The sequence below is a fragment of the Petromyzon marinus genome, chromosome 18 (assembly GCF_048934315.1).
Source record: "Petromyzon marinus isolate PM22_M1 ecotype Great Lakes invasive population chromosome 18, UKy_Petmar_22M1.pri1.0, whole genome shotgun sequence".
NCBI classification, from domain to species: domain Eukaryota; kingdom Metazoa; phylum Chordata; class Hyperoartia; order Petromyzontiformes; family Petromyzontidae; genus Petromyzon; species Petromyzon marinus.
In genome coordinates, this window is record NC_133684.1 from 4,434,072 (window position 1) to 4,495,019 (window position 60,948).

General features: G+C 47.7%; 1 protein-coding gene across 5 annotated transcripts; it reads left to right on the plus strand.

Annotated features, from left to right (window-relative positions):
* The first annotated feature begins 30,691 nt into the window (after positions 1–30,691).
* LOC116943590 (short transient receptor potential channel 4-like) lies at positions 30,692–60,036 on the plus strand. 5 transcript variants are annotated; one of them, XM_032956554.2, is made up of 12 exons: positions 30,692–31,348; positions 31,577–31,833; positions 38,103–38,494; positions 44,999–45,520; positions 46,518–46,854; positions 48,809–48,948; positions 49,761–50,080; positions 51,401–51,626; positions 55,406–55,633; positions 57,332–57,373; positions 58,556–58,645; positions 59,011–60,036. In XM_032956554.2, exons 3-12 carry the CDS (start codon positions 38,117–38,119, stop codon positions 59,821–59,823), a joined length of 3,096 nt encoding a protein of 1,031 aa, XP_032812445.2. In that variant the 5' UTR covers positions 30,692–31,348; positions 31,577–31,833; positions 38,103–38,116; the 3' UTR covers positions 59,824–60,036. The 5 variants fall into 5 exon arrangements, with proteins under 5 accessions (XP_032812445.2, XP_032812449.2, XP_032812446.2 ...); XM_032956558.2 differs by having other exon boundaries at positions 51,401–51,596; XM_032956555.2 differs by having other exon boundaries at positions 31,582–31,833.
* The last annotated feature ends 912 nt before the right edge of the window (positions 60,037–60,948 follow it).

The window sequence follows — 60,948 nt, forward strand, 5'->3', positions numbered from 1 at the left end:
CCGTGCAAATAATTAAATTCAGTATTGAGCTACCCCGCCCCCCCCCAAACAAAAGTGTATTTTTTATAATTTTTGCATGGTGTACAGTCTGGAAAGTACCCACATGGCAAATTTCCAGTTTGTTGCATGTCGAGAAGTACACTAAACATTTTGAACAGACACACACATTCACAACTTTGCCTTTTATATACATGGAGATGTATGCTACAGTCCCCGCACTTAGCTTAATCCGGCACTGCCCGCCAGGGCAATCGTTTCACCACCACAGAACCTCGCAACTCCATCACCGGAGAGCACACGAACGCGCAACCGCGAGCAACATCAGCAGCCGCCGAGGCGAGAGAAGCGAGAAGCGGAGGAGACAACCTCCCACGGGGGTCACCAGGAAACCCACGGGGCAGTCCCGCAACGCATTGAGCCGCCTCCCGACGGCAAAAATCCTCGCGACGAGAGGAGGCCACCTCGACCGCACCCCGGTCACGAAGCTGCGCCTGCGGTACAGAGCAAGACGATGCCTCCTCGCTAATCATGGCCCAGCGTCGTCTGTTCAAAGGGAGCCCGTGGCTCAGGACGATGACTTAAGCACCGCGGCTGGCCATGGGGCAACACCATTGCACTCAATAAGCTAGGGTGGGCACAATGGACGCGAAGGGGAGCGAAAGGGACCCACGTGTGTAGCAGGATGCAGATGATGTGTGTGTGTATGTCGAACTTCTTTCGCACCGTGCGTAGCCAAGACCCGCTAGGTGCAGGGTCCACAGTCAGTCCTTTCTCACGCAATCTGTCCGAGGCTCTTCGTGAAGCTGTGATGCATCGTAGCTACAGTCACAACAGCAGCAGCAACAACAACAACCGCCGCCGCCATTCGTCACGAAGTGGCGGTGATGTCACCACGGCGCTTGTGCCAGGCTAGGTGCGCTTTAAGGCCACGCGAAGTGTCAAACGCCCGCTGGCAGGAGAATCACGGTGGTGAGACCGAGGTGGTGCCGCGTGGTTGACTTTGACCGAGATGGCTGGCAGACAACAAAGATCCCCCGTATAGCCTCAACAGACTATTGGGGCAAGTGCTGTTAGCGAGCACCTATGAAGGCCGGCATGGCACACGAGGGGGGTGGGTGGCCAGCACCACGCCCGGCCGCCTTTGTCTCCCTAGTGGCGATGTTTACACACCACACCAAGTGCTCATTTGAGGCCGAATCGACCTAGGGGAGGCCCAGGACCCGTTCAGATAATCGTCACCGGTGTTTCCCGTGAGCGGGAATCGAACTCGGGTCGCCAGGTTCGCTGACCGCTCCACTGCCGCTCCCCTGGCAGGCAACACTCACTCCACGGCCCCCACGTGCCTCCGTGTCGGCACGGGGAGTTTATTCTCACAGACGTCTGCAACAGCGTGCGCCTACTTGTGCGGAAGTGACATTGGAGATTTATTATAATTTATTATAACCGGAATTCAACCGTATGATTTGCCTTACCGGCAACCGGTGGCAGGTTTTTGCTCACTTTTTTATCGGCTTTAGCGTCACACTTCACCGGAGGAAAACGACTTGTTTCACAGAGAATGTGTGTGAGTCTTAGAAAAACAATTGGGATATTTAGGCTGGCCCTGGCAATAAACCTCTGCGTTATAATTTTTTGGGGGAGCACAAAATGTAGATGTTGCTTACACAGCAGTACAAGCCGAGAGAGTTGTCATGCCAACTCTCGAGGCCTTCAAGAACACGATAAGAATTTACACAAGTTACTCGCTCACTCGTGCACATTTACCGTATGCATACGAGATTATTATTATTATCATCATTGATGTCATGTACATACCCTTGATATGCACCCCATATATCTCATTTCAAAGCAGACTGAGTGTCTTCATTGGCTCTCATCTGGTCAAATAAAGGCAACCGATATCACAATATGCCAAACTGCAGTTGGACATTCACGATACGGCAACCCACAAAATCATCAGCAGCAGTCATGGTCAATCCACTGCTGGACGATGGCTTTCCCAAGCCGCCAGCGCCTCTCAAGATCCCTGGATGTTATAATCCATCGTGCATCCGAACAGGAGCTGATTTAATCACTCGGTGGATGTCTTCTCAGATGCGTTCAGTTCTTTGGATACCAATCTGCCAATGTTCTTGACCATCTGCCACTTTACATTTTCGTGATGTTTCCTGTCAAAGTCCACTTACTTTTTTTAACTTGTTTAATTATGCCATTAACCTGCATATGTTCTCGTCATCGTGTGGTCCTCTTTATTTAATCTATTCCAAGTAATGCATCCTTTCAAGTATTTTTTATTTCAATTCAGTTTTGGTTCCATTGTATTTTTGTCAATGACCAAGGCGTTCCTGAACCATACTGTACATTGTAGCAGGTAGTATGCACTCATTAAAAAGATACTCTCTTCTTCAGGCACATCGCTACGTTACTTTTTATTACCAAGTTCAGCTTTCGACATGCACCCCCAACCTACTCTTGGTGCTTCCTTATTTCATCTTTATTATATTTCATCAGACCATTATGTACTGGAGACCTGTGCGAAACAGGGCTTCATAGGCCACCGTCTTCTTCGAGTTTTAATTAAATGTTTATTTTATAATTTTACTGGCATCCATCAATTATGAAATGTCAGAAACAGTTAATAAATTGCAAAGTCCGCTAATAACTTCATTATTCACTTTGCATGCGCATGGCCAGGCTTACTGTGGATTGCCGCTAATTATTGTATGCTCTTACACTGCCTGAAGCGATGTCTCATTGTTTTTCTACCAATTTGTCTATGGCAAGGGGCCTACCAGCGTACGCATTCTTACGTTGTGTACGTGCGTTTATGCGTGCGCGTGTGTGCACGTGATGTGCGCCGTGGATTTATGCACGTTTGCAATACGGCAGCGGTCAGCAAACGGCGCCACAAAAACCCGGCGACCCGAGTTAGCTTCTTGGTCACCGCTAGCATCGGCGGCGAATGTCACGTGACCTAGACCCCCCCCCCCCCACCACCTCCTGCCCACAATCGTCAGCCTGGTGAAGTATGGTCAAACAACCCCCATTTCTGAAAGGTGCGAAGAGGCCTTCATTCAACAAAGAGCCGTTCACATTTTTGAATTATATGCAATCACATGTTTCTACAGCAGTCGTGTTGTATGGGCCCACTTGTGCGCTATGCATGCAGGTGTGTGTTCAAACTGTTCAATTAATATTGATCAGCACTCCAGATGACTAATATCAATGTATATGCTCAAAGCTCTTTTTTAATATTTTCAGCCATGCTTTGGTGATTTCATAAGGTTAATTATATATATGAGTGTGTTCTTTTTCCAGACAATGTAAATCAATTACAACAGCACTATATTTGGTGCCTCCTTTTTTAAAAAAAGCTGTAATTCCGTTAAATAAAACACACCTTAATATTACGTTCTCCAATACATTGTTGATTTTTAAAATAGCCACAACATAACACCACAAACAATGAATATATAACTGTGGTTTTCATTGTGTCGTAATAAGGTCAAGGGTCATTTTCTGCTCAAGTGAGAACTGAGGTGGTGCTCATCTCCCGTTTACGGCCCTGGATCGGTGGTGGAATGTCGACATTCCTATGGCGAATGCAAGTATGGCCATGGCACAACCACTGTTGGCTTCCCCACAAAAATACCACGCATTGTATCGACCCCAGAGGGACGGATGATGGGCTGAATTATCCTCCAACCAAAATTTGAAGTCGGAGCCTTGCGATGCGAGCCGCTTGCGCTACCCCTGAGCCACCTGTATGTTGTATGTATGTTGCATGTATGTATGTTGCATGTATGTATGTTGAGCGGTAGTGTAACAGTTAGCGCACTGTGATATGAACCTGGTGACCCGAGTTCGATTTCCGCTCACGGCCAACACCAGTGACGATTATCTGAACCGGTCCTGGGCCTCCCCTAGGCCGACTCAGCCTCAAATGAGTACCTGGTGCGGTGTGTAAACACCGCCACTGGGTACACAAAGGCGGTTGGGCGTGGTGCTGGCCACCCACCCCCTCGTGTACCGTTCCGGCCTTCATAGGTGCTCGCTAACAGCACTTCCCCCAACAGTCTATTACAGGCTATATGGAGGGTCTTTGTATTTGTATGTTGAACTCCTTTCGCACGGTACGCAGCCAACCGTGCTCATTGGAGGTGCGTGGGAAGAACAACAAACTATACACAACATGCAGTTCTAAAGAAATGAGTTTGTCAATCTAGATTATTTAAAAGCGCATAGCTCCAGTGGCTCCCTATATATTAATAGGGAGAGCGTTCCAGATGGCCGCAGAAACGAATTCTGAAAGCGTGCGATGCGTTGTTCTATGGCTAGCCGGATTGCTGCCATAGTGATACTAAAATAACACATCTGATGGAACTACGTTATTAGCATCCTCATAATCATCATTAAACTGTCATCGTAATTCATGTTACCCTAAACAAAGGCTGCAAGGGAGAAATTACCCAGCTGGATATCTGTGAAAAATAGATTCATAGTCTCATCAGATTCCTCCAAATTAAATAAAAAAATTATTCCGATTCTGAACTATCCCGTTCTAGCTGTCTGATCTCCACTTGAAGCCTCTTCAGCCGTCTCTTCCAATTAAAGGCGACGTTTTACACGGAGGGGCCCCGAAAAGGTCACATCTTTGCAAATCTATCTCCCGCAGCCTTGATGAAAGTGCACCACTTTGCACGGAATGTTTTTATGTGTACATATGGTTGCTCCTTAATGAAAAAAAAAACAACTTCGCATAATTCGTATCAACATGTACATGTATGTACAGCCCTTTGTTAACATACTGCGTATGGAGGCCTTCCCATGACGTGCGGGTTGTGGGCGTTATTTGACCATACTTCACCACGCCGGTCACTGAGACTTGGTAAAGGTGTGAAGCAAATACGTGGAAGCATAGAAGTACAGTGCAACAGTGGATGTTACTGCCGCACACCGCCCACCACGTAGCCCTGCAGCCTATAACTGTTTTGATGGTGGTCACCGCCCATCCAAGCACTATCCAGGCCTAAGCGATGCTTTGCTTCTAAGATACGATGAGATCGCGTGGATTCCAGGTGATCGTGGACTTGGTCATGGACTGCTCCTGCAAAGTCAAAAGTCAAAGTGATTTGCCGGTCAAAGGAGCATTTGATGCAGTGGTCATCTCCGGTTCACAGCCCCTAAACCAGTGGTGGAAATTCCACGTTCCTATCGCAGAGGCGAGTACTGTCCATAGCACAGCCGCTATGGAATTACCAACAAAGCGATGCGGTGCTCGTTTACTGAATAAAGAACGCGATCATTTAAAATGTACGAAATACAGCATTGAGTGCAGTGGTGGCTCAATGGTTAGCACGGCGCGCTACGAAACCGGCGAACTGCTGGGTATGAAAAATAAGAATTTTATTTGGCAATAAAACAGGAGGTGTTGAGATGTACAAACACCAAATATAAACCTTTTTGCAAGGAATCAGGTCTGCACTAACCACACACAGTACCTGCGGTGAAAACGCAAACACACATGCTCTGATAAATATACGCACTGTCTTGGAAACTGATTGTCCTACACCAGAGACAGTCTTCTTCATGGCTCAGTCTCAGCAGTGTCAGACCAGAGACCACCAAAAGGCGAAACAGTACAAACTGAACTGAGTTTATTTCAGTACAAACTCAACTGCAGGGTGAAATGTGAACCAGTCCTGCACCCTCCCTCACCCCACCCCGACCGCTTCACCAACCCTACGCTAACAAGCTTGGCGAAGTAGGACCAAATAGCCCCCCATAAACGATAAGGCATAGAGGAGGACTTCATAGAGCAAGTGCGGTTGGCACTGTGAATTATTTTGCATTCCTATTACGATGCCGCGACAGTTAAACTTTGCGACCACCTCCCGACCGGACACGTGTGAAAAAAAGAGCTTCATTGCTCATCGGATTCCTCCCGCGGCATGAATAAAGATCCTGATTCTGAAACCCCGACAAACGGAGCCCGCAGAGAAGGCAGGGGTGGACCCTCGTGACCTGCGCGTCTCCGGGCCACCCTCTTCATGTCTCAGCCAATGCGACAGCAATCACAGTGTGGGGAAAGCGTCAGCTCCGGTCCCGTTGTCTCCGCTGCTGCTACTGCTGCTGCTTCTCCATGGAAAAGGCAACACACCCACGCGTCCCCGTCGTGCCCCCCACTGCCTCCACATTCACAGCAAGGCATCGATTCATCGACGATTACAATTGATTCTTTAGCTCAGTGGTTCTTAACCTGGGGTGCACGCACCCCCTGGGGGTGCGAGGTGCCCTTTCTCGGGATGTGAGACATGGACAGTTCTTTTTAGAAGGTAAATAATCGAAAAGACAAATTAAGCACGGACACCTAAGTACAATTATTTCATTTTTTTCCCATCAAACCTATGTATTCATTAACGTGATACATTTTGTTTACGATTGAGAATCAAAAGAGAACAGGCAGCAGTCAAGGTTAAGAAGCACTCACTACTTTAGCTCGTTATGTAGATGCACAGCACTCTTGTTCAACCACCGCTGGATGGGATCCCATCCCAATTCCATAGGGTCGCGGGGGTTATTTGATCAGCGTATTCTTTTCCACACCGGTGAGTATGTGTTGCTATAGGCGGGGAACGTAGACGTTGCACCATAATACAGTACAACAATGGAGTTTGCTGGACTTGTTCTGTGCTGATAACGGGGCCCCACGGAAGCTCACAGCAACGGCGTAATGCATAATGGTGGTCGTCCATCGACAATTAACCATTCTTCAGAGACAACGGCAGTGTTTAAACCCTGCCTGGATACCAATTAATTCGCCCTTGTTTTTAGCTCTCCGAGTTAACTTCTATTCGTCTTATTCGTTTTTTTTCCCTCTCCTTGGCCTCCGATGTGGTTTCTCTGTGATGCACAGTGCCTTGAGGTGCATCGTAGGACGGCACTTCATAGATGTGCTTTAGTGTTACTCGTTATTCGTATTATTATACAGGCTCATCTCTGATTGTTTTCTGAGATCTGGTAAGATCGGGCACTCACACCTGTCTACCCCTTATCAGTGCCCTACCTTATTACAGACCAATTCAGAGCTTATTGGTCACCCTGTGCCCGTATAAATCTCAACGTGCATCCTACAAAGTCCCATCACAAGGGAGAAACACAAACAAATAAAAAAAACATGTTGCCCGTATTTAAACGGCTGTACTCCGTGTGGACCTGAAAACTTAATTTCCCTGCACAAGAATACGGGGTAAACCGTATGGGTTGACAGCTATGGGCACGTTCTGGCTGATTTGGTCATATGGCACATGATGCACGTGTACAGTCGTGTGCGTGAGAGAATCGTTCATTCAACATGTGTGAACGTGATACGGTAAAACTACATTCGGATGAACAAAACCAAATGAGACGACAAGAGGAACGATCCGAATGAGAGTGGAAAAACAACAAAGACCAAGAAGAAAAAAATCGTTCAATGCAATTGTGACCCGCATCGAGACAACGCATCGATTCACAGAAGCGTGGGGGGGGGGGACTTGTCACACCTCTATTCGACCAGGTCGCTATAACTCTACAGCCACCATATGCTGCTGTCGCAGTCCCTGTACAAAATGCAACACCAACCACTGCCCCTACCACAGACCTTCAGGCCACGCTTCCACCCCGTGTGTAAGACGCCGTAAGACGCCGTGCCACACGATTATGCACGGCCCCTGCCAAGCCACGCACTTACCCTCACCCCCCCCCCCCCAGTTGCCAGAACATCGCTCCCTGGACAGAAGCTCCCTTCTCTCTGCTGTCCACATATGGGACTGCCTCCCTGATGAACACTTTGTCGGCGGGATCACATATTCTGGTCTTCACGCCTTCAAGTGGCGAGCACACACACGGAACATCTCTTAACTTCACCTTTGTAGGGACTGAGTCTTTGAGCTGCAGTGAACCAACGATTATGCCGATTCGATCTACTCATGTGCGATATGGCTATAGTTCATAATTGCACCCATTATAAAACAGATATGATCGATGTCATGTATTGTTTTATTGTTGTAGCGCTTCTCTAGCTTATATAAACCCCATTCTGCCTTCGTGTTTGAATCCGCTGCTGGGTAAATGCCACCCCGATGCTGTATCATTCGTATGGGTTGTTTTACCATACTTCACCCCACTGGTTAGTGCGGATTGGAAAAGGGGGTTTTCCAGGACCAGTTGAGACAATCACTCGTGTCTCCTATGGCTGGGAAACTAACTCAGGGCTCCAGTTTCAGCGCGCCAACCACTTAACCATTGTGCCACCACGAATGCCCATTCACAGCCTTTTAGTCGGTACAATCGTGAATAATGTAACACGCTTGAAAGTGCCAAGCCCTTTGTTTTGAACATCTGCTCAATCAATGACGTATTGTTTTTCATACACGTATATAACCATAGTAATCACGGTATTCGCACAGAGGCAGCGATAAATATTAAATAGCCACGTGGAAGTTTGGATGGAGAGTACATCTGAGTGGGGGACAAACAAATACCGCGACGAGAGGTGCGTCCTGAACATCGCGGCATCGACAGCACCCGTGAAGTCCGATGCCACGCGCTGCGCGTCACACGGCGAGCGCTGTGCTGGAAGAGGGCCAACTGCCCGCCGCACGTTGTGTTAATCACTGGAAGCCACGAGTGACTCCCCACACCACCACCACCACCACCCATTCCCCTACTGCCTCGGCTGCGTCTCCAGCGTGCCGGAGAACGGGGTCCACATAGGGTCACGCTCATTGAAGTAATGGGAGAGAGAAAAGCATTCCCGAGGACGATGTGGGCAGAACGGTGCGCGCGTGTGTGCAAAATTTACAATTATTTTGGAGCAGCGGCGGCAAGCGGATAATTATCCTTATTATAAAACAGGAACATTTAGTGGAACTTGCTAAAAGCTCAGCGATGCCCTCCTGCGTTAAGTTGGATGGAGGCCTGGGTCTGTTATGACATTGCGGAGCCTCTCTTTGTGTGGTCACTTCCCTGCCCTCGCTGTTTCCCCACCACCCACGCCCGATGCCAAACGCTCCTCTGTTATTCGCCTTGGTTATTTCCGTTGCGTGTCTGTTTTTAACGTTAAATATGAATATTAAAGCTAAAGAGATGTTGGAACAAACAAAACTAGTTATATGTCTGCCCATGACCTGTAGTAATGCACATAGCGATGCTATGGGATCAATGACCAAATTACCTACAGCTACGTGACTGCATTTCATCCATTAGAGAGTAGTTAATGTTGTTGGCGGGGAGTGGTGTCCCTTAAATTCCGAGGCTCTGGGCTGCAACCCCTAAAGCCCCAACCGTGTTGATTGTCGTGATAGTGACAATGAAGCAGAACATTACGTTCGGCAATCTCCTCGCCGCGATTAGATATGCCGAGTGTGCAAATAAGAAGGGCTCGAAATGCGCCGTTTGTGCAATCGTAATGATCTTAATATTTGTACTGCTCGTGCTTAATTGCTTATTATTAAACCATTACGAGGTTTGACACTGGACGGCGGTTGTTCGCAGAACACTAGAATTACCGAGACGCGCAGAGCGAAATCTGGTCGCGTTAAACCGCGTGAAATGTGCCACCCATTCAAGCCCCACTGCCGTCCCGCTGCTCAGATGCTATCGTATGATGCTGCATGTAATTGGATTTTTTCCCACCTGCAGAAGACACTGCATGCAGACAGCTGGGACTTGAGCCTCCAACAGACTGCATTGGGAAGAAAAAAAAGCCTCACCGCTTGGGTCCATGGCACTGCAGTGATCACGTAGCGAAGCCACTTGCTTGACGTCAAAGCTCTTAAATATGTAATTGCATTGCTTTTACTACCGGGCCAGAAAAGATGTAAGTACGTAATATGCGAACTCCATACAGGTGTGAAGGTAACGTTTGGATACTGAGATCACTGCGCGTCAGGTGTGCAAGATGATGGAAGCTTGACCCGGGTATAAACTCCACCTGACTATATTTAGAAGTAGAAATCATCGGAAAATAAAGGAACCGCAACTGAAAATATCCAGAGGCAACGGCGAAAGTTTCAAATTAAGCAACCATTGGAAAGATGTTCTAAATCGAACCAAACATTAAAACTAATTTTCAATGGTACAGTATATTTATTCAAGTAGTGGCATCCCAAACTCTCACGGTGGTGTAATGTCATTTTATGCTAATTTCAAGCTTTCACAGTAGTACATTTTATGCTAATTCCTTTGTCAAGGCGTTTTCTGTTTACCCCCTCACAGCTTAAAGGAGGCGACCTGCGCTTGGCTTTCTTCACTCCAACGCTGTCCTCTGGACAGTTTGGTCCCTTCATCTGATGAAGGCCACTTGTGTTGTGGCCGAAACGTCGTGATTTTTTGTTGTTTTATTTTTTTACCTACGTGACTTTACCGAATAGAACCAAAGAGTAACGACGAAAGTGTTTCTGAAAAATGTCCTCAGGTACCGGCGCGCCTCTCATTGGGCCCGTACTGGATACGAACTACGGGGGGTCTTTGATGTCCTCCTCCCCCCGACAGTGTTATGCCGATTGTACGATTGGTATCAGGTCGAGATGGAGAATCCATTCGGATCTCTCGCACAAAACTACAACTCCTTCGTGGTCCGCATCTGCTCACGAAAGCAGGTATTACAGAGCAACCTCCGGACATCCCGCATATTGTGTGACATGTTGTACGTAGTCAGCACACGTCATCCCTAAAAGCCACTATTAATGCTACCATTCACTGTTCTGTTCAAAAGAGAATTGATTCTTGGATCAAATTGTGACCTGGAAAAGTGATAATTAATCCAATTGCTGAGGGGCGGATTGTTCCATCCCTCGTGATCATTGATTAAATCCTGGGACCTGGGGGTTATAGGAAATGGCACAGGTCATAATTCCTTGACATATACACACACACTTCACATAATCCATCTTTGCGTAACACACACACATGCTCGTATATGGGCAGCATTGCTTTTGCACAATTATTAAATGATTGACATTTATGGATATTACCAAAACATGGGAATGTTGATATGTATACAATGGTAAGCACACTGAACTTACAATCCAGATGTCACTGATTCGATCTCCAGGCCCGTCAGTTGAAACGATAGAGCAGGTTTCTTAATTCCTCACGCCTCTGCCCATCCCGCAGTGTTGCCAGACTAACCCGCTAGTCGATCGGACTAGCCACAGTTAGTTGATCAGCAGGCTCCGTGTGTGTGTGTGTGTGGGTAAAGTCTGGATAATCCCACATCTTCCAAGACATCCGTCCAGCCTGCAAGAGAAGGCCGACATATCCTCTATCGAGACTCTCTAGAGGTTCCTCTCGTGGACGGCTTTCTGCTAGCAGTGGCACGAGCAAGTAATTGCAGGGCTGCACCTTTAACGTTTACTTTTTACCTTAAATTAATACAATACATGGATAGCAACAACAAATGGTGTGAATAACGTATTGATCAACAGCAGATTGACTTCATAACGAGAGGGGAAAACGGGAGGATTTGGTTAAGTGTAATGCTTCTCTGGGGTTATAGGCTGGGTTTAGGATTGGGGTATGGGTGAGAGTGTCTATAGCTTTGTAATTGGGTCACGTATTTTGAGTTAAGGGCCGAGCAAATGCATCGCAAAATTTTGCACATGATGTTCACAATTCTGACAAATACCTCACATCTCTCCCAAACCATTGAGCCACAGCTGGTGTCTTGATGCATTTTTCATGAAACGATCAACGCGGCAAACAAGCCAAAAAAGCGAAATTATCTCTAAATAAATAACCAAATAATATGTGTACAGTGCTTTTTTTTCCTCTCCCTCTAAAGCACAGTACCGTGGCTCCCCAGGGACTTGCCTCCAGGGGGGCATTGAATGACCTCAGCCATCCAAAACGATGGCCTTCCTTAAATCACCATAGTTATATTTTGAAGATTTATTTATATAAATGGCCAATTTGAGAATAAATCCACGAGAGTGGAATTCAATAGATCGCAGGCCAACAGGAACAAGATGTGACAACACACAAACAGCCGGGGATTATTGCATTGCTCGTTCACAGAACATCCGTCAGCAATGCCTGCCCTCGGCCGGACGTGTTGTTTCCCCCGTCAACATGTGGCTAATGGAGTGACATTTTTCATTTACCCTACCAGAGACACCCCCCCCCCCCCCCTCAATAGGTGCGAAGGAGCCGATCTCCGCAGGGCACAATTGCATAGCTCGTGTCAATTTAAGTAGCGTGTGTCTGCAAAACATTGCCATGCGGCCGTGTATATATATAAATGATACAGGGGTGGAGCGGTGATGAAATGGTTCACGCACGCTTCGCTATGAGTCCGGAAACCAAGTTTGATTCCTTATCATCATTAGACCTCCTTTGCCAGTACCAAAATGTAATAATAGGGTTTTTCCCTTTTTTTTCTGGCAACAAAACTGAAACCTTTTTTTTACGAGGATTCATGTCTGCATTAACCAAAATACCTGCAGTCAAAATGCAAACAAAAAACATACTGTGATAATATATGCATTGTCCTTGAACCTGATTGGTTCACGCCAAGGGACGGCTTTCTTTTGAGCTTCGACCCAATTGGTGCTCGACCAGATGACGCCAAAAGGCGTACAGCTCAAAGACAATGCACTATCAAAGTAATGAGGGCTCGGGGTGAGCATCTACATCATTATTATTTATTTGACTCCTTAGTCACGGTGAAAGTGATGGGAATTTAGTTTGGTATTTGTAGTACATCGAATAAATTAATGCATTACCTACAAATTCATTCGTTATTTTTGATGAATGTTCGTGAATTTTGTGATGACTATTTATCACGGGTAAAAAGTGTTTGTTTATTTTCCGTGGCTGTCCCAATTGTGTCCCGTAGCATCTCCCTTCGATGTGTGTGAGTCTGCATGCATGTCTTGCCCGTGCACGTCAAACAGTGCAGTCTGAAGCATCCTGCCAATAGGACCAACGCCTGCATTATTGTCTCACACCGTCTTCCCGCCACCTTGCTGTCAGCTGAAGATTCAAAGTGGCGCAAGCTGTGAGCCACAACTATGCAGTGATCCGTATTTTTGAGAAGGTTGATACTTTCTTATTATTTTAGAGTGGGCATTTTATCATTATTTTTAATAATATTAATTATTTGTATATTGTTATTGTTCTTATTATTGTATTACTTCATTTAATATCTCATTATTTCATTTAGTGATTTATTCTAGATTTAAAGCTTTCGTGACTGCAAGGATCCATACTCTTTGGTTCTATTCGGTAAAGTCACGTAGGTAAAAAATGAAACAACAAAAATCACGACGTTTCGGCCACAACACAAGCGGCCTTCATCAGGTGAAGAGACCAGGCTGTCTCTTTAAGCTTAAAGGTCGCGGTCTGAGCGTTGCTGTGTTTCACTCCAGCGCTGTCCTCGAGACAGCCTGATCCCTTCACCTGATGAAGGCCGCTTGTGTTGTGGCCGAAACGTCGTGATTTTTTGTTGTTTTATTTTTTACCTACGTGACTTTACCGAATAGAACCAAAGAGTAGTGATTTATTATTATTAAAAATTTCAGTGGGTTGATACTTTATTATTATTCATACCGTGCCCTCTCCGTGGAACTGCTTTGAGTTTCTGCTGTGCTATTATTATTGTTGTTATTATTATTGTTATTATTATTGTTATTATTGTTATTATTGTTATTATTATTATTATTTTTGTTATTATTATTGTTATTATTGTTGTTGCTATTATTATTATTGTTATTCTTAATGTTATTACTATTGTTATTATTAGTATTGTTATTATTGTTATTATTATTGTTATTATTAGTATTGTTATTATTATTATTGTTGGTATTATTATTTGCACTATTTCCGAACGTTGGATCTGCCTACTTCCAACCTCTGATATTCACCGTTAACATATGCGAGCAACTATTAAATTATACGGCTTTCCCTGCAAGCATTCGATAATGATGCGAGCCATTTTATATGCTTTAACAATCGCAGTATGTGCGGTAAAAGTAAAGCGAATGGGAAAAGACTGTGAAAAAATAACTCTCTCTCACGTTTCTACTTTGCGTATCTTGCTAATAATGCAATACCCAGCATCCAAGTCACAACCCCAAGTTGTATTATTCATGAGCATTTTCCCCGAACATAGAATGCAATTCATTTTATACAAAATAAAACGAAAAATCTATTTTATCGGATAGGCCTCATCTCTTGTAAAAATAAATGGTGCACAGCGTTGCAAGTGCCGAATGAGCTCGGACTTTTCTGCACGTCGTTGAAAACGGCTTCCTTGCCCTGGAACTAGCGCAACATACTCCTCCTTAAACAACATTTCTTCAAATTGTCCCCAAAAAAACCTTTGCACAATTGTTATACTGTATGACGGAATATGTATATCTTATTTGTATTGTATTAAGACAGAGAGAGTCCAGCAAATCTCCCACTGTGGACGTCCAAGCCCTGAGGGTCCGTTTGACCACGAGTGCCTTGTCTGAAAAAAACGCCAGTGGGGAAGGGCAATCGATATGGACATGAGCCAAGGAATTGTTTTTTTAAAGACATCATCTTGACGACCGATTCCATTTGGTCGCACACACTGCAGTGGAAAATGACTTTGGCCATCCAAACATTATTGCTGATGTTAAAAGTCCATTAATTAAAGCAGGAATGAACTCATGACACCGGTCAAAAAGTCCCATTACAAGATTACAGCAGGTGGTGGTGGTGATGATACAAATAAAATAATAATGCCTGCCGCATATCGAAACGGGGTAGAGCGGAGGCGCAGTGGTCAACATAGCGTGCTATAAAAACGCAGTGCCTTGAGTTTTGATTTCGAGACGTGTTCTGATATCATCAACTGGGGAGTGATGTCTGATTTGTACTCGCACTAACCGTGTGGTGAAGTGTACGGTCAAGCAAATACCCATGACCGAAACGGTGCGGGGAGGTCTTTACCAGGCACAGGACTGTGAATTAAAATTGTTTCACAATGGCTTTATTATCACACGGCGATGAGTGATCAGGCCTCAGGAGTCGCCCGTCGCAGAGATGAAGCGAAGAGATTGGTTCGCGTGGAGGTTCAAGCTTAATGGCTCGTTGCATTGTGGGACGGTGAGACACGGCGGGCTGATCTGGGAGGCCTTCACCTACAGTAAATACATTATGATTGACTATGATGACGATGATGAAAGTCTTTAAAGTGTTGTCTAATCAGCTTTAACAATAATCTGTCTTATTACGGTCCAAGGAGTGAAACTGGCAAATATTTGTTTTCGTATGGCCCAACAGAAGTGTGAGCACAAAGCAAGGAGATTGATTTTGATTTAAAGCTTTCGTGACTGCAGTGATTCATATTCTCGGTTCTTTCGGTAAAGTCACCACGTAGAAGGGAAACAATAAAATAATAAAATATATATAAAACAATACAAGGAGATTGATGTTTGTTTTCAGAACATGCTAAGGGCAGACTAAATCATTTCTGCATCAATACTTTCAAATGATTCCGCGAGTGAATGCTGTAAGCATACACTTGGTGGATTGAAGTGGATGCTTTGCGGGTGATGTTGTGATGTGTGTTATGTACAGGCAAATGAGAACAAGAACGATCAAATGAATGAAAAATACGAAATAATTAACTCATTCATGACCGTGTGATATTCAGCGATATACATAGTGGGGAGAGGTGTGGTGGAAGCAATCACCTTTGAATGCTTCTTTTTTATGGATTCATAGCCGCAGATTAAAGATGTAATTTTAGATTTGTTATCCAATCAATTTGAAAGCCAGCACGGAACACAAGGGAGTGGGTGAACAGCACCACGCCCGGCCGCCTTTGTCGACCCAGTGACGATGCTTATACACTGCACCAGGTACTCATTTGAGGCTGAGTCAACTTACGGGAAGCCCAGGATCGGTTCAGATAATAGGATTCACATTCTAGGACATGATTGAGAATTAATTCATTGGAGGATATTTCATGTATTTCTTAACGTATGCACGGTCTACATACTGAGTTGTTAAAGCTGCAAACATGAATATTCATTATTTAAAAAAAACTCTCTAAATCAACTGGCAGCTTTTCCGTGGAACTACGAGATCTTTTCAGAAGGAATGTTTTTGTAAGTCTGCTAAAACACAACCCGACATGATGTACCGTAGGATTCAATCAAAAACGTCACGATGCGGGGAAATTGGAGACAATAAAAAAAATCCCCTTTTTCCAGGCACACTTATTCGATATAACTTAACGTTACGACTCTGCTGTCCGTGTGTGTCCATCTCGACGCTAACAATATGCTTCACATACTCTTTGGTTCTTTCGGTAAAGTCACGTAGGTAGAAAATAAAATAAATCACGACGTTTCGGGCGCAACACAAGCGCCCATCATCAGATGGGAAAGCACCTGGCTATCACAAGTCATGCTTTCCCACCTGATGATGGACGCTTGTGTTGCGCCCGAAACGTCGTGATTTATTTTATTTTCTACCTACGTGACTTTACCGAAAGAACCAAAGAGTATGGATTCCTGCAGTCACGAAAGCTTCAAATCAAGATGCTTCACTTCACAGTATTGATATGAGGGGGGTACTTTAGGCGATGGGACCCTTGCAAACGAGATGTTACATTCACAAAGGAACTTTACAGGCGAAATCTTTTCCTGGATTAACGCGACTTGAACACATATCGGCCGATCGGTGACAATCACTGCTGGCATCTGCGCAGTTTTCCATTCTGAGATACCGATAAGGGGGATGCGAATGCAGCAACCTCGTCGCCACTCTTCTCATCCGTGCAAAACATCAGATAGCAAGCAGTATATATGTGTGTTGAACTTCTTTCGCACCGTATACGTGACCAACCCTGCTAATCGGAGGTGCGGGGGAAGGACAACAACAACAAAATGTGTTGAGCATTTGTGGTGGACCACCTTCGAGTGACTCTTAACCACAAATCAATGCGGATAATGATTCGCATTGAATTGGTGGAAAATTTAACCTTTTAGAATCGTGTAATGACTTCGGACTCGAACTGCAGAGGGTTATTTTATTTAACTTTTAACGCGGCTTATGACCCCGGGGTCACGAATACCGCGGCGACGTCGACGAGACAACAAACATCCCCGAACCTCGTTCCTCGCCGCCCTTTTATCCTCGGCGTGAACCTCGCCACGCCCTCGGTCCCGCCTTTCCTTCTCGGACTCTCTGGCAATTTCCCGGAACCTTTCTGGAACTTGGCAACCCTTCGCTTTTCCCTCTCTCTATCCTGTTGTCACCGCTTGTCCCTTAGTTGACGCACTGTCTTTGCAATGGGTCGAATTTTCCACCACTTCCAGGTCCCGTGACACACACACACACCGAATGATAGGAATGTTTTGTGGATTGATTGGGGGCCGTGGATAATAGGAGCTGCGGTTGATGGGGTAACAAATCACGTGATGCTGCAGATTGTTAAGTAGGGGACACAAATCGGCGCGTCATGCGTGGGGGACGCTGTGGGTCACGTGGGGCAGGCGGCTTTCATTTGTCGTGCAAAAGACGTGGTTTAAAATCACAGATTTGGCGTATGCCGTGCATGGATGTATGTTGAACTTCTTTCGCACCGTACGTAGCCGACCGTGTCAAGTGGGGGTGCAAAATCACTCGTGTTAATCATTCGTAATATATAATTATGTCGTCACAAATTAAAGACATTGATTTAAAGGTAAAAAATAATGTGTTATTCATGGACACGTTTTACTACTACAATTTAGGCCGTTGGTGTCTACCTGCCTGTGTCCACAGGGACTGTTGGTTTGGGGGTGCTGATGTCCATTGTTTGTTTCTTAAGTGCTACATGAGGGTAACATAACACCCTGCTCCCCCATATGGCCTCGTCTAAGGCCATGCTAATATCTCCGTATTTGGTACAGTGGTCGAAAAGCACAAGCATACGGCAGCATGCCATGCTGCACTTATCGGTGCATCGGTGATGTATCCCTTCACTTTTACAAACGGTTCCCCTTCCTATGCCACGAATGTTTTCCACAGAGGGAGGAACGGCAGTGAAGGTGGCCTGCAGGAAGAAATAGGTTTCATCCCGGCTTAATCACTGGAAACGAACATGCTTCAACTGAGGGGCAGACTTCCCATAATGCCTGCATGCGCATTTCATATTCACATTGCACAAGGTGGGCCGGACCACCAGTTTTGGAAAACCAAATTATGATAGGAGGTCTTTGGGGAGTGATCTCACATTTGCTTCTGCAATCGGAGTTAAATTGTATTATGTGCGTACAGTAAGTGCGATTTGCTGAACTTCTTTCGCGCCGCACGTAGGCAACCGCCCCAAACCGGAGGTGCCCCTCGGCTTCTAAATGGGTGCAGCATCTACTTGGCTTGGACTTGCACAGCAGCAGCAGCAGGAATCGGCGGGACCGGTGGGGGGGAAAGCGTCGACAGGCGAAGTTTCCACCCTGCTGACGTGACCGCTGAAAAACCTTTCACCGCTTCGGCTGACCCAAGGGAAGAGATGCCTGTCATTTGTGCTAAAACGCAATGAATCCCACTGCGAATACAAAAGGGAGAGAGAACAAAACATCACACTGCTTTTATAAATGCTTCAGGGCTTTCTCTATATATATACACATACAGTATCCCCCGTATGGCCTTTAACAGACTGTCGGTACAACTGCTGTTAGCGAGACTGCATCGACGTAGAGAAGGCCCAGGTACCGGTTCAGAAAATCATCGCTGGTGTTGGCCGTGAGATAATCATCGCTGGTGTTGGCCGTGAGCGAGAATCGAACCCAGGTCGCCAGGTTTCGTGGCGCAGCGTAGCGCTAACCGCTCCACTACCACACACACACACGCGCGCGGTATACACGCGTGCAAATGCGACCAGGTGTCATTGTGCATCCACTTAATTGCGTGACGTGGAAGTACGATTGGCAGAGTCCCAATGTGTTTAAGAACAACAATCGCAACAACATTTGGATTTATAAAAGCGCGCGAATGCAACGGGATGTCAAGACGGAATAAGAAGTAGAAGAGACACCGTGGTGGCATGCGCAGCACGAGAAACGATGGGGCAAATGTATTTACTTATTCAAAGCCATGGGACAGTGATCGGGAGGAGACAAAAAAGCAGGCCCATCCTTCCCTCCATCCCCAGGTACCCACCGTAATTCCCGTAAACCTCCCTCCCCATAACCCATCCCTATTCACCGCATCGCTGTTAGTTACCCTCAATGCACCGCAAATAGCCCTTGTGAAGCGCCTTGGATAACGGCGCTAAATTTAAATAGAAGAGAAGGTCTTAAGCCTAGACCCGAACAGGGTGGTTGGGGGCGGCAGGGGGATTTTCAGCGCGCGGATGGTTGATGGGAGCGAGTTCCAGACTCGGGGGGGAGGGGGGGGCACGAGAGAAGGAGGAGAAACTTCTCACTGAGCGAGGCGGCTAGACTGGGGGGGGGGGGGGGAGGGGGGGGTGCGCAGTCGCTGGAGTGGCGTACACGTGAGTTAGGGCGGGGGGGTGGGCAGTGCGGTGAGGTGTGAAGGAGGGAGGGGGGGGGGTCTGGTGGGGGGGGGCGGTGAATCCGTAGAGGTGTACGTGCACATACATGTATGTATGTGCGTACGTATGTTGGACTTCTTTTGTACCGTACGTGGCAAACATCGCTAATCGGAGGTGTGCGTGTGCGCGCGAGACTCACCTGCAAGGCAGTAAAGGGTAATCATAGTAATAAGCGATTTAGCAAATAAGCGTCTTTCTTAGGCAGGCGGTGTTTATGTTTTATCCCACGGCGTATGTCGTTTTTGATTCCCCGTCCAGAATTTGATTTAAAAAACCCAATGAATAATTGGGAGGGAAGGGGACACTTCTGAAAACTCTATGTACAGGTAATTAATTAAAATGTGATATAGCAAAAGCTGCACATATCACATTACGTACTCCGTGGTTTATTTTCGTCTCCTCAAAGGAAATTCATCTCCATGACTGTATTTAAGAGCACCGTCTTGATTTGAACATTTCATTTTTGTACGAGGAGCAGCGTGAAAGCTTTTCTTGACACAAGAGAAGGGTTTAGGCCATGTGCTAAGTCAAAATGTTTCTCAACGATTAACCTACATGAGAGGCCCCCTCTAGTTTTCACGCAATTTTGCTGCCAGCAGCAATCGTTCCAAACGTTCTTCAGGTCGAAAAGTTGTCAAGAGGACCTCGCCGCTCATCAAATCCGCATTGCCGCGTCCAGAAAAATGGCACAACATTAACAAATTCCTTTGGTGTTAAATTCATCTCATCTCATTCCTATAAATCGTCAACCATCAGTCATTTATCAACGGACTTCTGGATAAGGGCTTTTCCGAGTCTTGACTTAAAGCTTTCGTGACTACAGGAATTCATACTCTCTCGGTCTTTTGGTCAAGTCACATAGATAGAAAAAATATTATCCGAAGCCTATCACTCCATCTCCATGATAGTCGCCCTCCCTGTTGTGCAATTCTCTGTTGGGCTGCCATTCCATTACCAGTCTCGAACCACCAGCCATCACCCCGCTGCGTGGTGTAATCTGCCCGAGCCCACTTGACTTAGCAGTCAATGCGATGCCTCTGCCTTGCATTCATTCTCTGATCCACTTATTCCTCTTTCTGTATCTCAGTGCCATTCCAAGGCCTGGGCATGGCCATCATTCGGTAAAGCTGATGATTTGGTGTTGCTGCTGCATTGGAGTGGTGCATAAGCAGAATTAACAAAAAAAACTAATACAGCTCTACAACATTCGTCAATAACACTGCCTTATGTATAAGCGTCAACGTTTCTGGAAATGGTCCTTTATAGCTATCTTGTGCCATTAAAAAGGGTATTTGCGTTAAACGTCACCTATTATGCATTTGTTTTCTTTTAATGCAGTGTTATTAATGGTTCTTTTTAGTTGTGTTTGTCTTTCATTCTTTTTTGTCCATGGCCAATGTTTTGTTAAATTGTGTTGGTTCATGTCCACGTTTCTGTACATCTCTTTATTTAATCATCTGCATCCCAAATATTTCTTTCAATAATTTACCTTGATATTCATCATCTTCTGTTTTCAAGTTGTGTCCTTTCCAGCGTGTTTCGCTTCAGCATCTATTTTCCTCCGAATTATATTGTCATACAATATAAATTATGGGGGGGGGGGGGTGGTGGGGAGTGATTGTGCAATGATTAGCGACCAGTCAGGTTATAGATACGAAAGGTAATTTCATCTGCTCAGTACCCAATATATAAAACACTTTGCCTCCTTCCAAAATGGCTTGAGGAACCAAATCTAAATGATAAGATCTAAATGATTGCCTCTATTTTGCTAAACACTACATTGTCCTGACCACGGAAACTACCTTTGTTGAAGAAATAATGGCATGCCACGACTGACTGATTATTTTCAAGGCTTCCTTGAGTTGAGTCAGATCTGTCACACTTAGGCTTACTCTGTTAAAATGCTTACATCGGCTATACCATGTGAAAACATACAGCGTTAACTATTGCCCTTCGCCCAAGATGTCCTCCGAATATTCAGCAAACATTACCATGACAATTTAAATAAATGAATAAACAGATCGCGGTCCCTTTGTCCGGTCTTCTAATGACCGACGTGGCATTAGTAGTACCGCTCTGCTGGGCAGTGTGACACGTAGGCTTTCGCGACCAATATTATTCATAATAAAAGTTTTTGGGTTAGATCGCGTTTATTTATAAATGTGTCGTAACCCTCCACCACCCGACACGGCCAATCAGCAAAAAAAAGTGTCACATTGACAAAAGACAAATAATTCACTACTTCAGCCCACCGGTGTGTTGAAGAGTTAATCCACATTTACAGTTTGAGTACGACGTTTCGCTGTTCTGGCGAATTGCTTGATGATGCTGGATGTATTTACCAGCGAAACGTCGTACTCAAACTGTAAATGTGGATTAACTCTTCAACACACCGGTGGGCTGAAGTAGTGAATTATTTGTCTTTTGTCAACGTGACACTTTTTTTTTGCTGATTGGCCGTGTCGGGTGGTGGAGGGTTACGACACATTTATAAATAAACGCGATCTAACCCAAAAACTTTTATTATGGGCAGTGTGAGTTGGACCAGTTCAGTTGTTAGCTGCGACCGCCACCGATGTTAGCCGTGGCCTGGGAGTCGCAATTGAACGCAGAGTGGCAGCCAGAGGAGCGAACACGCCCGAGAGGTCAACCACGGCGGAGATGGAGCCACGTGATTCACCGGAGTGCATGCGCCAGACTGATTGTTGAACAGCGAGACAATGAGGGATGGAAACTACTTGGAGAGGCCTTCCTTCAATAGTGGCTTGACAAAGGACTGTAAATCATTATGATTATCATTGTATGTACTATTTTTTTTTATTTCAAGCTTGCGAACGTTCAAATATGTCATCATCATCTCGTTTCAAACGTAGTGTAAGTGACGTCATGAAGCAATGCTTTCTTATGAGATGAAAGCTGGCAAAAATATCGGAACAAATATGCATTGCAACACACATGACCAATGGAATAAGATCAAGCCTTAACTAAACTTGGACGTGAATAGATGTAGAGTGATAACATTGAATGCGAATTTTGGGACTACCTTCTATATTTTAACGTGATTTCAATAATAGGAAATGTGTTCTCGCAAGAGTACAGAATATTGTATGCAGATAAGATTATTTCACATTCAATCAATTTAACAGCCCGTAGTTTAAATGACTGTACGAAAATTCGTCAGTTTCATAGTGGACTGATATCTAATCACTGAAGGCAATCTAATTCTCATTAAAACTTTTTAAAATATAAAAAAAAACATTTCCGTGCATGCCGTAAGGTGGACACGAAAGCACAGTGTGCACTTTGTCCCAAAAAAAGTGAGTCTAATATTTATATATATTTTGTAAATACTCTAAGCAGAAGCATTTGTGCAAATTCACAACCCATCTGCCATTGTCACTCTCTGCCATTTGGCAAAGCGGGTGAACTGCATTTTGCTGTGGCATTCTGGTGAGTTCAGAGTTGGCAGTGTGCCCCCCCCCCCCGATCACCCCCCCCCTCCCCCGCCACATAGATAGTGTATTGTGGGCGACAGTCCAAAAAGCATGCCATCTGCTTGCTTGTGCAGCTTAACCGTCCCGTGGTACTCTTAATGAAATTGGCAGATTTGTACATTCCGCCTTGGCCCAGCCATTTACACTACCTCCAATGAACATGTAAGCACCGCGGTTATATCAAAAAGAGAATACAGGGCTTTTTCACGACAAATTATGATCATAATCTGTGCAAAGATAATTGGAAAAAGTTATATGTAAATCGGAATAAGGTCTTGTTTGCCGAGGGAGCAAGTTACGTAGGGAAATCATCGTACTATGTATGGTGGGCATTGCCGAATGTTTGTCTCCGACAAATTCCACCAGTGTGTTTGCACATACGCCGTGGAAGACTTTTCAAAGTTCGCCCACGATGTGTGAATGGAATACATTTGATTTGGCGGATGTTTTACGTGCTGTGGAAAACGGGACACTGTCCAAAACGTTGCCTCTTGTTACCTGTTTCCTTATCAGGCCACAAATGTTATTGACCAATGTGTTTAGGTTTGCATTCAGAACACCCCACAGTTACAGAGAGCATTACAGGTCGCTCATTGTGCAGAGCACAATAAGCATGCTAAAGTAACAATTTTAACAAATGTCACTTGCCAATTAAAAGCCTCACTTGAAATTGTGCTGGCAGCTTCTGCTTTAATACAGGCTAGAGTCCTGTGCAGAAGAGGATGAGCCATTGTGATGCAACTGCATGTCTGCATTTACAGTGCTTCATTAAACACAAGACCAGCAAGTGTTGTGTATTAACTTGCCCATGCGTGCAATCTGTGGTGCCACATAGCACAATACTATTAAGCCACATCTACTGGCTTATGAAATTTATCTCAATGCTCTTGGGAATTTCAATAATATGCCTTCATTTTGGCTGTTTAAATGTGCTAGACCTCCGCTGCTGAATCTGAAGAGCCCGAATATGATAGCTTGTATGAGGCAACTTGTAGTAGGCCACAATCATAACTCTTTAAAACTATTATTATTTCAACATGAGTTTCCTGAAGATGAAGTTGATGACAGTGGTTATAGATGGGTCCCATGGCTCTTTATGACCGGTATCAGTTGGAAGTGAGAATTTGGACGTAGTAGATGTCTTTGTATGCTTTTGTTGTGAAGTGGATAACAGAGGGCATTATGAAATAGAGGTCAAGATACGTATAGCGTTAGTAGCATAGCTTTTGATTGAGTACATAAACCACTTTGGAAGATTAGAAAGATCAACAAATGGATGTTTGAGGCAGGAGTAATGTCTTTGCTTGCTGTAAGGGCCAAAGGCTTGGATTTCAATAAAGCAACTAGGAAATGAGCTACTGGCCTTTGAGTACACGTGCAATTTGAAAATGATAGGAATTTCATGTATGCAACTCGGACGTTTGAAATATAATATGACGACGTTTTGTTGTAGATGTAGTCACGAAGAGTTGGCTGTGATGGGTCAGACAAGTCCAGGTCGAAGAAGTAGGTGACCTAGACCGGCACTGGAGTAGCACTCAGGGTCCGGGGATCAAGGGGGAGGCTTAAATCCAGGTGGCGTTGATGATGAGGCTGGAGGAGGTCAGATGTCACCGTTGCAAGACGCATGGGGGTTCGCGGAAGGAAGCAATTCTAATAATAATAATAGGGTTTTCCCCTTTTTTCTGGCAACAAAACTGAAACCTTGAAACTGATTGGTCCAATGGTCCAATCAGTTTCAAGGACAATGCATATATTATTATAGTATGTTTTTTGTTTGCATTTTGACTGCAGGTATTGTGGTTAATGCAGACATGAATCCTTGTAAAAAGGTTTCAGTTTTGTTGCCAGAAAAAGAGGAGAAAAACCCTATTATTATATTTTGGTACTTGCAAAGGAGGTCTAATGCTGAAGCAATTCTAGTGTCGTGGTGGCATCAATGGCATGGCCTGATTATCATCAGCATTAATTATCTGTCCACTGCGGTCATTATTATTATCATCATCAGTTACCATCTATCCACTGCTACCATTATCACGATCATGATCTATCCACCGCTGGATGAAGGACTCTCCAAGCCATCACCATCTCTCGCGGGACTTGTTATGCAGCAATCCCATCTAGCTCTTACAGACTAGATTATTTCATGGCTCCATCTCCATGGTAGACGTCTTCTTGAGCTACGTTCCCTCCTATGATTGTCACTGTCGTCGGCCTCGACCACCGGCCATAATCCTTCATAGCAACGTGTCATGCCCCAGCCCACAAAAAAATTCTGAACAGTCAATGTTGATGCCTGTAACTGGCGTTTGTTCTCTGATCCTTGTGTAGTGACGTATATTGGGTCACTACGGTGCTAGCATCAGCTACTGACAGAGGAGTGGAACTGCGAGTGTTATAGCCTCTTTCTGAAACCAGAGTATGTTATGGCATGGAAGGGGGGCCTAGGGGGCATGGTTCTGGGGACTGTCAGAGAAAGGGCAGTTGAGGACGTGACAGTCTGGTTGAACCCGAGAGGGCACATGACCAGGACAGGGTAAGAACGTGGGTCAAAGGTGGCGAGAGGGACACGTGTTGTATGGGCCAGAACCTTCTGGGAGGATCCAGACGGGGGCGTGGCCGAAGGTGGAGCCAAGCCACGCTCAGGGGCATAAAAGGGAGGTCCCGAGAGCCGATCAGGGCTGTCTTGTGGAATGGAACCCATCGTGCTCCGTCGTGGGTCAAGCAGCGTGTTACTGACCTGACCCGGTTATGTAGTGACCCCGTTGTGGTCTGAGAATAAAGGTGTTGCCTCTACAGTCACGTGTGTGTTTCCAGTGAACCCACTACACTTGTCTTCCCATTCCTGGGTCTCAATGTAAATCCAAGCGTGGAGTTCTTCACGCTCATTTGCGCGCTTTGTTCAGCTTCTGTTAAATTGTCTTTGTCAACGTCTCTCATCTATCTCACAGCAGGTAATATACTCCGATAATATTATGCTGTGTTGGCATTATAATATCCGTGTATATTCTAAAATATATTATGCATTAATACACATACTCGATGCGTCGGACCGAGATCGCATATTCTTGACACCCAGAAGCTTCCCGATTTTGCCAATCACGTTATATGCAACAACAACAACAAAATATTCGTTTAAAAAACGATCACAAACGATCCGTGTGATTTTCCAGAAGGCACAATTAGACATTACCTGACGTGCGCTATGGTATTTAGAGCCGCGTGCCTCGCAGTTACGTTGTCTATCTCCACGAGCAGTTAATATGAAAGTAAAAAATACGCCCGAAAATATCGGTAATAGCATCATCACCTTGCGGGGGAAACTGTGATTAAATGTAACAATATGCAGCGGAACGCTGTTAGCAGGAAACAAGGGGTGTAGATATTTACAACAACTGAAGAAAAGAATCCTCGTCGCACGTGGATAAAATGCATCGGGATTGACAAAAGTCCCCGGCTGGCAATACTCAGAAACGCAATCATATGTAATTGCCCACACTATTAAAGTGATTTGCTCCATTATGTTAGAATGACATCAGTAGCAATGGCTTTGTCGACTGTTTAGAGAGTTTCTGTTTTAATCTACTTTTGTTTAGTGTGTCTGTGTGTGTGTTATAATAATGATTGACGGTCCTTTGTCAATCCACTTTTGGATGAAGGCCTTTCTTTGGCTGTGTAGGTCATGCGGGTCATGCAGGCTGATTGACCATGCATCGCGTATGTTGGTTAAAGAAAAGGAAATCAAGCAAGACCAGTGCAATTACCACTCCTGTTAGCCGTGGCAGATAATCAAACTTGGTACAATGCGTGAACCATTGCGTTCCCCTTTCATTTCAATAAAATTATTGACATGCACTACACCGAATATTGCAAACTCAATATACACCTGCCACGATATACGCAGATATTCTATTCTTGAAATTCAATGAATTCTTGAATCCACCCGGGCAGTGCGTTGGGTGTTACCCCTGCGTACATGTGGGTTTTCTCCAGGCACTCAGTGACAAATACCTATGAATGTAATTGGTTAAATATCCTAATGCAGGACCCTCGTGAAACAAACAAAAACAGTCATTAGACTAACTGAGGCTTTCCTGGGTAAATAAAGGGCATTCTAGTTCATAATTACAAAAGCGGGTTTATTGTAAGAAAATTACCCATCGTTTGAAGGATAAATGTGCTTCGTTTACGTCTTAACGTGTGTTTGTCCTGCTTGGGAAATATATTCAATTAGTTTTATTTCCTATAATGGACTGTTACTCTGTGTGATGTAGCCCCAGTACGCCTTTTATCTAGACACACCATATGCTCATCTACTGAGCGCAGAAGGGACCCGTGATGTTATTTAGTACCGTGGACAGCTCCTAATAATAAAGGCACACCGGCAGTCCGAATAAACTGTCCGATTCAAAGCAGTCAATCATCATCAACAAACATGTTACAATATAGCCTTTCCCAGACTGTTGGGGAAAGTGCTGTTAGCGAGCACCTATTTAGGCCGGCACGGCACACGAGGGGGTGTTGTTTTCAGCACCACGCCTGGCTGCTGTTGTCTCAGCAATAGTGATGTTTAAATGCCTGTACCAGATGCTAATTTGTAATGCCGAGTTGCCCTCTGGGAGGCACTAGGACCGATGCAGATAATTATTGCCATTGATGTTAGTAATGGTCAGCAATGCGCAAACCACTACACCGCCACTCCCTACATTTTTGCCTTTATTAGTATTATAGTTATAGTAAACACATACATAGGTTACGGAACATCGCATCTTCAGGTTATCTTGTTCAAACGCAACATCCCATTATTATGATGATTACTGTAAAATGCGACTGCTACTATTATAGCACTCAGGGCCTTGTTATTTCCTTTTGTTGTTGTATCCCTCCTCTCCGAGTTCCAACTGACGGAGGCGATGCACAGGGACGTGAACCCGAGTGCTCGGCTGCCCGGAGGGCACGAATAGCTGTGGCGGAATGAGTTAGTAGCACGCAGCAAGCCACGCAAAAAAAACAGGAACTCACGAATCTAACGCTCACCGCAACTCTGTGTGTATGTATGTGTGTGCGTAGTGTAGCAGTTAGCGCGCAGCGTTACGAACTCGGCGACCCGAGTTCGATTCCCGCTAACGGCCAACACCAGTGACGATTACCTGAACCGATCCTGGGCCTACCTTCGGTTGACTCAGCTTCAAATGAGTACCTGGTGAGGTGTGTAAACATCGCCACTGGGGAGACAAAGGCGGTCGGGCGTGGTGCCGGTTACCCACGCCCTTGTGTGCTTGCTAATAGCACTTGCCCCAACAGTTTGTTAAGGCTATACGGGGGATCTTTGTCATTGTGTGTATGTTCACGGTTGTGCTGTACAGCAGCTCTCCAATTCGTTGGGAGCAAAAGACACGTCACGGGCAGCATGGGCGGTTGTTCAGTACCATGGACAGCTCTCCGTGCTCGACTCGGCTACGAGCGAGTTCGCCTGCACAAGCCGCCCTCATCCAACGCGGTTTCATAATCGTACACACACACACACACAAAAAAAACAAAAGAAAAAATATCCCCCGTGTAGCACCTAGAAGAGACTACTGGGACAAGCGTACGCGTAGGATTACGTATGTGCATACCGCTAATGTAGACTTGTGTACTCACTGTGAGTAGTGACCAGCGAGGAGAAGTATGGCCATACAAACCTCCAGGACCGATACGGCGTGGGGAGCATGCCTTCATTGAGCAATGAACTGACAAAGAGCCGGAGAAGAGATGGCGTTCTGAGAAAATCGATATTGATGCATGGATTTATCTGAGCATTACAATAACGGGCACAAGTTCGTCTCCACATCGAAAACGATTTTTATTTTCTTAGGTAAAGCACAATTACACACACTTTTGTTGCAAGAAAAAAGGGGAACACCTATTCTCATATTTTGGTACTGGCAAAGGAGATCCCATGATAAAAGCACACTTAGCTATATATTTTTTTCAGAAGCGACCTGGCCACCAATGATAGCTCACCGAAGTGGGTTATCACGTGGAAATGTACAACAGCCAAATACTCCAAACGTTTGTTGATTATAATAAATGTGGAGGGGAAAGCCGGAGGACTTGGAGAGAAATCCACACGGATCAGGGTTGGGATCGAACCCACGCCCTACTGCGTACCAGGCGAGGGAGTAAACATCTCGCCACCGTGGCGCCCTACTGTTATATGACATTTAAGCCTATTGCCTATGAGCGTAATACAATACACAATTCTATATATATAGCGTCTGCCATAAATACACGAGCATTTTAGGACTCCGTTTAATCTTGGGACTAGCATGCTGTGTGGACCGAGCTAACATCGTGACTATGGGGTATGAGTAAGAGTTATAAGCGCGGATTTTAAACCATCAAATTTAATTAAACACAAATAGGTAGGCACGTAGAGGCAATATTGCGTGGAGGGGAGAGATGTGTCTACTCTTTGGCTGCGTTATTTAAACAATGGGCTCGAGCTAAAAATGATTGCCAGCACAAAGAGAACACCACTCCAATTATCTAGAGTATCGGTGGATTAGCCACCACGGAGAATGATAGGAGGTTCAGTCGGCTCGTGGTGTTTTCTGTTTACCGATGGGGTTTTTTTTTTTCCCCGCAACTCAAGACGTGTGCACGACACGACACGTGCAGCAATCCGCTCGAATGCGTCCGCGTGCATTGTGCGCTGCTCTATATACCCGAGGTCAGCGCTTCGTGTCAGGCGGGTCTGTTCGGGTCGGCGACAAGGAAAAAATAGTTCAGTCTGCGGCGCACCACATTCAGTACACGCTCCAGCTACGGCTGTGGCTAATAGTCGCGTCCCTACAGCGGTCTATCAGTGACCCGGGAAATATTAGTTGGGAAATTAATCTCGTCACAAGCTACTTTCTCGATGTACGCGTGAACACGTGAACGCGTGAACGCGTGCACGTAACAGCCCACGTCGCAAGCAATGCCTCGTGAATGCTGAGGTGTCTGAATTACGACATATCGGCGATATAAATTCGCGTGTTTTATTTGTGTGTGTATGCAAAAACATCTTCACTGCACACGGTGCACCAAGGAGATCTCTGCATACGCCGCGAAGGACGGCGATGGCAGGAGTCACTCCATCTAGCAGTTAATAGAAAATGGAAGTTGATACGAATGCGTTTCAGTGCACTTGAGCCAATTACTTCATTATCTGCTGCTATTGCACATGATACAGTGCTATAGTGTGCCCAAGAAATCACGTCTGCGCTCGTGAGCAGTCTACGCGAGAAATTAATAGACCGTATTGTATATCTAAATTGCATATCTAAATTGGTTCACTCTCTCGACCGGAGAGCCTTGAAGGCTTGTGTTAACAGCCACCATGTGTCTAAACAAAAACACTCTGGACGGGGTTCGACGTGCTATGTCTCATCAGCAGCGTCGGACCCCGACGAAGCGAATACTATAATATCATTACCATTACCAAGAGTGCAAAGACAAAGATCCCCGTATAGCATTTACAGACTTTTGGGACAAGGGCTGTTAGCGAGCCCCGATGAAGGCCATCGTCCTTGGGGATGGACTGCATGATGATGACGATGATGATGATAAAGGCCGGCACGGCACATGAGGGGTGGGTGGCCAAGCACCACGCCCGACTGCCTTTATCTCCCCAGTGGCGATTTTTACAAACCGCACCAGGTACTCGTTTGAACCTTATTCGACCTAGGGGAGGCCGAGGGACCGGTTCACATAACCGTCACTGCTGTTGGCCGTGAGCTGGAATCGAACTCGAGCCACCGGTTTTGTAACGCAGCGTAGCGCTAACCACCTTACTGCTGCTCCTCGCACGAGAGTGCGCGCGCCTGCGCGCGCGCGGACAGAGACAAACACACACACACACACGTGTAGTGTTACTGCAGCGGAGAACGCACGCAGCGGCTGTGAGAGTGGAGGAGTGTTGTACGGGGAGGAGTGCGCAGAGCGCGCACACACACAGCCCCACTCACTCGCACGAGTAAGGGGTACGGGGCACGCGCACAAACCCGGAGGAGGAGGAGGCGCGCGCGTGCACGCGGAGTCTCAGGAACGGAGTGGCGCGCGCTCAAGGGATGCCGCTTGAACAGTCGCTCGTCTTGCGTACCGTGAGTGTCCCAGCGCAACGATGATGACGACAATTACCATTGTAGCAACAATAACCGGTGTGCCTGTCCTTGCCAGTATGATTTCAAATATCCGGTTTTCACCCTCTCGTATCAATGCGCTCTCGTCTTGCCAAGCCCTTGGACGACAAGAAGACTGAATTCAGGTATTACATTAGTTGCAATTATGTTTTGCAGACATTGATCAGTAGGACGCTTTTGTTTTGAAGAGCGACTTTGATTTGCGCTGTATCTTTGTATGTGTTTTATTTATTTATTAAATATACATGCACATGATATAATAACGGTACAGGTGCCGTTTCCGCTTGTTGGCTGCGGCTGCTGCTGCTGCTGATGATAATTGTGATGATGTTTTTTGTTCGCTTCACCGACAGCGCAGCGGATCGAACGCGAGACGCACGGAGCGTTCGTCCATCGTACGGACGAAGCGCAATGCGTGCGTGGTGGATAAGTGACCTCGGCAGACGACAACCACCAGCAGCAGCAACAACAGCAACAACAGCAACAGCAACTGTGCTCCGGGCGCTGTCATGAGCTCCTCGAGAGGACAAGAAATAGAAAGGACGACGAGCCGTCGTGTCGCACCCAAGGGTCTCGCTTCACGTCCTGCCTACGCAGCGCACAAATGACGGTGAGTTGATTTGGCCCCTCACCTTCTTCCGCACACGAAACATCACTCCGCATACTTTCATCGGCTCGATTTCATGACCACCCCCGCCCGTTTGTTGCCAGGCCACTTTGCCACAGCGACAATCTGAACGCGCAGAAAGCGAGGTTGTGTCTTGCTTGATTTTTCGTTGTTGTTGCTGTGTGGGTACAACAAAAGCGATGCCCTTGTTTGAGTGGTGTGACCAGATGAACCTTAAGGATGAAGATAGAAAGTGGGGGGGGGGGGAGGGGAACGTGTTATTTTGCATATTTTATAAAGTGTCCGTCAAACGTGGAATTGAGATTCGACCCACGTCCGTGCTTGCTCGCTCGCCAATATTGAATGTATTTACTTACCCGTGGGCTCACTCACACTTCGGCATGTTGTTGTTGTTGTTGTTGTACGCCGCCTATAAAACGCGTAGGCTTCAACAGGTGACTTTGATCATCGTGGCTGCGTGCGCTGTGAGGATTCGCGATCGGTGCTTACGAAACAATGGGCGCAGAGAACACCGCGGGTTGTCTGGAAATCGCCTCGCGCCTCGTGGAGCCGGCGCATTGTTGTTGTTGTTATTCGTTTAATCATCGTCAGCAGCAGCCATGATCGAGCCGCTGCTGGATGAAGGCCTCCACAAGCCGCTTGCGTTGCTCGCGATTCTGCGATGTTAATGATGACGACGATGATAATAACCAGCAAGCAGCGGCACGCGAGCTCATTTCACCGCCGCATCTTCTATCGGTGGACAGACTTCCTCCACCCGGTCACGTTTTTATTTGTTGGATCGCCAATCAGTCATTCATTTGTCTCGACCGGCGGCCACCATCCCTTCCGAGCGACGCGCCCTGTCCCCAAGTGCGCACTTTACTTTGGACCGGCTCGGCACGTGGCGATGTTTAAGAGGCTCCAAAAACGAGGCGTCAAAAAAGGCAGAGGGAGCGATGGAGCGAGCGAGCGAGCGAGCGATGGAGCGGGGTGCTCCGGTGATGACTCTGAACAATGCGTCCGGAGAGGCGCGCAACAGACTCGGCACAAAGGACCGGTGCATCGCGATATCGCTACCGAGCCGCGAAACGCGTAATTCATTCATCACCTCTCTCGCTCTCTCCTCTCTCTCTCTCTCTCATCTCTCCCCGCGTCGGTCACAAGTACACAGGCTGCTCCTCTTTGTTCGACGGATAAGCAGCGAGCTTAGGAGCCCTTTTCAACACGACGAGCGAGCGAATGCCCTCCACAAGAGACGCCTTATCCGTGCATAATTAACCCTCGGGTTTCTCTTTGGTTAGTTGCAGAGGTTATGGATAATTATTAAAACCAACGATCCTGGGATGGCGGTGGGGGGGGGGAGGAGAGTGGTGATGCAGTTACGTTCAGATAACGACGCTGGTTCAAAAGCTTAGTAGCTCCCGCAGCCCTACGGCGAACCTGTTTGTGCTTTAGTGGCCACCCGTCAACAGCACATTGAAGGATAAACCCCGCTTAGAAAATTAACGGAGGTTTTAATAATTGCTGTAAGATGTATGGGTTTTTTTGTTGTATCATTAATAAGGTGTTAGGTGGATTATTGTTGATGTGACTGGTGGCGTGCCTGTCGAGACTTCGGGTGCACATTTTTGTTTAACTTATTCGTTGATGGGGTGTTTGTTTTGGTCTATTTTTTCTGGCCAAAATAGAAACGGTGCGTTTGACGAATACGGCCAAAAGGCGTTGTGCGTGGCAGACCAAGGATGGGATTTTTGCCCCTGAATTGTGCTTCTGTGCCGCCACCTGGCGGTAGTTTCCACTCCCACGGCACGACAAGACGCAACGTGATCAACGCATTCGTTTATCGGAGCCACAAAACAACGACCCCCCCCCCCCCCCCCCCGTAGAGCCTTAACAGCGCTTAAGAAGGGCGGAACGGCACACCAGGGGGGTGGGTGGCCAGGAGCACGCCCGGCCGCCTTTGTCTCCCCCGTGGCGATGTTTACACACCGCACGAGATACTCATTGGAGGCTGAGTCGATGCAGGTGAGGCCCAGGACCGGTTCAGATGAACGTCACTGGTGTTGGCCGTAGGCAGGAATAGTATTGTTTATAGGTACACCCCCCCCCCCCCCCACCTCTCTTCTTAGCAGAACATTTAACAGGGAATATATATTTTTTGAGAAAACATTTTATTTCAAAGCCTCTACACACCTTCCACCAATCTTAATATTTATATGAAATGTTGGAACCATTCCACCTCTGTAAGATATGGAGCCATCACTTTAACAATATTACAAAATAAAATCACCTGTCGGATTTTTTTTTTTACGTAAATGGATCATCCATTTAAGGCACTAAATAAATGGGATCTCTATAAAGTAATCTCCCTGTGGTACCTAGTTGTTCAAGTACAATATATAATATCTGTGTGGCATTCAGGTAGGGTTACCACCCATACGCGATTAGCATGGACAGTCAATATTTCAGATGCAATATTCACATCCCTCAGCACTTGCTATTATTATTACTACTACTAATGTGCTTGTTTACCCAGGAGAGCCTCACTGATTCTCGACTCTTTTTTCAGGATGTTCCTGCCAACTTTTCACAGCAGGGGGCAATGTTGTTATTTATTATCCCGATTGGGATGTTTTTGTTGTTGTTGCTGCCAATATCAGTTATACATTACGCGCGTGGGTTTATTTTCGCTATGGGAGGAAATCGTGGAACCTGGAGGAATACCACACACACACAGAGAAATCCACACAGAGAGAGTCGCCCGAGTCGGGAATCAAACTCAGGTCCTTGTTGCCGCGAAGCACAAAGTGTTACCACTGCGCTTTCGTGCTGCATACTATTTTACTCTTTAAATTGATTGTACGGTTTGATTACGTTGTCCAATTAAAACGGGTTGCCAGCTAATATGACTTTGAAGTGCAAATCACCAAATTACCCTGACTGCCGAAACTTATCAGATCTCAGCAGCCAAGCTGGGTTGAGCATGAATGGTGCGTTGATTTGAGCTTTCCGCAGACTTGATTAAAATGCATTTCTGAACCGTATTCGGCGACGAATGCGTGTGTGACTTCATCTTTGCAGTCGTTGCTCGAGTCTCCATCTGATTTCCGTAGACCACACAGGAGGCAAGCAGTGAATGAGGACTCATGAGTGGGCATGTAACAGGGTGGGCAACGTTCTCACCAAACGGGTGCAGCTGTAATGCTCGGCGATTGAGATTCCGTACCAACTGCTTGCCACGGAACAGGCGGCTTGTAGGGAAGTAGCATGCGCAGTAGCAACAGCAAAATTGTACGACAAACGGACTCTACAACAGCGGCAGTAGCCGGTTGTAAATGCCTTACTGGCGCCGGACTCACTCACCTGATGGTGCGTTACATTCGCACTGCTAATTCACCCGTTGCCTCTGCGGTGTATGGAGAACGAGGTGGTATAGGAGGAGGGCGACTTGAGCAACAGCCTGGCTGGCATTGAGGTCACAACGACGCAGTCGGTCGCGAATGCAGCGTGTGACAATGGCCGGTGCTGGGTTGTCATAGAGGGGCTGCGGGGGTCTACGTGGTGAGCGGTAGAGAGGGCAGCAGTGGAGCAAAGTCAAGCGTTGGTCCGTGCATCCAATCCTTCAAACGCATCTGCGCTTCCCGCCTTCGCCATCCCCGTCCCGAACATGGTGAAGTATGGTCATGTAATGAAGGTTTTTGGGTTAGATCGCCACCAACATAATTTTGTAAATAATATTGGTCGCGAAAGCCTTCGTGTTAAATATGCACGAATAGCCCCCCACACCCCCCCCCCCCCCAGCAGTGGATGGAGACAAACGGAGCTGTACGTGTGCACGAATCTGCAGTGCTGTACACATTATTATTTTTTTACGTGCGATCTTTGTCCATATTTTGTGAAATCACAAGATTGGTAACCCCGATATTCAGGTCACATGTAACGTTCTATGTTTTCGACTGGCGCTACGAAGTCGTTGATGATCGCCATTCCAGGTGACGTGGTGGTCACGTTTAGAATTGTAAAATGTCAATATTTTTACGGGGAGCAATTTTAATACCCACCAATTTTTTTGGTCTCGGAAGCAGATTAGGCAACTTCAAGAGACATTCCTATTTTTAGTGGTCCATTCAGGGATTACTTTTAAAGATAATTAATAACACACGGGCCTGACCGTGGAACATAAACACGCATATAATTATTTTAGGAGGTCTCTCTAGGTCATTTCATTGTCATACTAATCCACGTGACCGTACCAAGGTAAAACACGTGATTAGAATGTCTCCTTGTGAATAAGAAGTGTTTCGTACGGACATAGCATAGCCTTTGCTGGGCATGAAAATCCTTCTCATGTGGCTAAGTAGGTGTCATTACATCCTGGGGCAATTGCATTTGCCACGGTGTGTGGCGGCTATTCCATGAAACCGATATGCGACTACCCCTTTCGAGCCTCGTATATAAATTGCTATTTAAAAAAAAGATATATTCATAATCAAACGCAGCGAAACCAACACGTGCAATTGATTACTGCTTCTCATATTTGGACTCGTCACTGGGGTTAAATTATAGGCGCGCCATGAAATCCTTCAGGGCATACGTATAAATAACATCGATACTAAACCTACACGGCAGTAGAGTAATTGTATCATTTAAATTATTTACCTAGGCATTGTTATTGACATCTATAATTTAGCGGGCTTTGATTACAGATAAAGTGGTAAGTGTTATTCAATTAGCAACGTCAAGCCGTCGCAGTGCCTGCGTCACTGAAATTCATCACGCTTACCTCGACTGTTACGTTTAAGAAACCAAAATAGTGGTTTGCAATGAGATGGCTAAGTGGGGAAGCGGTGGCGCAGAAGTTAGAGCACTGCACTATGACTCGAGCGAGCTGAGTTTGAGTCACAGCCGCGGCTAGCATCAGTGGTGCGTAGTCTCTGAACGCGACCTGTGCACTCCGCTTCACGGAGCCGCATTGACCAACGTGGCGATGTCCGTCCGGTCAAACAACCCCATTGAACAATTCCTGTGTGGAAGAAGCCTTCTTCCAGCAGTGGATTGGCAAAGGGCTGTAATTATTATTATCATTGTATTACAATACACAACGTTCAGAATACATCCTTTCATTTTAGGAACTGTTCCCTTCGTGACATCTAGGCGAATGAACCAATAACTATACACAAGGCCGTAGCCATGGAGTCAACATTGGGGGGGACCAAATCTTACAGGGTGTCTGGAGGTCCCGCCCCAGAAGAAAATCTAAATTTGAAAACGAATTTCATGCCATTTCCTGCCTAAAATAAAAAAAAATTCACTAACACGTAGGATGGACTTTTTATTTATTTTTTACAATAATGTCTAATAGTGTATTGTATTACATTGCTCTGTTTTTTCAGTTTTACCTTTTCTTGTTTCATTGTATGTAATGTCAGAGATTAGGGATTAATAAAGTACAACCATAACCACAATCATATGAACAGAAATCTATTTTATAGCAATATATTGGGGGGGGGAGGACATTTTGAGCGTATTTGAATATTGGGGAGGATGTGTTGGGGAGGATGTGTGTCCCCCAATATATATTATAATTACGGCCTTGACTATACATTTTCACATGAGCAAATGAGATCTTACGTCTACGTAACAGAAGGACCCATGAAAGCCAACCATAAGTACATTTGGTATTTGTGCCAGCCTTAGAGTGCACGGCTATCGCAAAGACGCTACGTGTCACAGACAATAATAATCTTCAGTAGTTTGACAGCAGCGGGAGGGGGGCCGGTGGTGGTGGTGGTGGTGGGCGACGTTGCTAAGTGGCTTCACTCCAATTGGGTATCTTGGCGAATTATTTTAAAATGTGGCAAGTTTGAGACCTTTATTCCAGCACGGTTGCCCCGGGTACCCAGTCGTGCTGCTGCGCTTCAGCCGCGCCTCTCCCGCCAGCACCGCCGACCGCCTTGCGTGTACGTGTGCTCGTGCTGAGCTTCTTTCGCACCGACCGCAGCCAACCGTGCTAAAATCGGAGGTGCGGGAGGACAACAAAAACACAAAAATCAGTTCGAAAGAAGCCAGCTTTCAATCCTGACCATTTAAAAGTGCACAGCTCCTCCCGTCCGCCACGCCATTTGCCTTGCGCGCACGTACGTATGCTGAACTTCTTTCGCACCGTACGTAGCCAACCGTGCTGAAATCAACGAGGAAAGCTCTGAAACAAGTTGAGTTTTCAATCGAGATGACGCGAGAGTGCACGGCTCCTCTTGTTGGCCGCGCAGGCCGGCCAGCGAACATGGCCCAACTCTACTACAAGCGCAGCGAGCAGGCGCCCTACCGCGACCGCATCCCGCTGCGCATCGTTCGCGCCGAGGCGGAGCTGTCGCCCGCCGAGAAGCTCTACCTGAGCGCCGTCGACAAGGGCGACTACGCCGGCGTCAAGCGCTCCCTCGAGGAGGCCCAGATCTACTTCAACATCAACATCAACTGCACCGACCCGCTGGGCCGCAGCGCGCTGCTCATCGCCATCGAGAACGAGAACCTGGAGGTGATCGAGCTGCTGCTGAGCAGCAACGTGTTCGTGGGCGACGCGCTGCTGCACGCCATCCGCAAGGAGGTGGTCGGCGCCGTCGAGCTGCTGCTCAACCACAAGAAGCCCCGCGGTGACAAGCAGGTATGAGTCGAGGTCAAAGGTACACGGCACCACCCCACCCCCCCCCCCTTGTGTCCCCACAGACACATCCTGAGCCGAGCCAGCGTAAAGGGGCCACGGCGCCTCAAGTTGAAATGTTGCTCCACTCGCTGAGCCGAGCCACCACGGGAAACTGACTTCTGTGGGATAGTTTGTCACTGGTTATTTGCCAAGTTGTATTATGCTGGCCTCGCAAGACATCTGAGTCTGATTCGGGGGCCAACTCGGGGCAGGGTACGGGTGGATGACGCGCTCCTTGCGTGTGACGTCAGTCAATGCAAGTCTGGGTTGTTGTGGATATGGCTACTTGCCATGTGCCTACTACCTGCAGTCGACCATGCAATCGAGAAAATATTGAGTGAGTAATTAAGCCTTCCTCATTCCCTAACTTCACGATTGCCCATTTTCATCGGATTTTTCCACGCACAAAAATGTGGCAGTGCCTCCACCGCCAACAGAGGAGATGTGAACGATACCCAGAGTGTTCTTGGTTCTTTCGGTAAAGTCACCACGTAGAAGGGAAACAATAAAATAATAAAAATATAAAACAATAAAATTCTCACGACGTGTCGATTGCAACACAAGCAATCATCATCGAAACGTCGTGAGAATTTTATTGTTTTATATTTTTATTATTTTATTGTTTCCCTTCTACGTGGTGGCTTTACCGACAGAACCAAAAACATGAATCCCTGCAGTCACGAAAGCTTTCAATCAAAAGATACCCAGAGTGTCTCACTGCTCAATTGGGGCTGTGTTCGTGTCCATCGCAGGCCCAGGGCCAGCGATGGAAATTCGTCGTAGTCAAGATGGGAGAGAGTTTCTTTACAGGATGGACACTTGTTTATTTTTCACCTGACGCGGTTGTCTGGCTTGACCACCTGAATGTGAAATTTGAGTTGTTGCTCTGCACCTGCATCAGCCAACGCAGCGCACCTTTGTGTGTGGTTAACTCTCATTGTAAATCGCCAATACATCGAAAACAGGTCCAAAATAGCCTTTGCAAAAACAAATCTGAAATATGAAAATGTTAAATCTGAAAGGCACCTTTAGCGCTGATATAGATGCACAAGCAGGCCACGTGTCAAAGCACGTGGAAATAAACGCGTGTGTGTAAAAAGGCTGCGATCAGATTTTGTGATATTTGAGTGTTCCAAAAAAACCCGAAGATTAAGCCGAGATCCAAAGTTTCAGACGATCCAAAATCTGTGATGCTTTTGCATCCATCCAAAACCAGAACTGAAGCCAATAATTGGCCATCATTTTCACATTTTCCCCGACAAAATGGTGACAACGCTTTTTGCTATCGTGCAGATGCATAAATGTGCAGTACATCACAATGCAAATGATCCAAACGGCCGAAAAACATGTGAAAGTGTCCTTGAAAATCCCAATATCCCAATTCCGATATATTTAAATCCGAAACTCATCCCTCGTGTGTACATAACTCAAGGCACTGCCGCCATGCGCATGAAAAATCTACAGATGTTGTCAAATGTCAGAAGGGCCATCGATTGGAGGCCGCACGTCTCACGGGAACTAAACCATCACAGAAATCCCCCACAACAAAAAAACGTTTCCACAATGCATGTCGCGATCCGTCTTTCGCTTTTCAACGTGATGGAGACTGTTAACGAACCAAAAAAAACATCACCATCGGCAATCCGAGCGACAATTTGAAATGGTGCTTTGGGATTTTTTTATTCAATATTTTCTTCCTCAATCGTAACTCAGTTGGGGAGCTGCCATGGCGTAATGGTTAGCACAAGGACCTGCAATCCAAAGGTCGTCAGTTCGATTTGACCTCTCGGTCTGAGCAGTTGAAACAATGGGCAAGTTGCTCAAATCTCCCCCCCCCCTCTCGCTTCTGTTCTCGCAGCAATATAAATTGGCACCCCAGAGTTAGTAGATTTTGCAGTTCCCGTGTAGTGGGGTGAAGTGCGGGTATCTCTTCTAAGAGTGTGGCGAGCGTGGAAAAAAAACTTCTCTGTTCACCTCCAGAGGGAATCTGAAGAGCTCTTTCTAGTGGAGGCTGGTAATTACAAATTGAAATGAGATTTTACATGCAGTATATAATGAGGCTGAAAAATCCCCACTTGTTCAACACCGGTGTACTCCATATCGACAGGGAGCTGTCTCAGCACTCAATAAAACCGATAGTCTCTGCAAGATCAGATCGCTCTGTGTGGGCCCTCTAGTATTCCATAGCAGTCCATTAATCAACACGTAGTCTATTCTCTATTTTCCAATTCATGGCTTTGCCATAGCCATGAGACGATAGTTATAATTCCACATAACAAAACACATTGTATGAGAATAGGTTTTGCCCTTTCTGGCAATAAAACAGACACCTTTTGCCAAGGAGTTATGGTCTGCATTAAACACATATACTTGTGGTGAACATGCACACAAAAAACATGCTCTATAACAGTATATGCATTCTTGATTTGAAGCTTTCGTGACCGCAGGAATCCATACTCTTTGGTTCTTTCGGTAAAGTCACGTGGCTTGTGTGGCGATCGAAACGTCGTGATCTATCATTGTTTTCTACCTACGTGACTTTACCGAAAGAACCAAAGAGTATGGTTATATGCGTTGTCTTTGAAACGGATTGGTCCACACCAGAGACAGCTTTCTTTAGAGCCTAGTCTCAAACAGTGTTAGACCGGAGGACGCCGAAAGGGTAAAACCTATTCTTATATTTTGATACTGGCAAGGGAGGTCCCATGAAAATTATATTGTATTTACTCTGGCTTGGAAAGTCACTATTGATTTCAGCCGTGGGCTCCGCAATCTTTGGTATAAATGAGCACTATCCAATGATCTCGAGCATGTTGACACTTTTTGCTCAGTATGTTCTTTTATCCCAATTTTATTTCAATTGTGCCATTGCCGTCGGGATCTCATTGGCGCCATCTGACCACCTCGGCCATGACCTCCCCCCCCCCGTGTCCTTGTTTAACCTGGTCGGGTGGCACCATTGGTAAATCACTCGACTCACGATTGGAATATTTAAAGTAAAAAAAATCGCAATCTTTCGGTAAAGTCACGTAGATTAAAAATATATGTAGTGGTTGATTTCACTCGGACAACGTTTGTCTTTCTTCCAACACCACTTTATTTACAGTTCTCCACATGTCCTCAATGCTCCTCGCTCGCCGTCTTTGTCTCTCCAATCTCCGCTTCTCCGTCAGCTCCGATGTCTCTGTGCTTCCCCCACTGCTGGCTGCTTCGTCTCTGTTCTCCGCTCTCCGCTATCACCATGCTCTCTCCACTGCTAACTGCTTCGTCTCTGCTCCCCGCTCTCCGCTATCACCATGCTCTCTCTACTGCTGGCTGCTTCGTCTCTGCTCCCCGCTCTCCGCTATCACTGTGCTCTCTCCACTGCTAACTGCTTCGTCTCTGTTCTCCGCTCTCCGCTATCACTATGCTCTCTCCACTGCTGGCTGCTTCTCTCTTCAGCTGCTCCACGTCCTGCCTCGTCCAGCCCCCGACTCCAACTCCCCGTTTCTCCTCACGTCTCAACAATTTATCCCCGCTCTCATTACACCCCAATTAATTAACCCGCGTCCCAACGACGCTCCTCGTGCCCGTGCACGTGTTACCTCGCCAGACTTCAAGACGCCACCTCAGCCCTGACAACCACACCAGCCAATCACAGCCGTCCTTGGCTCCCCCAGCTTAATTGGCCCAATCGTTACCTCATCGTCCCAATATGACCCCTACTGTCCTGCTCCCGCGCAAACTCACCAATTACCCCCATGCGCCTATTTATTCCACTACACATATATAACAAAACCCACGACGCTTCGATCGCAACACAAGCGGTCCTGACGACGACCGCTTGTGTTGCGATCGAAACGTCGTGGTTTTTAATATCTACGTGACTTTACACAAAGGACCAAAGAGTATGAATTCCTGCAGTCACGAAAGTTTTCAGTACAAATGATTCTTCTTCTTCTGCTTTCGAGGGGCTGATGTAGGTTCAGAGCAACAACTCCAATTTCACATTCAGGTGGTCAAGCCAAACAGCCGCGTCAGGACCAGCGGGGTGTATCGTACAATGGCGTGCAATAGCTCACTCAGCCTTATCTAGACCACCGACTCAAGTAAACTGAACATGTGGGCCATTTTTTTTGCGAATCAGTTGTAGAGTGCAGTAAAACCTTTTGTTTGTTATTGATGTTGTTGTTACCGTTACAAGGCAGTGCTGTTACGTCTCTTCTCCCCCTAGCAAGCACTTGGTAGGCCACTGTTCCGAATGATGTTTTGTTTTTCGAATACTACACCGATTTATTGCAAATATGGCAATTCCATAAATACGTTTAGGCACTTTGGGGATGTGTATAAATGCAGCCGATGCCATTGCAACTCCTCGTTCCGTAGCTTGGGGAAGAGCGATTGATGTGGCACAGGGATTTTATTCTACTATGTTATTTATTTTGCAGTCATATTGCCACGCAAGCCACTATCAGCCTGTCCTATGGTGGCTTTGTCGATTTTTGAAAACTGTCATAATTAAGTCAGCGGCGTTTGCATGAGTGACATGAAGCCCAATTGTGTGCTATGAAGAAGGTCCATAGCCCAAAACGTCACCTACTGAGATATATTTGTTTTCTTTCAGGGACACAGTATTATAAATAATGTATTGAGGTTTTTTTTTCGTGATTGGAAGCCTCATTTGGGATTTGTCCTCCACCGCCCTGGCACTTTTTACACGAGGTACGCGGCTGCACTTTGGCAGGTAGCACCTCACCTCATTGAGATTAGCACGGCCATAGGTTACCTGTAGCTCATCCTCAATGGCATAGCTTCCTGATTCTCTCCGGATAGAATGAGCTCTTACTGGTCTCTGTATGACAACAACAACAAAAAACTCCCCAAGCAAGTGCTGTGACTGACAGACAAGAAACTTAAGTTTATTTTATACAATAATTGTGCTGCTCTCAAGCCATATGAAGAGGTGGTCAAACATCTTGCGATCTTTAAAACAGTCACGTCAGAGGAATGTACTGATAGATAAAACCACGTAACTATTCATTGCAGTCACTGCAATGGCCCTCTCTTACGTTGCACTTTGTATACAAGCCTCCGTTCAAACACTGCAATGGACTTACCGCACACCATTGACACAATGCATCTACGAAGTGCTGCCCCTGTGAACTTGAAACTGAAAAACAGCGGGAATTTCCCCGTGCGGTTCGTGGTGAGCGAGTAAATTTCGATCCACTCCACTTGAGAATCTGATGAAGCCTACGAGTCGGGTGCCCACATTTAGGTGCTAGAAGCTCGCACGTTCTCAATGAGTGTTCCGACGAGGCCATAATGAACCCGAGTGAGCCAACTCTCCGCCCTGGAGACTGCGAGCGTTGACATTCCCATCATCTAATTCTAGATTTGAAGCTTTCGTGACTGCAAGGATTCATACTCTTTGTTTTTTTTTCGGTAAAGTCACGTAGGTAAAATAAAATAAATGAAAACAACTCAATTAAATCACGACGTTTCGGAGGCAACACAAGCTTCCGGCAGCTTGTGTTGCCTCCGGAACGTCGTGATCATCATCATCATCACCCTGCATTCGTGTAATTGAGCTGAAAGTGGCTTTCTGGAAAGGGCAGAGCCCCATGGGCGGAGTTTGCAGAGGGGGGGGCAACGCCCCTCCCAAACTGGACGCCTTCATGGATTTATATTCAGTAGTTTACAATTAATATTATATTTTTATTAATTATATGCACCCGCGATTCATAATGTGAGGGACAAAGCGAACTCCTGCCTCCCCCCCCAAATATAAAAGTCAAACTCCGCCTATGTTGAGCCGCCGCTGTTGAAGGCTCAGCCCTCCCTTTAAATTCTTCTCCCGATCCTGTTCCAATGACATACGTGTACATCATCAAAACGGTGATTTAAAATAACTTAATCGGTACCGAGGCACGCACAAGGCCATGCGGAAGGGCGTGCGGCACAGTTTAAGCACCAGCTATCGGAGAGTGCGGTAGTGTCGCTGCAGTTCTCTGCGGTGAGTACAATGTCTTTAAAAACAACGGCGCAATATATATCCTCATATACATTCAGGGTGAGATGCATGTAAGGCAAATGCAGATCGTATCGTTAACTCATTCCGCTTGCGTATAACATTTGTTGAGAGTTTGTCTCGCGTTGACCGCGTTGTGCTGCGCCCCCCACCCACCCAGCCACCCCTCTGAGATTTAACATTCCCCCACTTTTTTTACGAGGTCATACTACAGGGGCCGGTGCATTAAATAAAGTTACTTTGATGTCACACATCAATTATTATTCACCGTTTAGCATTTAAGATTCGGTCAAAGTTTGTTTAACATTTACTGCTCCCCGCTTTCCCCGAATTTAGCATGCATCCCCGCTGATCAAAATGAACGCCACAGTGCTGGCTTTCTCACTGCCTCCGTCTGTTCGTGTTTAACATCCTTGCACACGCGCGCACGAACGCGCGAACGCGCACCACCGCAGGTGCCGCCCGTTCTGCTCGACCGCCAGTTCTCGGAGTTCACGCCCGACATCACGCCTATCGTGCTCGCGGCGCACGCCAACAACTACGAGATCATCAAGCTGCTGGTGCGGCGCGGCGTCTCCATCCCGCGGCCTCACCCCGTGCGGTGCTCGTGCGGCGAGTGCGTGTCGAGCTCCGAGGTGGACAGCCTGCGCCACTCGCGCTCCCGCCTAAACATCTACCGCGCGCTCGCCAGCCCGTCGCTGGTGGCGCTCTCCAGCGAGGACCCCATCCTCACCGCCTTTCAGCTCAGCTGGGAGCTCAAGGAGCTGAGCAAGGTGGAGAACGAGTTCAAGTCCGAGTACGAGGAGCTGTCGCAGCAGTGTAAGCGCTTCGCCAAGGACCTGCTCGACCAGACGCGCAGCTCCAAGGAGCTCGAGATCATCCTCAACCACAACGACGACCCCAAGGCGGTCGTGGACCCCAACAATCCGTACAACCTCGACCGCCTGCAGCTCGCCATCAAGTACCACCAGAAGGAGGTGCGCGCGGCTGACGTCCTAGGGAGAGGCACGGGCACACAACCACCGTCGAGAGGGCTCACCCCTCTCGGGCAGGCGATTTGATGAATTGTCACAATTTGGGGAAGGTGATTCGAATTGTCACGATTTGGGGTCATGATTCCATACAGTTCGTTTTGTTGGCTGGCTTTATCGTTTTGTTTGCATTTGGCTATTAAGAGTAAAATGTGGCATCAGCCGAAAAATTAATCGCCTCATCTTGTACACATATTCTGTCCGACGTGGGTTTGAATCTTCGTCCTTAGCCAAGTGTACCAGCATATCACACACCATGCACGTAATTTAATTGAGAGTGGCGCCACAGTGATGGAGGGCTATAATGAGGCACCTGACCTTAAACTTCAAAGTCTTGTCTGCATCAATGAATCTTTGAACCCACGTCAGATGGCACCGGACGCAGGGAACTGCGCGATAACCTACAAGACAGGAAGCTTATTTGTGTTCCAGCGTCATTAGCGTTGCTGCGCGGAACTCCACTTACAAACGAGTTAGGTTCCAGATGTCTTCCATAAGAGTTTTTTTTGGGTTAGATCGTGTAAATATATAAATGTGTCGTTAAAACCCACCACCACCCGACACAGCCAACTAGTAAGGATTGTCACGTAAACAGAACGTGGCCAATTCGTCACTAGTACAGCACACCGGTGTGTTGGAGAGCCAAGCCACAACATTTACAATCTGAGCACGACGTTTCGCCAGTAATTACAATCAGCTTCATCAGGCGACAGCCAGATTTGTGGAGAAGTCCCTCCACCTGTTTCGATCATTATACAGAGGCGTAGGTGTGGTGACCACGCTGGATGATATTGGTCGCGAAAGCCTACGTGTTAAAATTTCCAGAAGGTCTGTTGGTAAGTCGGATGCTCGTAAGCAGAGGCGTCCCTGTACCTCGCTTGCCACTGGTTGCGATGGTGCCTTGTTATTGTTGTTGTTTTTGTTATTGTTTTTCTCCTCGCAGTTCGTCGCTCAGCCCAACTGCCAGCAGCTGCTGGCCACGCTGTGGTACGACGGCTTTCCCGGCTGGAGGCGGCGGCACTGGGCCATCAAGCTCTTCACCTGCCTCGCCATCGGCCTGCTCTTCCCCGTGCTCTCCCTCTGCTACCTGATCGTGCCCAAAAGCAGGTTCGGCGTCTTCATCAAGAAGCCGTTCATCAAGTTCATCTGCCACACGGCATCGTACCTCACCTTCCTGCTGCTCCTGCTGCTGGCCTCTCAGCACATCGTGCAGACGGACCTGAGCATGCAGGGTCCGCCGCCGACCAAAGTGGAATGGATTGTGCTGCCGTGGATAGTAGGTGAGGGCTTTCTTTCGCCTGTGATGGTGTGTGTCAGTGTGTGTGTGACAGTGCGTGTGTGTGGAGCGGTGGTGTAGCGGTTAGCGCACTGCGCTACGAACCCCAGCGATCCGGGTTCGATTCCCGCTCAGGGCCAATACTGGCGATGATTATCTGAACCGGTCCTGGGCCTCCCCTAGGTCGACTCAGCCTCAAATGAGTACCTTGTGCAGTGTGTGAACATCGCCACTGGGGAGATAAAGGCGGCCGGGCGTGTTTGCTGGCCACCCACCCCGTCGTGTGCTATTCCGGCCTTTATAGGTGCTCACTAACAGCACTTGCCCCTACAGTCTGTTCCAGGCTATACCAGGGGGTCTTTGTCTTTGTGTGTGTGGGGAGCGGTGGTGTAGTGGTTAGCGCCCCGCTCTACGAACCCCAGTGACCCGGGTTTGATCCCCGCTCACGGCCAACAACGGTGCCGAATTTTTTAATTGGTCGTGAGCCTCTGCTAGGTCGACCCGGCCTCAAATGAATACCTGGTGCAGTGTGCAGACATCAGCACTGGAGAGACAAATACGGCCGGGCGTGGCATTGGCCACCCACCCCCGCGTCTGCCGTGCCAGCCTTCATAGGCGCTCGCTAACAACACTTGCCCCAACAGTCTGCTAAAGGGCTCTCACGGGGCATCTTTGTCTTTGTCTTTTATGTGTGAGTCTGTGAGGGCATGGGTCAGCTTGGCCACATTCCACGTGGGACATGAAGGGGCATGCAGAGAACACGCCAGCTCAGGTCACACGAGGCTAGGGCTTAGTTCAGGGGTGGTGAACCTATGGCCCACGACTTCATTTCATACGGCCCACGGCCACAGGACGCTGCAAGCCGTATGCAATTTTCATATTATCTGTCACTGCAAGCATCTCAAGCCACAATAATTGAGGACTTGAGGGGGGAATATTTTCAACACCGTGGTACTGTGAGGGACCTCTGGTAAGTGTCGAAGTTGTGTGATCATGTGTGGCCCACCACAGAAATGTAAAAGTCCTCTTTAACCCTCATCAGTGGAATAATGTACCGTACTCGTAAACAAAAACGCGACGTGTAATAGCCATACGGGGGGCTTTAGAGGGTTAACGTTGTTATGATGTCTTTGTCAATGGGACGTGTTCATGTATTGCTTCGGAACTAAATTTGGCTTCCTGTCATTTCAAAAAACGTGTTCACGTCGGCTTTAGTATTCACCCTCTGATGTATAAATTATTAAAATAATCACCATTTTCTCTGGTTTCAATGTGATTTTGGGATTCAAAGGAATGCCTCGAATATGTAAAAAATGTTTCAGAAAATGTAATAGCGGTCGAAAACAATACAACAGTACACCACGGCCAGAGAAGATAGGCCAATCAAAATGATGTTGTAATTACGCAATGGCTTTTAAATCCAGCGACTGTTGACCAAATGTAGTGCGGCGCTTTAGAGTGAGCAGGCTTAAAGCGTTTAGGGGCCGTCCATAAATGACGTCACGCACCTACGGGGGGGGGAGGTCAGACATTTGTGACGATGTGTGACGGGGGGGCGGGGGTTTGAGAAATTTGACGTCACATCACAATGCGCAACTTTAAATAAATATAGACAACACGTTCTACTTAATTAAATACACTTTTTAATAAATGTTGTATCCTACAACATCAGTGTGCAGCGCCACATTAAATACGCACTACAATGACAATAGTTTAAAGCGATTTGAAGCATGTTTTATTTTTGGGGGGGGTGGAGGGGGGCGGCAGAGCTTTGTGACGTCATATTTGAGGGGGGTCTGACTTTTGTGACGCCGTGTGACGAAGGGGGGGGGGCAAAAATCGTCCAAAATCGCGTGACGTCATTTATGGACGGCCCCTTAGGCGCTTGACCGAATGCGCAGAAATCTGTGTAAACGCGTAACGACGTCATCGAGTGATGGCGTGTGCTGCTTTCGAAGGATTCATCTGGGCAGAGATCAAACAGATGTGGGACCGTGGACTGATGCAGTACGTCAACGACTGGTGGAACCTCATGGACTTCGTCATGAACTCGCTGTATCTTGCCACAATCTCGCTCAAGGTCGTGGCGTACGTCAAGGTACCCACAGCACTATCAGCAGCAGCAAGCATCAAAGCATGGGATATTTTTTTGTTCATGTTTATATTATATTAACTCTTTCTCATCATCAAAAAGAAACCGGAAGAAAAAACTGAAATAAAATCACTTTATAGGTACCGAGGCTCCCACAAGGCCATGCGGGAGAGGGTGTGAAATAAATTGGCGCCAGCTATCGTAGAGGGCGGTCGTGTCGCTACAGTTCTCTGCGGTGAGCACAATGGCTTTAAAAACAACGACGCTACGCCTCCCTAAATAAAAATTAACGCTGAGCCTCTTGTGCTTTCCGAGACTCAGAGGTAAACGGGAGGGACCCCACCCGGGACCCCACCCTGCAATTTGCAGTCGTCTCAGAACAGGAAAGGGATAATATTTTATATTTGAACTTTTTGCTATCTTTTCCTCCAATTGTATTTCAATTAAGGCAGGTAGCGCTGTTTGCCCTATACCTCAGATCTGAGGGGACCTCAGAAGGTACCTATTCATTTTCGGGGGGTATTTTCAGAGGGGGGGGCTATCCCACTATTTTTTCCCGGGTCTCCAAATAATTTTCAGCGGTCCTTCAGAAATTAGATGCAACAATAACAACAAACAATACGAACAATTCCCGTTTCCAACCATGGCCCGGAATCACGCCAACTCATGTGCCTCATTCCATCTGTCGACATTAACCCCACGGAGCGAGTTGGCCCCTGCCATCAGGCAAGTGTCATTAGAACCACACCGCGGGCGGTTCTAACTAATGACCACCGTGTGTGCCCCCGTGCCCCCACACACCCACACCCACCGTCCAGTACAACGGCTCGCGTCCGAGGGACGACTGGGAGATGTGGCACCCGACGCTCGTTGCCGAGGCCCTCTTCGCCATCGCCAACATCTTCAGCTCGCTGCGTCTCATCTCGCTCTTCACAGCCAACTCGCACCTAGGGCCCCTGCAGATCTCGCTGGGCCGCATGCTCCTCGACATCCTCAAGTTCCTCTTCATCTACTGCCTCGTGCTGCTCGCCTTCGCCAACGGGCTCAACCAGCTGTACTTCTACTACGAGACCAGCGCGGACGATGAGAATCACTGCAAGGGCATCCGATGTGAGAAGCAGAATAACGCCTTCTCCACGTGCGTACCCACAACGGGACCGGGAAGAGAGAGAGAGAGGCGACGACTCGGACGGTTCTACCGCTTTTCGACACTTTCGCGGATTTTTTTATTTTATTTTTTCTTCAAATGTGCGGTCTGTCTGCTTTGATTGAATGCCTTGTGTGCGGTCACGAGGTGAATGGTTTCTCCGTGAGTCAGACCGTCGGCTGGAGAGCCCTGCTGTGTTCTTTTTTTGTTTATGTTTTTCACATTTCATTGTCAGCTCTGTCCTTTTTATGTCTGTAACATGGGGGGTTCATGATAACTCTCGTCAAGGATTGTCCGATTTAAATATCATATTTTCTTAGTTATTGTTGCTGCTGCTATAAGTGACTTGTTCTGTACAACAAAACGAAAAAAAAACGGCCACATTTGTGAAAGGGTTTCCCAAACCCTTGGAATAAACAAAAATAACAACCGGCGCGAAATTCAAATAAGCCATTTCGACCAAGGCAATGAAGTCACACACGGGATGCGCCGTGCCTTGCTTCCCCATGATGTCATTCTACGTGACGCCATCTCGTTGTGTGATTCGGCAGTTAAACATTGAGATCGCACATTACATACCGCCGACGACAAACTGCATGTTGGAAAACGTTGCAAGATTCATGGCGTTTGCATGTTTTTTTCTTTCTCCCTTATTTTAGAACTGCCTCCAATTAGCTGAGCTATTTTAAGAGACTCTGGAGCACATGGTAAGCTGCGGGAAAAAAAAATGTAAAGCATCACTTTGGTTCGGCGAATTACCGTAGTCATCTGTGTGTGTGTGCGCGCTCTCACACATCCATGTATGTACGTGCGGCGCATACGTGCGCATTTACACCTGTATGCAGTGAAGGGAGCGGTGGTAAAGTGGTTAGTGCATTGTGCTATTATCTCACCAGCCTTGGCTCGATTCCCGGCCATCAATAATACCTGTGGCAAGCGGTATCTGAACCTATTCTGGGCCTACTCTAGATTGACTCAGCCTTAAGTAAGTAGCTGGTGCATTCTGCGAACACCAGGTGTGGGCAAAGGTGATCTCAGTTCGTGGTATACCGATTGTACCACGTTTAGAGTATTTGGCTGCTGTACATTTCCACGTGATAAGCCACTTCGTTGAGCTATCATTTGTGGTCAGGTCGCTTCCGAAAAAAAAGATCTGTACAGCTCAGTGGGCCTTACCTGGTCAAATAACAAACAGTTAAAACCACAACCCTGTGTGCCACACCGGGGCCTTATAGACTGCCCCAGCAGTCTATAAGGCTACAATGGGGGAATCTTTCTTTGTGTGTTTGTTTATTTCCTACCTTCGTACAGGCTGTTTGAAACGCTCCAGTCGCTCTTTTGGTCCATCTTTGGGCTCATCAACCTGTACGTGACCAACGTGCGTCCACGGCACGAGTTCACCGAGTTTGTGGGCGCCACCATGTTCGGCACGTACAACGTAATCTCGCTCGTGGTGCTGCTAAACATGCTCATCGCCATGATGAACAACTCGTACCAGCTCATCGCGGTGAGGAGCGGCGAGTCCAGCATTATCAGCGTGCGCACTCTCACGATGCGGCGCGACACACACACACACACTCACTCCCGTCTCGCGTGCCCACGCGCGTGCGCACACGCTCAGTCGCGACTTCTTCGCACCGTCCATGCGCAACGCCTTTTTAATGCCGCAGGAGAACGAGGGCCCCCTTTCAACACCGTGCCCAGTGCGTTGGGAGCGCTGGGCCATAACGACACCAAATTGGCCGTCGTGGGTTTGGTGAAGGACGGGGACCTAAAGCTGAGTTTCAGATATCCCTCGCCGCCACCGACGTTAGCCGTGGCCAGGAACTGAATGCAGGTCCCCAGGTTCATGGTGCGGCGTGCTGATCACTGCGCCACTGCCTCACGCCAAAAGGCTTTGTGTATCCCACCCAGGACATTGCATGCACGCGCATCGAGCAATCAACATGTTAAACAAAAACAATGATCCGCTCTACACTGTAAAGTTAGACTGACCTCATTTTAGACTTCCTTAGAACCGAGCCCCATGCTAATAATCTTACATCCGAATCAAACGAAATTGATAAATGCATTGCCGTTAGGGGCAATTACACACGCAACAATGGAGTCATGCCGGATGCATCTCTCTCATAGCCCTCTGATCACCCTTCCTCTCAGTACTCCTGTGACTCTCAGCACATCCTAACTTCATTTAATTGCTCGAAACTTGTATTCTTTTTCCCGTGAGCAAATCAACATCGTGGCTTTCGTCATACGGCGAGCAGATAAATTCCGTACTTGGCCGTGTCCAAACTAAAAATCTCCACGCCAGAGGCTGAATACGTTCTGTTAAAAATGTCTCCATATATTACAGTCGGGTGGTGCAGTCAATGGACACACTGCCTGCACCACGCTAAGAACGTGGCCGCTTGAGTTTTGATTCCCGCCCACGGCTGTAGATCATCAGTGGTGAGTGATATCTTTCTTTACCAAGCCGCGCTAACCGGTACGGTGAAGCACGGTCAAACAACCCTCATGACCCACCCATTAGATGCCATTACAAAAGTAATATCATGAGTAGAAACGCAATCTTTGCACGGCGAATTGGAGTCGGCTTGGCAACAGCAATGGTTGTCTGCTGTTGATTGTATTTGGAGTTTGCGCCTCCCTCTGATGGCACAGGAGTGGAGAACCCACAGGCCTCACGTGACCTAGCACTTCAAAACGGCCCGCAAACAATATTTCGCCATCGCCGCGAGCATCTGAGCCACACTAATCAGGTGCTGGAGGGGGGGCGGATATTTTTTGACCTGGCAGCCACTTCCGTCACTGCAAGGGTCTCTCGAAGTGACAGCGGTGTGTTAAAGCGTGGCAGCTGCAAAAAAGGTTTTTTTTGAAAGTCCTGTTTGGCCCTCGTTCAGGATCAAGGTTCCCAACTCCTCCTTTAGCAGCGCTAATTGTCCGTGCGAGGTCTCAGGACACTGCTTCGTTGTACGAACAAAGCCCACGCGAGTGCAATGGAGTCACTAAACAGCTGCTTACAAGAGTCAAACATAACGACAGCACGCAGTAGCATTACGGCCTTGTAGCAAGGCCAAATGGATAATGAACGCCAGCCAATTAACGCACTCAAGTACAACGGCAATGTTTTCTATGTTTTAATCGGCTATCAATTACCACTGTCATATGTTACTCACAGATTGGCTTAGTCACTCATATGAAAATGCATGCAAACTACTTGCCTTGACTTGGAGGGTTTTAAAAGGGACATTTTTTTCTGTGTCAAACGCACGTGATCTAAAAAAAATAATTATATTTCTAAATGTGCACACTGCCAAGCGCTTAGACCAAATGATCACACTACACAGCTCTTAAGGCCTGTAGGGTCCGATTTTATTTTCAGCCGTCACCCTTCATTCACACCTCCAACTGTTGCCAATTAAAAGTGAATTACGTGGCAGCACTGTGTGCAAGGCACATCACTTTATTTTGCTACGCGGACAAGACTTTTACGTCAATTTGCATTTACGCAAATGCATGTTTTTTTTACACTTTCACTACAGCCTCAATTAAAATGTTCGTTGTTTTTATTTTGTGTAATAATTGGGAGCTACGGACTTAATCATAACTCTAAAAAACAATAATACAACGCCTTTTTTTGTCGATACGCTGCTGGATGATGGTTGATGAAAGAGGATAGTGGCTAGGGACCACCAATTAAATATCACTCGCCACTGGATGTTAGCCGTGACCAGGGTTCGAACTTGGGTCACGGCCAGTTCACAGCACACAACGCGCACAACGCTCGCATGAATTGAAATTAATTACGCTTAAGCCCAAGGTCGCGTCGAAATTATATTTACGTAAGCAAAGATGAAGCCAATGTAATTGCGCTATCCTGAACACAGTATGAGCACGAGTGGGTATGAATCATGCGGGCTCGGTGGTGGGATTCTCCGCTTCGGTGTCAAAAATTAACACAGGGGGACCCAAAACTAATTATGAAGTGGGGAGAAATGGAAGTGTAATGACAAACTCATCGATAAATCTTGATAGGCGATCAGAAATGCGTGTTGTTGTTCGGTTAGATTCGCTGATCTATGATGCACGATGCTCATGCATGACTGTTAGTGCCACATCAGCGCTCACGTTAATGTGTCATTCCTGTTCTTTATGACAGCAAAATGGGGCTTGTTTTTTTTTTACCACCAGCTTAAAGCCATCAACATTTCAGCCAGATGGTGTTCTCCCTAATTGGATTTAACAAATATGGAATTATAACGAAATCCTAAACAGAATGCGAAACCATTTTTAAATCGCCGTCAATTACACTTCATTATAATTGGGGGTCATAGACCGCACGCAATAAACCTTTCATTATGAAGAGCTAGGCACACAATGAGGCTCCATTTCAGCCAGACAGCAAACACATTTCGGGACTCACAAGTGCTCTTTGACTCACCCCGTGGGCCACGCGCAATTTAATATTTGGACACCGTTGCGATCATCATCCACCGATTTGCAAAACTCAATGAAAAAGCACAGCGAGCACTCCGGAGTGTCGCGATGTGATTCGACGATCAAACTCTCTTTCATCTCGGTTTTACCGTCGCATTATGTTGTTGCTGTACTCATGTGCCGTTCGGTTCGCTCCGTCACCAATGCTATCACCGAGTCTTCGACACGAGTAAAAACTATTTAAAACATTTATTTATTTTACCAGGTTCTAAGCGCCCACTAAGCTATACAGCTCTCTTTTTTTTTCCAGAAACGACCTGGCCACCACAAATGTTAGATCAACAAAGTGGCTTCATCACGTGGGAATGTATCGCAGCCAAATACTCTAAACGCGTGTCGATTCTAAATTTGGATGGGAATAAAACGGAGCACCCGGAGAAAAATCCACGAGACCACGTGGGAGAACATGCAAACTCCAAAAATACAAAAATCAGGGTCGGGCTCGAACCCAGGGCATCCTGTACACCAGGCGAGGTTGTTAACATCTCCCCAACGTGGCGCACCCCACGGTCGATCCGACACAACCACGAGGTATCCTCCTCCAGCTCCACTCACGAGGTCCTCTCGCTCACAGAACCCGGTTGGGCGGGGTCAACCCGGTGGGCGGGGTCAACCCGGTGGGCAGGGTCAACCCGGTGGGCAGGGTCAACCCGGTGGGGAAACGAGGAGTCACAAAAGGGCCCAAAAGCGACGCAATTGCCCCCTCCTTCCCCCGCCCCGCGTATCGTTCTTCCCGCACTCGGCACCAGCTTCGGCATTAACGCCGAGCCCCGCACACGTGCCGCTCCCTCCCTCCCTCCGTTTCCCCCGCCCGCGCAGGACCATGCCGACATCGAGTGGAAGTTCGCGCGCACCAAGCTGTGGATGAGCTACTTCGAGGAGGGCGGCACCCTCCCGACACCGTTCAACATCATCCCGAGCCCCAAGTCCGTGTGGTACCTGTGCCAGTGGCTCGGCCGCCGCCTCTGCCCGTGCAGCCTCCTGAGCACGCGCCGGAAGAGACACGAGAGCCTCGGGACGCTCGGAGTGCGGGCCCAAATGACGCTGGTAACCAGTCGGTGGCGCTTGGCACGGGCAAAACCAAGCTCGAGCTTTAAGCCCCCCACCCACCCACCCCTCCCACACACGTATACCCCCCCACACACACACACACACGTACACCCCCACAAGCAGATAACAATTGTCCCCTCCCCGCCACCCCCCCCGCTCCCGGATTCATGGAAATCTATGAGTGTGGCAAAAGTCGACTTAATGTCGAATGATAACCGTAACGTGATTATTCACATTACAAGAACGAATTAATCTCTATCTCGTTTGCATCTCTCAACTATCATCTCGCTACGTCTCGATCTCCTGTTTATATCTGTTCTGTCATCCCACTGGCATTTTGTAAACGGAACTTGGGGCTCCCAAAAATAACTTTTACTTTAGGCGCCCCCCATCCCTCCCAGTGGGCCAGCAACTCCTTTTGAAGCGAGGTTAATCACCCTGCGCCATGAACCCACCCACCTGAGGTCGATTCCGGGCCATGGTTAACACCAGTGGCGAGTGATGTCTGAACCAGCGTAGCCACTCCTGGGAATGACGTCAGAGAAACCAGCACGTGACACCCAGCTCACCTTGCTTTTTGTGTTTAGTTCGTCGTCCTTCCCCGCACCTCCGATTTGCACTGTTGATTAGGTCTGGTGCGAAAGAAGCGCAACATACATACGACTGATCATATGGAAAGGCCTTGCTACTACTCGCGGTGTGCAAACACGGCGCCCATTTGGATTTGTTGAGCAACTAAATGTGACCTACATTTAAAAATGCTGCTGTACCGGTAGATGGTAGGCGACTGCAGGTCAGCCAGGGAGACGGTGAGACTGCAGGTCAGCCAGGGAGATGGTGAGACTGCAGGTCAGCCAGGGAGATGGTGAAACTGCAGGTCAGCCAGGGAGATGGTGAAACTGCAGGTCAGCCAGGGAGATGGTGAAAGTGCAGGTCAGCCAGGGAGATGGTGAGACTGCAGGTCAGCCAGGGAGATGGTGAAACTGCAGGTCAGCCAGGAGATGGTGAGACTGCAGGTCAGCCAGGGAGACGGTGAGACTGCAGGTCAGCCAGGGAGATGATGAGACTGCAGGGCAGCCAGGGAGATGGTGAGACTGCAGGTCAGCCAGGGAGATGGTGAGACTGCAGGTCAGCCAGGGAGACGGTGAGACTGCAGGTCAGCCAGGGAGATGGTGAGACTGCAGGTCAGCCAGGGAGATGGTGAGACTGCAGGTCAGCCAGGGAGATGGTGAAACTGCAGGTCAGCCAGGGAGATGGTGAAACTGCAGGTCAGCCAGGGAGATGGTGAGACTGCAGGTCAGCCAGGGAGACGGTGAGACTGCAGGGCAGCCAGGGAGATGATGAGACTGCAGGTCAGCCAGGGAGACGGTGAGACTCCAGGTCAGCCAGGGAGGTGGTGCTACGCGACGGTGCTGTTTAAGACACTTCAAAGTGAAGAAGGGGCAATCAATCATGGGCAGAGGAGACGAGGAAAGTTTTGAGCTTGGACTGGGAACGGGGAGAGGGGAGTCGGCAGCGCCGTGACCTCTCGGCGCCCCCAGCCACCTGTTGTGTCGGTGCTAGTCAAACGCGTTCGTCTGTTTGATTGTTTTGATGTGGCAGGGAGGGCGTGTGTGGCCTCTAGAGGGACGGAGCTGCTGCCCTCCGCTGATGAGGATCGAGTCAAATGTGCTTGTGTCATCGCTGTGTTTGCAGAGACGTGCGGCCGACAACTTGAGACGCAACCATCAGTACCAGGTGTGTAAGCGGGGATCACCACCCGTGCGTATTTGTTACGGCTATTTTTTTGGCACTTTAAATAGCAACTGTCCCAAACACCTGTTTTCCACGATGTATGACTTTGAAGGGCAACACGTCATCTTCGACCGTAATTTTTTTTATTACACTTAAGCAACCAGATGTGTATCGCCTTTGCCATCATGACGATATCATCGCACCGTGTATTTTTTTTGCGGTTGTGCTGTATACAACTCCGTGGTGTGTTTGGGTTGAACGCGCGTGTCATTCGGATTGATGCCTGAAGATTCGCTCCACGTGTTGCTGTCAAAGGAGGTCTAATGATGTAGATGCTCACCCCGAGCCCTCATTACTTTGATAGTGGCATTGTCTTTGAGCTGTGTAACGCCTTTTGGCGTCATCTGGTCGAGCACCAATTGGGTCGAGGCTCAAAAGAAAGCCGTCCCTTGGTGTGAACCAATCAGTTTCCAGAAAAATGCATATATTATCATAGTATGTTTTTCTGTTTGCATTTTGACTGCAGGTATTGTGGTTAATGCAGACATGAATCCTTATAAAAAGGTTTCAGTTTTGTTGCCAGAAAAAAGGGGGAAAAACCCTATTATTAATGTGCATTGTCTTTGAAACTGATTGGCCTACAGCAGACACATCGTCGTTCATGGCCTAGTCTCACCAGTGTTATATATCATCAGTTGCATGTTCACCAAAAGTACTCTGTGTGGTTAATGCAGACTTGATTCGCTGCAAAATGTGTCTGTTTGGTGTTTGAACATCTTAACACGTGTTTTATTACCGGAATGGTAAAACCTATTCTTAGTTTTCATCATTTTGCTCTGTCGATTAATTTGGAAGCTCGAAGTCCTAATTTGTGAGTCAAATGTCAAGGCTCCGGATTGAGAGCCGGTGAAGCAAGCCTCACGCCCGTTGAACGGTGAGGGAATTCATGAACCTCGTTCATCAAGGGGGTATTTTAACTTGCGTATTTAATTTCCATTTGTTCTCAGTTCGATCACGAACAAGCTCTGCTGTTGTCTTTTGTTTTCGTTGCTGCTGTGCTCAGGCAGCACCACGGATCCCACCCCCCCCCTTTGTAAAATAGCCGGGCAACCGGCTAAAGGGGAGCGTCCGTGTAACGAATCAAATGAACTCGAATAAACCCAAGCACTGTGCACGGTCGTTCAGGAGGTCATCAAGAATCTGGTGAAGCGCTACGTTGCTGCGATGATACGAGAAGCGAGGACGGAGGAGGGTCTCACGGAAGAAAACTTTAAGGTAGCATTTTAACGATTGCATGTTTGTTACAATGCACCCCGACCGCTGTGAGAGACTTCCGCTTTAAGCTACGTCATTATCCAATACACGGTTTACGTTACAAGTGCTGTGGGCAGCGCAGGGCAGTCCACCAACATCCATTATCGTACGGTACTTCTATGCTCCTATCTTTACGTCCCGCCTTCCATAGCCGCGCGAAGTACGGGTCAAATAACCCCCATGGCTCACGCGGTGTGGCGATGCTACCATCCATCGGTGGATTGACTAATGAGCCACGAGCACGTACGCGCGTACGCGCATGCGAACATGCGCGCCGAACTTCTTTCGCACCGGTACGTAGCCAACGTGCGTCCCCGTTCACACAGGAGCTCAAGCAGGACATCTCGAGCTTCCGCTACGAGGTGCTGGGACTGCTCAAGAAGGGGTCCCGGAAGCGCGTCGCCGACCGCGGCGACGTCGCCAACGCGGCGGACTCCCGCGGCGATCGCTCGGCGGAGGAGGAGGAGGAGGCCCGCGGCGCCGCGTCGTCGCTCGCCGTGGTGGACGCCGCCGCCGCCGCCACCGCCGCCCGGGCGCCCCTGTGCCTCAGCGCCAACGGAGTCCTGATCTACGACACGGACTCGGCCGGCGCCGCGTCCGCGCGCCTGGACGATCGCAGGTCGCTGTCTCGCAAGCGCGTCTTCGCCTGGAGGTCGAAGGTGAAGAGCCGCGGCTGCGGAGGCGTCGCGGCGACGGCGGGGGCGGCGCGGGGTCCGCACGCCGCGCCCTCCGCCGAGGCCGCGGCGGCGCCGTCGCAGCTCAACGGCGCCATCCGCACCGTGTCCGAGGAGGTGGACAGGCTGCCCGGACGGGGCGGGCGCGACGACGGGCCGGGCGGGGCATCCCGCGCGTCGCTCGCGGGCGCTCGCGACGCGCGGGCGCTCCCTCGCGCCCCGGCGGCTTCGTTGGGCGCGGCGACGTCGCGGCCGTGGTCGTCGAGGGGAGGGCGGATCCCGGCGGGCGGCACGGCGCGGGGCGACGGGCGCGAACGGACGAAGGGCGCGTGCGCGCCGTCGCCCCTGTTCGCCTCGGACGCGGAGCCCGCCGACGCGCCGGACGAGTCCTACGACACGTGCGAGGAGGACGGGGCGCCCAAGCGGCCCGTCCACCGGGACTCGTTTGCGACCACGAGGCTGTGAGCGGACTCGCGGCCGCTCGCGAGCGCCGCAGATCGTTGCGTTTGTATCGAGGGCTTTGTGCCGCACCGGGGGTGGAGGAGGAGGAGGAGGTTTACGGGATGGCGGTGGGAAGCTGCTTGGCTCACAAGTAGCATGTCAATCATTAAAGGGCGTGTTCCATACGTTTGTTACAAAATAGTTTAATATGAAATAAAAACAATTATGAAGAACGAAGTACCTTTGAATTCATTCCCATGCTATGCTAGGTTGCGCTCGTCATCTGCGTCCGTGTGGATGTGTGTCATATAAGTCAATACAACTACCTTGGGAATGCCTCAATGAATTCATTATCAGTGGGTGGAACGGCGGCTGGGTGGCGAATGCACTCCGCTAGCATCAGTGGCGAGTCCTCGCTCCTCCGGCCCCTTCACCAACAGTGCAGTGTTTGCTGGGTCGGCCTCACGTATCATGACATTCACAACTCCTACACCGCCGTTTTGCCTCTGTGGTCCACGCAGGCCGCGTGGAGAGAGGACGACTGCGGGCATACGTTTTTTGCAGAGAGTGACAGTAACTTCAAGATTCGTCTAGTTCAGCTAAAATATATATACGCATGTATGTAAAAGCTATTTTCGTCATCATCATCATCATCATCATTGTGATCGGCCATGATCTATCCACTACTGGATGAATGTCTCCTAAAGCTATTGCACTCTGTCCAGGTCATCGTCGCAGCAGCTTTTGGCAGCCATCGAACAAAGATGACCATTTATGCGGCCGTCTGGAACGCTCTTCCTTCCGATATTAGGAAGCCACTGGAGCTGTGCACTTCTAAATCTATGTTGAAAACCAATTTCTTTAGAACTGCTGTTTGTGTTCAGTTTGTTGTCCTTCCCCCGCACCTCCGATCTGCACGGTTGGCTACGTCCGGTGCGAAAGAAGTTCAACGTACATAGGGTACGGCCACACAACAATCACAAAGAGCACCTGCGCATCGTCTGATCTCATTGCTCCATCGCTGCCGTGGATCTACTCTCGAGCGTGGTTCAAGTTTTCAAGTTTCATTTATTATGCACAGCCCTGTGAGCCATGCGGCTCTCGAGTTGGGTGCAACCGCTACAAACAAAATATGAACAGAGAAACATC

Excerpts from the sequence above, each read along its gene's own strand:
- LOC116943590 (XM_032956554.2), top strand. The coding sequence starts at position 38,117 with ATGGCCCAACTCTACTACAAGCGCAGCGAGCAGGCGCCCTACCGCGAC. Across the intron at positions 51,627-55,405 it reads GCGAGTCCAGCATTATCAGC|GACCATGCCGACATCGAGTG; the intron begins GTGCGCACTCTC and ends CCGCCCGCGCAG. Across the intron at positions 57,374-58,555 it reads GACGCAACCATCAGTACCAG|GAGGTCATCAAGAATCTGGT; the intron begins GTGTGTAAGCGG and ends ACGGTCGTTCAG.